Raw genomic sequence first — 72,089 nt, forward strand, 5'->3', positions numbered from 1 at the left:
TTAGAAAATAAATTAAAAAAGTGTAATAAATATGACACTCGAAAATCAAAAGAGGAGAGTAAAAACGAAAAGGAAAGAATCAACTCAATAATACGAACGAAATGTATATGCTCATTGAATTTCTTAATTTCCTTTCAGGGTATTTTTGTCTTTTGTATTTCATGTCATAACATCAATTATGTTAAATATGTAGATTTTTTTATTTAATTGATCCGAATTCTATTTTAATAATGTTGATTGATATTAATATATTATTTTTAATTCAATACAAAAAATTAAATATTTTGAAAGTTTTAATTCAAATAAGAGAAAGATAAATCATGGTGAAGTGTTGTGAAGGGTTTGTAGAGAAAAGACGAACAAAAAGCAGAGGCGTCATTTACTTACGGCCTACGGGAAGGGAATAGAGGAATAGGGGGGAGTTATAAGAAAAGAGTGATAATTAAAGGGATAAAAGAGGGCGGAAATAATTAAATAAATAATAAATAAAGAGGAGAAGTAAAAAATGAATCCAATTACGTAATTCCGAAGATATCCCTGGACTCTGGCCCTTTTCTACACTTTCTCCTTCGTGTTTACGTTGCAAAGGCTGCTTCTCCCTGGCGCTCTCTCCAATTCCTGTCTCAGATTCGCCGATCGGACGGCCATTCTTGTCCGCCAATGACTCTCTTGACTCCTCCGCCTTTGGATGTATCTACCACTTAACCCTCTTCCACTCTGCTCTTTCACTTTCTCTCAATTCGATCTTCATACTGTTGGCTTAGGGATTTCGATAATTCCCGAAATCGACCCCAATTTCATCCTTTCCTCTGGTCCATGGTTAGCTCCTAGGGTTACTTTCACCAGATCGGAGCTCTTATATTTCACCTTGTTTTGCAGCAGGAGGACGATGAGATGCTTGTTCCGCACACCGACTTCGCCGACGGTCCTCAGCCCATGGAAGGTACTGCTGCTGCTGCTGCTTCTTCTTCTTATTCTCTTTTTTCTTCCTTTTTGGTTCCCTAGGAAATGAAAGAAAGTGAAATCTTAAAAAAGAGAGGAAATCAAAATTTTGAGGTCGTCATGGTTTTGATTTAAGAAACAATTGCCTCCAAGGCAGTGGCTTTTCGTGTTTGGATGGCGGCAGAACTGAGCGACGCAAAAGAAAATCGAAATCAGGGTTTTGGGACTTGGGTTTGTGTTTTGGTACGTTGGTGTTTCATCACACTCAATACCACTCGGCCAAGTGCAAAGTGGTGGTATTGGGTTCAGTTGAGTGAAGATATTCTTTGTTGAATATAAAATACGAAATCTCTTTTGTTTTCCTTCGTTTTCTTGCAAGCAAACAGGGCACATTTATATCATTTTGGGGGTGGGCAATAGACTTTTTCTTCTTAATTGATTTGATTCTGAATTTGGTTTTTTCGTTTTCTTATTTAATTTTACTTTCAGTGGCGCAGCCAGATGCTGCTAGTACAGTGGATGCGCAGACAGTGGAGGATCCCCCGTCGGCCAGGTTCACGTGGACAATTGAGAACTTTTCTAGGTTGAATACCAAGAAGCTCTACTCGGATGTGTTCTATGTTGGAGGCTACAAATGGTAGTTGGATCTAGTCCATTCATTATGTTTCTTTTGTATTTATTCTGGTTCTTGATTATGTTTGGTTTGCTTATTCTTTAAATTCCTTTCGCATTGCATTTGTCTTGGGCAGGAGGGTTCTTATTTTTCCCAAGGGGAACAACGTGGACCATTTGTCAATGTACTTAGATGTAGCTGATTCAGCAACCTTGCCATATGGATGGAGTAGATATGCTCAGTTCAGCTTGGCTGTGATCAATCAAATTCATAACAAGTTCACAATTAGGAAAGGTACCTTCTTTATCGTATTTATATCACCTTAGAATTGCATGCAGTAGCTTGTGTCTGTTAATACACATGGATTCATCATTAGGATAAAGTGCTTTACCGGTAAAATTTGTGATTCTATATTATGTGATTTTTTATGACTTGTAGGCACTTATCTCTATCAGTACTTTGGGGTATTGCACACATGTTGATGCAATATCCTTGTCCATTTGCCTGATATGTGTTTTGGCATTTACAAAAAAATCCGCTTGTATTTCCTTAGATGAATTTTTCATGGTATAGCATGGGAGGGAGTTATGAAACTTTTGACATTTTGACCTATTTGGGGGAGTTCTTAATATGACTTTAGCTTTCTTTCACACCCATTCTGGACAAAGCAACAGTGAATCTGATTTTACTAATAGAGAAGTATGAAATGAATGTAGGGTTGAAGGTTGAAGAATCCCACACAAATCAGAACATAACAAAACAAGGAAACTAGAAAGAAAAAAAATGGAGAAAGGAATAAATTAAAGCAGATAACTATTCTCCCTATTGAAATGAACAATGTTTGCCCTTCTTTATGTAAAAAAATATGCCTTTATTTTTTATTATTTTCACATGAGGTTAAACTCCAGTGTCAGGAAGTGAGCACTTCCTCCTTTTACTCACAGAAGAAACTTCTGTACACCAAGAATGTAGAAGAATTTCCTTAAATTTGCAGCAGTATTATTCTTGCTCTCCAGGGGATAGGTATCCTAAGGGTCTAAGACCTTTGAAAAGAGCACAATGTATGCTTTAATGGAACTATACATGGCTACCTTCTTATAGAAGGCTAGAGAGTACTTTGGATTTTTAAGGATCCCTCCAACACAGCCAGATTTCCAAAAGATCATCCCCAAATTTAAACTTGGCAATTTCTCTCAGAGGTGTGTGCTACAACCTGTGCACCATTTCTCTCCTTGCCTTGGTTAGGATCATGCACCTACTAGATCACTCTGCATAATGGTGAGAGTGTTGCCTAGCATGTAGAAAGTTTTGGGATAGAAACCATAAAGGAGTCAGGTATGAAGTTGAATCTCAACCTCATTTTGGGAAGGCCTCTTTATCTTTCAAAATGATGGTATTTCCCTCAGCTCTCATTATTCAAATAAAGCCTAAAAGACAGCTGATGAAGTCTTGTGCCTCAGCTTCTGTCAGACCACAATTTATGTGTCTACTCTACCTGATGCGTAGGTAACTGTAATTTTCTGTGTGACTTGGTCCACCTAATGCCTTGGGATGGGTTTGGTGCTTTGATAACAAAATGTACTGCATCTTTCACTCTTTGGAGCAAATTGTTGCCATTCGTTTCCGGCAGAGGAGGTTTAGGGCTCTTGGACAGCTTTTGCGGTGGGAGCATAAGGTTTTGGAAGGATAAGTGGTGTAGAGATGAACCTTTATGTGCTACTTTCCCTTCTTTATTTGTCATTGCTAATTCGAAGGAGGCATGAGTGGCAGATGTATTGAATCAACTAGATGAAGGGGGTTGCTAGAATCCTCCTTTCTCTAGGCCTACGAATGATTGAGAGGTGGAAAAGTGGAGTGGCTCCTTATGATACTGCATGGAAGAGGGTGTATTGTGAAGAAGATAGAGTGATTTAGATAGAGTCAAACGGTAAGTTTTTTGTCAAAGCCCTCTATACTATCTTAGAGCCAAGGAGTTTAGCATCTATCCCAATGGATTTTGTATGGAATTCATGGATGTTGCCAAAGGTGGGTTTTTTTGCTTGGAGGTCATGTGGTTAACTTTTAAAAGGAGAGGGTGGCTTCTTTTTTTTTTTTTTTTAATCAAAAACAAAATAGATATTGATAATAGTAAAGTTGAAGAGAAGGATGAGAGGTCCTTCTCACAAAGTACAAAATTTGATCAAAGTAAGGCTATACTCCTCTACTGTACAACGAGAAGTACTGAAAAAGGGATGTACAAAATATCTCAAGAACCAAAATCATACTCTCTCAAATGTTATTCACCTCTTTCGAATTACAAACTGAAAGCCAATTAACTGAAGAGGGAGAGGAATATAAGATCGTTTGAAAATGAGCAATCTAATTGAAGGCTAAAATAAACTTGTCTTTGTGATCTTTGGTCATGAATTAAGATGTTTATAGATAATGGTCCTTTATCTTTAATTGACTTTGTTGATTGGTTGAGTTCTTATTGATGGTGGGTATAGTTTTTTGTAGCCCCTTTATTCTTTTGGTTGTGCTTTTGGGTGACTGTTGTATACTTCCTGTGTACTTTGAGGCACCCTCTATGGCGTGTTCTTTTATATAATGCTATTTTATTTTACCTATAAAAAATGTAACTTTCTGATGATTGATCATTTTCAATGCTTTGATGATTTAAAATCCTTATGCCTGCGGCAGATACACAACACCAGTTCAATGCACGTGAAAGTGATTGGGGATTCACTTCATTCATGCCTCTTGGTGAACTGTATGACCCTGCAAGAGGTTATCTTGTGAATGATACATGCATAGTTGAAGCTGATGTTGCTGTCCGTAGGGTTATTGATTACTGGACTCATGACTCAAAGAAGGAGACTGGTTATGTTGGACTGAAGAACCAAGGAGCTACCTGTTACATGAATTCCCTTCTTCAGACACTCTACCATATTCCTTACTTCAGAAAGGTTGGGAAATTCTCTTTTTTCCTCCTTTACGTGTTACATTGATATTATTTGCAAGAAAGCACTACATTTGGAACTGTGTATTTCAGGCTGTGTATCATATGCCGACAACTGAGAATGATATGCCATCAGGGAGTATCCCTCTGGCTTTGCAGAGTTTATTCTATAAGCTCCAATACAGTGACACTAGTGTAGCGACGAAAGAGTTGACAAAGTCTTTTGGGTGGGATACTTATGATTCTTTCATGCAGCATGACGTGCAAGAACTCAATAGGGTTCTTTGTGAAAAGCTTGAGGATAAAATGAAGGTATAGGCGCTTAACATTGCCACTTGTTGGACTTCAGTGCTTATAAACAAGTTTGGGAAATCATTAAATTTGATTGTTATTTTTAATGGCTCAGGGAACTGTTGTGGAGGGTACTATACAGCAGTTATTTGAAGGGCACCATATGAACTATATTGAATGCATTAATGTGGACTATAAATCAACAAGAAAGGAATCATTTTATGGTATGTATTTCAGTTTTCATGGACTAGATTGTATTATCTGTGATAGATTGGTGGGTTTCACTTGTCTGTATACATATTTGGTTACAGATCTTCAGCTTGATGTCAAAGGCTGTCGCGATGTTTATGCTTCATTTGACAAGTATGTTGAGGTTGAACGTCTCGAGGGTGATAATAAGTATCATGCTGAAATCCATGGGCTACAGGTTAGTTGACACCAAAAACATTGCATCTTTAAATTTTTTCAACTTTGTATTATTTCCTGAGGAACTTAAACCAATGAAGCATACAATGGTTTTATCAGATTTTTAAATGGCTCAATTTATATTAGGAGAAATCTTGTTTTTGTCTGGGATTTCATCTTGTTTTCTTTCTTTTCTTTTATGCATTCTCTTCTGGGTTTCCTGAAACTGTGGTTAGTATTTATTCATTTTGAAGTTAGTTGTCAAAGTCATAGAGTGAAGTCTCTCTCCAGCTTTTGCTCAATTATTAGATGGAAGATGGCTCTCAAAGCTATACTGTATTTGATCTTTCCAGGATGCCAGAAAAGGTGTTTTATTCATTGATTTTCCTCCTGTCCTTCAACTTCAGCTAAAACGGTTTGAGTATGATTTTATGCGGGATACTATGGTCAAGGTTAGTGATTTGAATATTTTTTTCATAGGCTGTAAAATCATTTAGCAATTGAATACTTAATTCTCTGCCTTTATTATTTACTTCTATCTGCCTTGTATGACTTGGCCTATTTCATGATCATGATTACTAGCCTTGTACAGTGCACGCAAATAAGTTATATACAAAGCACCAAAAAAATGGTTCCAGTGTCATACACTGTTCATTTATGTTTCTGTGCCTCTGCTCAGTTGTTCTTTCTTATATTCCCCATTATAGCTAAATTAAGATTTTACTTAAGCCTTGGAGCATTTACTAAGTTAAGATAAGAAAATTACATATGGTTGCCACACATGATGTTGCAAGCTAGAATGGTGTTTAGTGTTGAGATTCTGCCATGTGCAGCACAAATCTTTCATGAGTGCCTAGCATATTCATAATATCCAAAAGAATGTCAATTACTTCTTTTCTTTATTTATTTTTATAGTTTTTTATGGAATGGAAAGCTACTTGAGTAGCATGTTGCTTCTTCCATTCTTTGTTCCATATTTCATCCTTGGAGTTTTGTCTTTTGAGATGTTAAATTCTTTTAATGTTTGTATGTAGAATTTTTATTCCTTTGATATAGTTTGCAGGGGTTCTTAGTAGGAGAGGCTAGCCATGTAAATGGTGAAGTTTTCATGTTTTGGGAGAGAGTAGAGTGAATTGAGGGGTGTGAGAGTTTGTGAGTGTGGCAGTAACCTCTTGGTGGGTCTCTTAAGTGGTGAATTCTTCAAGAATCCTCAGAGGGAGAGATCCTTGTGGCATCCAAACCAAGGTACTCAAAGCATTCAATTTACTTAATAGTAGGGCAGCGTATGCACACCTTTGACGTGCAACAACCTGTTTTGGGCTCTTCAAGCCCTAATTCCTGACTCAGACATGCATGGAACATCTGGTGTTTTGTTATTAGGCAAAGTGTAGGACATGGGCGTTACCCTTGGGGCAATTGAAACATCCTTATGTGATCACCCTTGAGGCTGTGGGGGAGGTAGCCACTGAAGGCACCCTCTTGAAGGGGGAGAGTAGGTGGGTATCCTTCATCACTCTCTTGGAAGGTGTTGATGTGGGTTATTGGAGTTGGTGAGGATGCAGTCACTGAAATATCTAGAGACATTAGTTTTGGGAACCATGTAGAGATGGAGTCATGTGAGACATTCTGTTGGTAACTCTGCATGGAGTAGAACCACTAATGCATGATGTATGGGGATGCCTTAATGTGTCGTTGGGCCTGCATGTCAAAATGGACATGTGGCTTATATTTATGGTTCACTTGTTAGCCACAGTACTAAACATTTATTTGTATTTATGTGATAAAGGAATTGAACAAACGTCTGGTTCCATATTGATGATCTGTTTGAATCCTCAAGATCATGCCATTGGGGGCAGCCTCTTGTGTTGGTATATATATTTTTTTTGATAGGTAAAAGAATGTATATTGAAATTAGAAGAAGCAGTCAAGTACACCAACGTATATAGGATGTATACAATGAGCACCAAAAGCAAGCCCTCCAAAAAGAGCACAAAAAACACTCTAGCCCTCAACAAGACCCCACCCACTCCACAAAATCAAACAAGGTCATCGAATCTTCCCTTATATACATGCTAACCCAAAAAGAGAGATTACAAAGAAATGAAAGTTTTCACCATTGGTCATTGTGTCCCTAATCTTCAAAAGCTCTTTGATTTTGTTCCCTCTAGATTGTCCAAAAGATGCAAAGAGGAGCAGTTTTCCACACTTTTTTCCTTTTCTTCCTAATAGAGGTCAAGAACAGAATCCTCATTGAAGAGGGATCACTCATGTGATCCTAAATAAGGAAAACAATAGATGCCATGGAAGCCTTACTTTAGAGCAATGAAGAAGTAAATGATCAATAGACTCCCCCTCCTGCTTACATAGCTAACATCTATTCACCAAGGGTCGCCCTCTCTTCAGGAGATTATCTAAAGTTAGCACTATTCCCTAATTAGTTTTCCATGCAAAAAATTTGACTTTGGAGGGTACCCATGAATTCCAAATAATGTTCTTTGGAAAGATGATCGCCCCACATCCAAAACTTCATAGAAAGATTTGACAAAAAATGATCCCTTCTTATCGTCTTTCCAAACCACCTTGTCATTATCGCCCCTTCTGACCAAATTCCCTCTCAACTTGGAGAGAAAAGTCACAACGATGTCCAACTCCCAATCATTAAAGTGCCTAGTGAAGCACGGGGTCTAGTATCCCATTCCTCTGGTGTCATCCCAAAAATCTGCCACCTAAGCCTTCTTGGAGGCCACTAAAGCATACAAAGAAGGGAAAGACAAGTACAAGGGTTCGTCCTTACACCATTTGTCTGTCTAGAACTTTACCCTTTTGCCGTTACAAACTTCAGAGGAGGTTCTATTGAAGCAAAGATCCCACCCCTTCCTAATAGCCCTCTTGACACCAGCCCTATATCCACCTCTAACATCACAAGGATGCCAACCCATTCATTCCTTCCCATATTTCCCTTTAATAATTTGCTTCCAAAAGACATTCCCATTAGAGACATATCTCCAACACCACTTAACAAGAAGGGCCTTATTTAGGAGAGAGAGACTTGTAATTCCCAACCCCCCTTTTCTCTTCTCTATGCAAACAGTTGACCAACTAACCAAATCAGACATTTTCTCTAGAGCCTCACCTCCTTAGAGAAAGTCCCTTCAAATCTTCTCTAATCTCAATCTAACCTTTCTAGGGATACCAAACAAAGACATACAATATTGGCAAGCTCGATACATTACTTCTACCTTTAAGGCATGACTCAAGTGGTAAAGCGATGGGGAGGGTTTGTGGGAGGTTCCAAGTTCAAGTCTCAATGGGGACAACAATTTATCTATTAAAAAAGAAAAGCTTGATAAAGTACTTCTAATCAAAGTAAGTCTCCCTCCTTTAGAAATGTATTGTCTTCTCCACAACGATAGTTTTTGTAAAATTTTTCTTTCACAACATCTCATAATGCTTTAGATCTATAGGAGGCTCCCAAAGGTAATCCTAGATAAGTGGAAGGAAGTTTTCCTATCTTGCAACCCAATTTTGTAGCCAAATTATCTACATATATGTACCCTTCCAAGTGGAATCAATTTCGCTTTTATCTAGATTGATTTTGAGCCTTGATAATGCCTCAAACTACATGAGCAGCCAACTCAAATGAGTCATCTCCTCTTAGGAATCTTCATAGAGGACCATAGTGTCGTCTGCAAATAAGAGATGGGACACCACCATTCCCCCTCCCTCCTCCCTCTAACCCTGAAACTAGACAAGTACCCCCCCTCTTAGGCTCTCTCTATTAGGTGGCTTAAGACCTCCATGGCTAGAACAAACAAAAATGGGGACAAAGGATCCCCCTCTCTCAACCCCCTCGAATTTTGAAAGAAACCAAAAGGAGTTCCATTAACCAACACTAAAAACCTTGCTGTGGAAATGTACCATTGAATCCATCTAATCCATTTATGGCCAAAACCCATTTTTCCATAATTGCAAACAAAAAAACTCAATTGACATGGTCATATGCTTTTTCTATGTCCAACTTGCAAATGACACCATTGGAGTCGACCTTCAAGCTTGAGTCAATTGCTTCATTTGCTACAAGGGATGCATCTAAAATCTGTCTCCCCTCTACAAAAGCGTTCTAAAACTTAGAAACCACTTTTCTCACCACTTTAATCTATTTGCCAACACTTCGCCAAAAGTTTATAGAGACCCCCTATGAAACTTATTGGTCTAAAATCTTTCAAATCCTCTACACACCCCTTCTTTGGGATTAAATCCAAAAAGGTAGTATTTAAACTTTCAAACTTGCCATTGGCAAAGAAATTCGAAAAGAACCCATCACCTTATCCTTAATGAAATCCCAACTAAATTGCCAAAAAGCCATAGTGGAGCCATCGGGGCCAAGAACTTTATCCCCACTTAAATTAGATGAGCACTAAACACTTCCTCCTCTAAAAAAGCCCTCTCCAAGCCCAAAGCCTCCTGCCGATCCAAAGTCTTCAAATATATGCCACTAATGCTTAGCCCCCCCAATCACCAAATCAGACAAAAGATGGTGAAAAGCCTGTGCCACTCCTTGCTTAATTTCTGATTCCTCTGTAAGCCACTCCCTGTCCGCCTTGATCTTGGCAAAAAAATTCCTCCACCTATGAACATTAGCCATTTGGTGCAAAAACCTGGTGTTCTTATCCCCCTCCTTCCACTAAATCTCCCTAGACTTTTGCCTCCACGAAACTTCCTAAAAAATTTCCCATTTGCGAAACTGTTCTTTTGCTGCCTGTCTAGCTACCTCCTCCTCCAGCAGTAAAGGAGATTCCATCTCTTTAGAGTCCCAAAAACCCATTTGCTTCAAAGCAAACTCTTTTTAGATAGCTATATGACCAAAAACTTCTTTGTTCCACACCTTCAATCTCACTTTCAATGCTTTCAGCTTAGAACTCAAAACAAAGCTAAAAGATCTGTTGCATCCAGCCCCAACCACCAACTCTTAAGCAAGTCTTTGAATCCCTCTACCTTCAACCACATATTCTCAAATGTGAATGGGGTTTTGCCACTTCTCACCCCTCCCTCATCTAGAAGAATTGGTGTATGATCTGAGACAGGCCTTGTCAGAGAGCATGGGAGCAGCCCGCTAAATGATTTTTACACTCTTTTGAGACCAAAAAGTGTTCCAAGCATGATAAAATTTTAAAATTTTTAATAGATTACACGTTGACATAGAAATAGAGACATCTATACGCATATAGATGTGTGTAAATATATATATATACACCAAATTCACACAATGTACAATATGCGCCTAAAAGCTAATCAAGGAAAGAGAACAAAAAACCTCCCTCTCCTTATTGCAAGCTTAGCCAATCAACAATGCCTATCATGGATATTGATTGATGATTCATGTATTTTTTTTTTTTTTATAGGAAGCGACAAAGGGATATATTGATAGAAAAAAGAAGTACAAGAGAAGGATGAGGAATCCTCCCACCAAAGAAAACTAAACTACAAGAATACAAAAACAAGAAAATACTCAGTAAAAACAAACAAACTCTCTAGATTAGACCAAGCCTTTGGAATTGCACACCACTAACTAGTCAAGTTGTAGCACATTAGGGGAGTCCCCTTAAAAACCTTGGAACAAAAAGCTTAAAGAGAAGCAAGGAAATGAATATAATTCCAAAGATACTTTGAATTCCTTGCTTTATCCTAAAAAATCATGGCATTTCTTTCTCGCCACACAACCCAAATTAAAGCGATGCTCGCAGCTTGCCACAAAACTATCCCTCTCTTAGATAAACCAAAACCATTATAATTGATGGACAACATGTCGTAGATGCTCCTCGGGGGAACCCAATCCATCTTGGCTTACTGAAATAATCTGTGCCACAACCCCATCGTCAAAGAGCAATGTAGGAAAAGATGATCTGTTGATTCTCCATGTTTCATGCACAGATTACAAATATCAAGATTAAGAGCTTTGTAGGGTCTTATCTCAGGAGTTATGTTTACTCCTTGCTTTTCTAGGCAAAAGATCCAGCTAGTCTTCAAGAAATTTATTGACCATGGGTTAATAGTTTCTAAAGCTTTGTGTCTTGAAAATTAAAGTGCTGTTGACCAGTTTTCTTAAGTTTAGCAAATAAAGGTCCCGCTTTCCTGCTGAGATTAGGAATATAATCTCTAGCATAGTTGAGTATTCCTAATGTTATGGGCTTCCTGAAGATAGCTGTTATCTTCATTATGATCTAAAGGAACTATAATAATGTTTCCTTTGTTATCATAGGCTAAATCTTCTTCCGTTTTAAGAAGGTTTGACTTAAAAAGGCGGTCTGAGTATTCCTTTAACTCAGAGGGGCTATAATTGATGGGAAAAGAAGAATTATGAAGAATTCTCTTATTCATCTTCTTCTTCTTCGTTATTGCTAGTATTAGCATCTATGTCATCTAGCTGAGGAACGCTAGTGGCTTTGTAAGAAGTAATCCTCATAGTAGTGTTACCTGCTGAATTGGTATAATAACTTGCTTTTTCTGGAAGCAAATCATTAAACTGGGCTGGCTGGACAAATCTCTGGATATTCCATTCTTGTCCTGTAGCCTCTTCTGCTTTATTTTCTTTGGGCATAATCATGCTTACAGAATTATCAGTGGCTAATTCAACAAACTTGTTGATTTTAATGAGGTATCTAACATTCGAATTCTTAGATACTTTCCCAACTATACCATAGCATACTAATAAATTATTGCCACCAATCCATGAATCATCATATCCTTTGGTGTCAATGCTAATTTTGACGTATTTTGCTGATACCAAATTGAAAAAAGGGGGGATACCTTTCTTTAGCTAATGGTAAGGCTGTAGACATTAAAAGCAGAAACAGTCTATCAGTTGAATCCATCAGTCACTAAGATTTCCTTCTTCTATGAATCCTATTTCATCCCAATAGGTGCTAGTAGAGGCTGCTGTCTCTAACCATCCTAACCTTCTTAATCCTTCTAAGGTATAAGATCTATATTCTACTTCATCAGTGGAGGCTCCAATGGCTTTAAGATCAGAGATAGAAATACGAAAATATTTCATAATCTCTTCTCGCTTGAAAATCTCATGCTTATACTTATGGAAAATAGATCAGTGCTGTCTAACTTCTCTAAGATAATCTTCATAATGAAAATTATTATAAGAAGAGGCTATTTTGGCTGTATAAATAAATTTTTGGATAGAATATCCACATATCCAGAGGCTGAGAGGCTCATAAGGAATAGAAGTTGTGGCTTCAAGGGGCAAAGTTTTGACTAAACAGGTTTTGGCTTTATAATAGGAATGCAGAACTGTGCCAACTTGTGATTCTTGCAAATACATGCAAATAATTCCAATATATCTACACTCATATCTTTGAAGTGTTTGGCTGCTGATATAATCTGCACACATGATTGCATATAAGTTTAAATTAATGAACTTGGTTGTTTTCCTAATGAAATTCGACTAAACTTCTTCTAGGCTAAGCATGGCTCAAGAATCTGACAGAGGTTTTTATCACACCTTGAAATATCTGGACAGAACCTACTCTCACAGAGGTATAAAAAAGGATACTTCTTGCCCTAAACGCCTATCCGTCGGCTAAAAGTGGGCATTTTCTCCAAAAAAAACAGAGAAATAGGAGGTAAAAACCATTTCATGATGCCTGACATAACAGATCTTAAGACCATAAAATAAAGCTTAAAGAAGAGTCAAAATAGGGAAACAAACATATTTCATTAATTGAAATCATAAACGCATTGTACATATAACATAAACAATCTTAAACACTTACAAACATATTGAGGAAAGATTCTTGGACAAAGAAGCTCCTCATGGAAGATAGCACACTCTGCTTCCTTATTTCTAGGCCTACTCCCCTTAAAAGGGTTTTAGCTCTTCATTCTCACACACTTTCTCATATTTTTATTTTCTCCCCATTCTCTCACTATTCTCTATTCTATATTTGTAACAAAGAAGGAGGCTCCTTATATAGGAGAAGAAGGCTTATATGCTATGCAAAGCATAAAGTAAACAGGTTGTAAAGTAGGGAATATATTCCTACTTTAAGAAAAGGCTATCAGCCGGCAGCCAAGTGCTACCAAAAGCTAAAAAAAAAAAAAGAATCTTTCTTTCTTTTTGGCTGGTTGAGGGGACCACAAAGGACTACATCACTTTATCTTGGTCGGTCTTCTTTTCTGCAGAATCTGGTTGTTCTGGCGGGGTTGGTACAGTCACATGGGAGATTGCTTTTGAAAGGCTGTTGATGTCAGGATGCTTTAGTGTCTCGAACTGTTGCATCATCATCAAATAGAATCTTTCCATCTTTTGTTCCATTTTGCTTTCCAGTTGTTCAATAATGGTGGTTGATGGAGGTTTTTCATCTTTTGCTGAAGAGGTTGATGTAGACGACTCATCTTTTTTGATAAGCATGCTTTCAATTGGAAAAACGGGCTGTTGAGCTGGCAATTGATGTGCTAGCACTTCTTTTTCTTTCTTTTTCATGGCAGGAGTATTGGGCCTGAGATGAAGCTTATCTTGAGAAAGGGCTTGATTGCTCATGATAAAAGCTGCTGACTTGACATCTGGCAGATCAACTTGAATACCATCGTCACCTTCAAAATCTTCAGGGTGAAGGTCTTTATAGTAACTGATAATGTCTTCATAATTCTCGATTTTTCTTTCGAGACTTTCAATGCGGCTTTCAAGCTTTAGACGCATAGTCTCTCTTGGTTCAGTAATGATAGACATTTTTTTTTTTTGATAGGAAACGACAAAGGAATATATTGATAAAAAGAAGGTACAATTAGAAGGATGAGGAATCCTCCCAACAAAGAGAAACAAGACTACAAGTAATCAAATATAAGAAAGTACAAAAAGAGAAAAGCGGACACTCTAGTTACACGCTGCTAACCAATCAAGTTGTAATATGTTAAGAGGAATCCCCTTAAAAACCTTAGAACAAAAAGCCCAAAAAGAAGTAAGAAAACAAATAGAATCCCAAAGATACTCGGAATTCCTTGCTTTGTCCTCAAAAATCCTTGCATTTCTTTCCCGCCACACCACCCATATTAACGCGATGCACGCGTTTTGCCATCAGACAATCCCTCTCTTGGAAGATCCAAAACCATTAAAATTACTAGATAACATGTCAGAGATGCTCCTTGGGGAAACCCAATCCATCTTTGCTGATTGGAATAATCTGTGCCACAACCCCATCGTTAAAGAGCAATGAAGGAAAGGGTGATCTACTGTTTCTCCATGCTTCATATACAGCTTACATATGTCAGGGCTAAGTGCTTTGTAGGGTCTTCTCAATTGTAGCAAGTCATTAGTATTAACCTTCTTATGAGCCACCAACCAGACAAAGGACTTGACTTCGAAAGGGACTTGAGCATTCCAGACAAACTTGGTAGGGAAAACTGGAGGCGACTCAGAATATTGGGATAAGGCTAGAAAGAAAGATTTGACTGTGAAAAGACCTGAAGTAGATAAGGACCAGGATCTCTTATCTGGAACCGAAGGTGATATGTGTAGACGATCAAAATACCGCATAAGGCCCTCTAAATCTTCTATCTCAGAATCAGAAAGATTTCGACGAAAATTGAAATTCCAAGAGAAGGGGCGGGTATATCCAAGAATTGATGAAATAGGAGCATTTTTATCCGTGACTACGCTAAGTAATCTTGGATATTGGACTCTCAAAGGTTGTTCCCCCCACCACAAGTTATCCCAGAACCGAATTCTATCCCCATTACCTACCACAAACCGAGTAAACTTGGAAAACTCTTGGTAGACTAGTGCAATGGCCTTCCAAGGACAACGATGAGACCATCTAACTATGTTGTTGACATCCCAGCCATTGGAGTGTGATCCATAAATGCTTAAAATAACCTGATGCCACAGAGCTGAACCCTCCCTAGGATATCTCCACAACCACTTCCCTAAAAGAGCGACATTCCTTATAGATATCTTTCCAAAACCCAATCCTCCTCCCGATTTCGGCTTACACACTACGTCCCAATTAACCAAATGGTCTCTTTTGCCTTCCCCTACGCCTGACCATAAAAATTCTCTTTGCATTCTCTTAATTTTTGCTCCCATAGAGGCGGGAATCTTAAACAAGGAAAGAAAGTAACATGGCATATGGGTGAGACAAGATTGAATGAGGGTTATTCTGCCTCCAAAAGATAAATATGCCTTCTGCCACCCATCTAATCTCCTTGATATCCTCTCAATCACAGGATCCCAAAAGCCACACGCCTTAGGATTCCCTCCTAGAGGAAGACCCATGTAAAGTATAGGCCACCCAGAAGCCTTGCAGTCAAGCATCTCGGCCAACCTAGAAAGGTGATTCTGCTCAAGATTAATACCATAGATATTGCTTTTGTCAAGATTAACTTTCAAACCGGAAATATGCCCAAACACTAGCAGGACATTCTTAAGGGTCATCATATCCTCCTCCCGAGAGCTGGAAAAGAAAATGGTATCATCTGCAAATTGTAAGTGGGAGACCCTTGTTCTGTTCCTACCCACCCTGAAACCCTCCAAGACGTTTCTCTCCTCAGCTTTCAATAACATCCTACTCAAGACATCTGCCACTATGGTGAACAAGAATAGTGATAAAGGGTCTCCTTGTCTTAAACCTCTAGATGCCTTAACCCACCCTTTCGCATTACCGTTCACCAAGACTGCAAAAGAAACCGAGGACAAGCAACCTCTCATCCATTTCCTCCATCTAAGACCAAACCCTTTCATCTCTAACACATGATCCAAAAAATCCCAACTCACATGATCATAGGCCTTTTCAAAGTCAATTTTGAATACAACTCCTTCCTCCCCTGATAGACATTCTGGGGCGGACATAATTGTTTTGGCCAATTTCACTTTTCGCATATTCGAAAGCTTTAGAGACATCTCTAAAACCTTTCCAACTGTAAGACTGATCCATCGGGATGACTGGTTGAACTTCTGCCCTATCGGCAAAAATTCCAAGCTTGGCTTCTTTAGTTACCACATAACATGTGTAACTTTTGGTTAGAACATAGCTGTTGTAGTCTTCGAACATATATTCTAGACATCTGCAAACGTTAGAACAAGCTTTCCCGTTTCTTGAAGTAAATGAAAACCAGAAATTATCGAGGATAGCTTTCTGGATATCAGATGTCTTAGACATTCCTTTCCAAATATTTTGGGTGAAACAATAGAGTTCATTTGGAAAAGCACAAAGATAATTCTTACCAAAGTTGAAGCGCATCGGTTGAGGATTTTGATTGAAGGACTGATTCCTCTCGAAGGCTTCAACAGGCTTGCTCATTTTTGTAGATGACAAAAACGACTTGAAAGATGCTGTAAACAAAGAAAGAAGATGTTTTTCTTTGGTTGGCTGTGAAAACTAAAGAGCAGAAGGCTTTGAAGGCAGAGGGCCTGTATAAAGTTGGTTAAAGTTAGGCAGATGACCTTTGAACTTGTGGCTGAAATTTAAAGAAATCATGATAAGATTCCTTTGATTGAAAGCAAGATAGCCTTTGAAGGCGTCTTTCTTGCTAATACCTTCTTGAATAAGGTTACTTTGAGGGGAAGAGTGTTTGTGAAAACAATCCCTCTACTAATACCCATTTGAATAGGGCTACTAGAAAACGCTTAAACTTTCTTTGTTGGTTTAATCTTTTCTTCTTCCATCATTCTGGATAAGAAATCTGCTGCAGTGTTTTCTTTTCCTTTTATGTGCTCAAAAGTTGGAGTGTAACCATTCCCAATTATGGCTGATTCGAAATGTACCCAGCGACGGGTCCAAATTCGTCTTTCTTTTTGTTTCTCTTGAAAGGAAACAATGGCTTCACAGTCAGTTCTAATGGTAAAAGGTTTACTTACTACAAAAAGTCTAAATGCATGTAAGGCTTCAATTACTCCACAAACTTCTGCTTCTGTGGTGGCTGTTATTTCGATTTTGAAAAGTCCAGATGCGTACCTGCACAGTCTTTCAGAGTCTTTTGGGCTATACTTGTTAGGTTTACAGTAGAGAACTGCTCCCCATCCAAGTTTACAAGCGTCAGTCTGAATAATTAGATAATCACTATCTAATGGTAATTTAAAACTTGGTAAAGTTTTAACTATTTCTTTAATTTCTTTGACAAGCTTTGTGTCTTGAAAATTAAAGTGCTGTTGACCAGTTTTCCTAAGTTTAGCAAATAAAGGTCCAGCATTCCTGCTGAGATTAGGAATATAATCTCTAGCATAGTTGAGTATTCCTAAGAACTTTTGAAGTTCTTTAAGGTCTTTGAAACTATCTGGCATATCCAGAATTTTTTGGGCTATATGAGGTTGGAGTTTTATTTCTCCATTCCCAATGATTGTTCCTAAGAAATTAATCTCAGGTTTAGCTAATTCAATCTTCTTTTTAGAAACTATTAACCCATGGTCAATAAATTTCTTGAAGACTAGCTGGAGATGTCCAAGATGAGTATCATAATCTTTAGAAAAGACTAGAATATCATCAATATAGACAACAACAAACTTCTTCAAATCTTTGAAGATGTTATCCAGTTTTCTTTGAAAAACGGCTGGTGCATTCTTTCATCCAAATGGCATTGCATTCCATCGAATAATCCTTCACTACAAGTAAAGGCTGTCCAAGGAATTGACTCCTTACTCATTTTGATTTGATAAAAACCACTTTTTAAATCAAATTTGCTGAAAATTTTTGCTCCTTGTATAGCATTAATCAGCTGATTTTTCATCGGCAGATTATAGCTATCACTTTTCGTGTTGTCATTTAACCTTTTATGGTTTATAACCATATGGGCTTTTCCTCTCTTAACTTCGCTATGATTTCTTACCATGAAGGCTGCAGATCTGTGAGATGATACAGAAGGGCTGATGATCTTGAGTTTGAGCAACTCATCAATCTGTACTTTACATTCTTCTTGATCAAGATTGCTAAATTCAATCTGGGCTGTAGAAATGAGATGGTCAGGGTTAAGAATATCAAGTTTACATTCTATACCATTCTTTTCCCAATGCTCTAAAGGATTTTCTCCTATGACTTTTAAGATATCTAACTCGTGTAGAATCCTATTTAAATCTTTCTTGCTTTTGATATTGCCTAATGCAAAGAAAGAGTTAACAAGGCTTAAATGGCTAACTGCAAATTCAGGGACTTTGATTTTGCGCTTTGGAGGAATGAAGTCGATAAACTCGGTGGGAGATTGATCATTCTGCTGTGTGTATTCGAAAAAATCGAATTCTTCTTCATCTTGAAGAGGGACTAAAATATTTGTGGCTTCTATGTCGAGTTCAAGATCTGGTTTTTCCTGTATGGGTCCACCACGCTTTTCTCGCAACTCTGATGGCTGTGTGGAAACAGAAATTGTTCGTCGGCTAATATGGAAGGTATCCGGAGTGAGGATAAATGTTCCATTTTTGTCTAAAAGAAAATTTAACCCTAAAATAAGCTGGTAGGGTAAATTAAACTTTTTAATCCAAATTGTTGGAGCTGAAAGCTTAATACCTGGCTGGTCACAAAATTCAAGTGTTAAGGCACAAAGAATTTTGTCTTGGATAAACTTAGTACCATCCATCTGCCTAACTTTAACCAGCTTTATACAGGCCCTCTGCCTATAAATAAGAGCCTTCTGCTCTTTAGTTTTCACAGCCAACCAAAGAAAAACATCTTCTTTCTTTGTTTACAGCATCTTTCAAGTCGTTTTTGTCATCTACAAAAATGAGCAAGCCTGTTGAAGCCTTCGAGAGGAATTAGTCCTTCAATCAAAATCCTTAGCCGATGTCAACTTTGGTAAGAATTCTCTTTGTGTTTTTCCAAATGAACTCTATTGTTTCACCCAAAATATTTGGAAAGGAATGTCTAAGCCATCTGATACCAGAAAGCTATCCTCGATAATTTCTGGTTTTCATTTACTTCAAGAAACGGGAAAGCTTGTTCTAACGTTTGCAGATGTCTAGAATATATGTTCGAAGACTACAACAGCTATGTTCTAACCAAAAGTTACACATGTTATGTGGTAACTAAAGGAGCCAAGCTTGGAATTTTTGCCGATAGGGCAGAAGTTCAACCAGCCATCCCGATGGATCAGTCTTGCCGTTGGAAAGGTTTTAGAGATGTCTCTAAAGCTTTTGAATATGCGGGAAGTGAAATTGGCCAAAACTATTATGTCCGCCCCAGAATGTCTATCATTATTGAGCCAGGAGAGACTATGCGTCTAAAGCTTGAAAGCCGCATTGAAAGTCTCGAAAGAAAAATCGAGAATTATGAAGACATTATCAGTTGCTATAAAGACCTTCACCTTGAAGATTTTGAAGGTGACGATGGTATTCAAGTTGATCTGCCAGATGTCAAGTCAGCAACTTTTATCATGAGCAATCAAGCCCTTTCTCAAGATAAGCTTCATCTCAGGCCCAATACTCCTGCCATGAAAAAGAAAGAAAAAGAAGTGCTAGCACATCAATTGCCAGCTCAACAACCCGCTTTTCCAATTGAAAGCATGCTTATAAAAAAAGGTGAGTCCTCTACATTAGCCTCTTCAGCAAAAGATGAAAAGCCTCCATCAACCACCATTATTGAACAACTGGAAAGCAAAATGGAACAAAAGATGGAAAGATTCTATTTGATGATGATGCAACAGTTCGAGACATTAAAGCATCCTGACATCAACAACCTTTCAAAAGCAATCTCCCATGTGATTGTACCAACCCCGCCAGAACAGCCAGATTCTTCAGAAAAGAAGACCGACCAAGATAAAGTGATGTAGTCCTTTGTGGTCCCCTTAACCAGCCAAAAAGAAAGATTCTTTTTTTTTTTTTTTTTTAGCTTTTGGTAGCACTTGGCTGCCAGCTGATAGCCTTTTCTTGTAGGAATATATTCCCTACTTTACAACCTGTTTACTTTATGCTTTGCGTAGCATATAAGCCTTTTTCTCCTATATAAGGAGCCTCCCTCTTTGTTACAAATATAGAATAGAGAATAGTGAGAGAATGGGGAGAAAATAAAAATATGAGAAAGTGTGTGAGAATGAAGATCTAAAACCCTTTTAAGGGAAGTGGGCCTAGAAATAAGGAATCAGAGTGTGCTATCTTCCATGAGGAGCTTCTTTGTCCAAGAATCTTTCCTCAATATGTTTGTAAGTGTTTAAGATTGTTTTTGTTATATGTACAATGCGTTTATGATTTCAATTAATGAAATATGTTTGTTTCCCTATTTTGACTCTTCTTTAAGCTTATTTTATGGTCTTAAGATTTGTTATGTCAGGCATCATGAAATGGTTTTTACCTCTTATATTCCTTTGTCGTTTCCTATAAAAAATAAAAAAAAAAAAATGTGGAGTGAAACTTGTTGGATCAAGTATTAGAAAGGAAGGGGTCATTAGATGGAGATTGTGGATGAGAGGTTGTTTGTCTTTAACAAGCTTTACGGTCTTAGTGAAGGGTAGTGCCAAAGGATGAGTTAAAGCAACCAAAGGGATTAGACAAGGAGATTTGCTTTCTCATTTTCTCTTTACCATAGTAATTGATGTCTTAAGTAGGATGTTGTTGAATGCGGAGGAATGTGATATCTTGGAAGTTTTCTAGTTGGGAGGAGTAGAATAAGGGTGTCCCACTTGCAGTTTGTAAATGATACCATTTTTTTCTCGAGTGTTAATAGGGAAGATTTGCAAAACCTTAAACTAATATTGTTGATTTTTAGGCACATTTTAGGTCTTAAGATCAATTAAGGCAAGAACACTTTATTTAGTTGATACATGCATAGTTTTAAAAGGCTCAAGGCGCACCAAGGCGCAAAGTAGTCCTAGAGCCTGAGGTGCAAGGCGCGGACTTTAGTGAAGTGAGGCGCACCCTAATTTACATATATATTTTTATATAATATAATCAAATTTAACAATCATTTATTTGTCCTAAACACAAATCATCAAATATCATCCAAAACTTCAATTTAATCAACAAAAAACATAAAAATAAAGAACTCCAAGCATAAAAACAAATCCAAATCCATATTGCTAATAGCCTAATACATATCCAAATCCAAAGTTTCCAAACCAAAATATGAAATTTGTCCACAATTCAATAATATCATTAAAAAATGCAGAAAAGTGAAGAAAAGAGAAAAATACCGAGGTCCCGGAAGGTACGTGACCATTTTTCCTCTATTTTTCCTCTTCTTCTTCTTCTTCACTTCTCCATTGCATGACTGAGGCTAGGGCACGATTGGGAGTGGTGTCGGGTTCAAAAATACTAGAAAAGGGAGTTGGAAGGGAAAACAGAGCCAAAACGATGGTGTTTTGGCCTGTTTTTTTTTAAAAGAATAGGGACCAAAACGAAGTTGTTTTGGACCTAAAAAATTTAAAAAAAAATTAGGGCTCCTCAGCCCTTTGCAACCCGACGACAACTGAAGAAGAGAAGGAGAAGGAGAAGAAGGAGAAGGAGAAGGAGAAGGAGAAGGGAGAAGGAGGAGGGTGTGTCTGGTCGGAGGCGAGTCAGGCGACCGCGTCGCGCCTAAGCGGCACCTTCGTGAAGGGGCGTCGCGCCGCCCCGAGCCTGGTCGTGCCTTTCACAACTATGGATACATAAGTTAGGATCAAACCCTAGGTTGGCTTTAATGTTTGAATGTAAGGTTTCTAAATGATCATTAACCTATTTGGGTCTTCCTTTAAAAGGAACCAAAAGGCTAGTGCTTTTTGGGATTTGATGGTAAGACAAAATTTTGTGGAGGTTAGATGGTTGAAAAAAAACGTTTGTATCTTTAGGCAGTATGGGGTTTAGGAAGATTGCTTTAAGGAATAAAACACTCTTACAAAAATGGCTTTGAAGGTTTCCTTGCAAAAGTGATGCTCTTTGGCGTAAGGTAATTTTGAGTATGTAAGGAACTCATCCAATTGGTTAGGATGCCAACATCATAATTAGGTGGTCACATCGATGCCCTTAGAAGACCATGACACAAGTTTTCTAGGATTTCTTTAGTTATACCTATTATGTCTTGGGGAATGGGGCAATTTGCTTTTAGGAATACGTTTGGTTGGGGATTCAACCTCTGTGCTCTCAATTTCCAAATATTTTTAGAGTTGTGACAATTAGAAACTCATCCTTCTCATCTATTCTTGGAACCTCCTATCCTTTTTCTCGGAACTTTATATTTCGTTATAGTCTTACTAATGTGGAGATAGAGGATTTGGAAAGACTAATGTCCTCTCTCTCTCTCTCTCTCTCTCTCTCTCTCTCTCTCTCGTGTGCACTTGATTCCATCCTTGACAAGAGAGCTTGGTTTTTATCTTCTTCAGGTATGTTTTAAGTGAAATCCTTTCTCTTAGCCATATCCAATGTATCGGAAAAATTCATTTGACAATCTAAAGCCCAATGTAAGGTCAAGACCTTCTTGTGGTTGGTGATTAAAAAAAAACGTGAACACCAATGGCTTAATCTTCTTTCGGTATATTTTTAGTAAAATCCTTCCTTTTGGCCTTGTCTAATCTACTAGCTTCTATTTCTTGAAGCAAAATTCATTCGGCAATTTAAAGCCCCATCTAAGGTCAAGGCCTTTGCTTGGCCTAGTGGCCAACAAGAAAGTCAACACCAATGACTTGCTACAAGTGAGAAGACCAATCAAGCCCTTGGTCTTGATCATTGCACTATGTGTATGATGAGTGGCGAGATGATTGATCATCATTTTTTGCATTGTCCAATGACTATGGTGCTTTGGCATAGATTATTTAGCGTGGATAGGGTAGATTGGGTTTCTCTTAAGAACATACCCGACATGATGTCCATTTCCTTCAAATGCATGGGTAGTGGCAACACCCTTTGGAAAATCGCTCACCTTTCTTTGATTTGGATAGCCGGAGAGAAATGCAATGATTTTCAAGGATAAGTGGAGAATTACAAATCAATATGGGACATAATTTATTTATATTCCTCTTTGTGGGCCTCGATAACTTTAGATTTCAAGGGCACTCCAATTAATGTTAATTCATCTTAATTGAAACTTTGTGCGTACATAATGATCATAATGGCCTTTGTTTTATCTAGGTTTTCCCTTAGGAGGGAATCCAAAGACAATAGGATTTTGGGATCTGGTGGTTAATAGAATTTCGAGGAGGTTGGATGGGCGGAAAACATGCCTTTTTGTCACTAAGGGGAAAGATTACCTTAAATTCATTCATGTTTGTCTTACATCCTTAGCTATTTCCTCTTTTTTTCAAGATCCCAATATCAATAGCCTCAAAGATTGAGAAATTGCAAAGGGACTTCCTTTGGTCAAGGGCTGGGGAGAGTAAGAAAGATCATCTGATTAGTTGAGATGTAGTATGTAGGCCAAAGGAGATAGGAGGTCTAGGGATTGGGAAGACTTCCTTGAGAAATCGTGCTCTTTTAGGGAAATGGCTTTGGAGGTTCCCTGGGGAAAGTTATGATCTTTGGCATCGGGTTATTACGTGTATTTATGGGACACATCCTAATGGATGTGATGCCAACATGGTGGTTAAATGGTCACACAGATGTCCTTGGAAGGCTATTGCACAAGTTTTTCAGGATTTTTCCCTATATATCCATCTTGTAGTGGGGAATGGGAATAGAATTTGATTTTGGGAAGATCTATGATGGGGCGACCAACCTTTGTGTTCACAATTTCCAAGTCTCTCTATAGTGTTATCTTAGTGAAAAACTCACCATCTTAGTTGTCCGTGGTAATTCCTATCCGCTCTCTTGGAATTTTAACTTATGTCATAATCTCATTGATATATAAATTGAACTTCTTGATAGATTCATGTCTCCCTTAGTTCAGTGCATTTGTTTCATTTTGATGTAGATTAAACTTGGTCTTTATCCTCCCCAAACTTATTTATAGTAAAAAGAATTTTCTTGGTCTTGTACAATTTCTCAAATCGATTCCTGTTCCTTCAAGCTAATTTTCTATGGAAATCAAAACTCCTTCAAAGGTTAAGGCCTTTGCTTGGTTAGTGGCACATAGGAAGGTAAACATCAATGACATGCTACTGTTGAGAAGATCCTACAAATCTCTTAGTTCTCAATGGTGCATTTTATGCATAGGAAATTGAGAATTGATTGACCATCTTTTTCTAGATTGCCCATTAACTTTAGGGCTATGACACAAGCTCTTTAGTCTTGCAAGGATGGATTAAGTTCCAACAAGGAGTATTGGATGTATGATGATTATTTCTTTTAGAGGATTGAGGAATTCAATCAGAGGCAAGTCTCTTTGGAAAATTGCTTGCCTCACTTTATTGTGGATTATAGAGAGAAATGCTAGGATTTTTTAGGATAAGCGGAGATCGGAAGGGATGTTATGGGATTTGCTTCCCTTCTACTCCTCTCTTTGGGCCTCATGTACTGTTGCTTTTAGAAGAGTTCCACTTAATGTTATTCAACTCAACTGGCTTTCAGTTTGTGATTCAAAAGTTTGAGATGGTTGGAGGATGCCTTTGTGTAATAGTTTTTGTATAGTGGGGTGTCTAGTCTTACTTTGATCAGAATCTGCATTTTTGAGGGAAGGACCTCTCATCCTTCTCTTGTACCTTTATTATTATTAATATATATTTTGTTTCTAATAAAAAAAAAATAATGGTTTTGATACAACAAATTTTGGTGCAAAGTTTCGGCCTGCTTTTGTAGGTGAATGGATTTCTTAGGAGAACAAAATCTCTTTTGTTTTGTGTAGTTGTGTGTAGTATATAGTAGACATTTTATACATTGGATATTTTTATTAGAGTTTGTATTTGTATATTTAGGAAAAATTTCTTATCTTTCTCATGCATTTCTAACTTGGTATTGATGAATTTTGTTTTGGATAGAAAAAAAATAAAGTTCCAAGAAAGAGAGGATCCATAATGACTACAAATAGTTGAGCCATAGGAATCTCTTGAAGTGGAAAGCAAATAGAAACATCATAAGGGTTGATCTCCCCTCTGAAATACAAACGGATATAGAACTTCTTAAAAACAGATAATTGTACTATAATTAACATAAAAATGAATAAAATTATGATATTATATGTGCTTCGACAAGGGTGGGCATCTTTGTATGGAAAGTAGTTTGGAGGAGGATTTTTTGACATTAGATTAGCTCAAATGGAGGTGATTGATGTTGCCAAATGGGTGTTATATATTTAAAATAGAGGAAAAACAGTTGATCATGTACTCTTTCATTGCTCTAAAGCAAACATCTTGTGGTAGTTGATTTACTCTTTGTTTGCTATAGTTTAGGTGATGCAATGTTTACTGAGAGAAACTCTTTTAAGTTGACATGAATCATTTGTTGGAAAGAAGTGGAAGGAAGCTTGAAGAACTATTCCCTTCTGCTTATTTTGGACTATCTGGAAGGAGAGAAATAAGAGGTCATTTAAAAATGTTGAACGAATGGATCAAGCGATAAAATTGTATTTTATGTGTAATTTTTTGGAATGAGTTGGAATGTAAATAGAAGATTATCAATATCCATATGATTGGCTTTCTCTCTTCTTTTGTACCTTTTTTTGACACCTTTTGTATATGCTGTGTGTACTTTAGTGTGCTCATTGTCGGAGTGCTTTAAATATATTTTCTGATTGCCTATCAAAAGAAAAAAAAAAAGAAAAAAGGAAGGGCATAAACTTAAGAAATCAGGAAGCTCTGGGCAATAGCTTCAATGGAAAACAGTATAAACATCTAACCAGCATGTTGGCATCCCATCCGTTAAAGTTTGATCCATATATAATTATAACAATCTTGTGCTAGAGTGCATGACCCTGCATGGACATCTCCTCTGCTACATATAGCCAAGACAACTCTATTCCTCAAAGAAACCTTATCAGTGCCAAATCCCCTTTCACCTTTTGGCTTGTACACCTGATTCCAACCTATTCAATGATCCATCTACCCTCCTAAATCTCAGATAAAGAAATGTCCCACTGGCTTCTCTCAGTTCTAGTTGCTACCTTAACGATGATCTTGATTAAGTGATAGGATAACAAATAGGAATGAAAACCAAGAAGAATTTTTCTGAGTGTAATTATACCTTCTAAGGATCAAATAGACTGTCTCCTAACCATTGAAACTATTGGAGATTTTTCTAAAACAGAGTTCCAAAAAGGAGGAGCTCCTGGATTCCCACCCAAAGGGAGACTCATAAATGAAAGTGGGCACTAAATGTTGCAACCTCATGCAGTGGCTAATCTTTAGAAAGATCATGGTTGACCTTGATTCCAAAGTGGATGCTCTTACTGAGGTTGGCCTTTAGTCCTGGTGTCCACAACAAAACTGAGAGAATGCACTTGATATTAAGGATATCTTAACTTGAGAAGAAAATAATATCATCTGTTTAATGCAAAGTTTGACACCCTTCTATGATTTCTACCCACTACTCTGCTCAAAACATATCGACAATTGTCAAAAGAAAAGGTATCAATGAAATGCCTTGTTAAATTCTTTCTGATTTTGGTTTCTTTTTTTATTTTATTTTATTGGGTGCATTCCCCTTGTGACTAGGGTTTCTTTTATTTCTGAGAAATCAAACACGTGTGTGTGCCTTTGTCTGTTAATAACTTTGATAAACTGTTCCACTGGTGGCCAACAGATAAATGACCGCTATGAGTTCCCTTTGCAACTTGATCTTGATAGAGAGAATGGCAAATATCTATCACCAGATGCCGATAGGAGTGTTCGCAATCTTTACACCCTTCACAGGTATTAGCAGTCTCAGTTTTTCTGTTCTATTTGGTAACCTCTTCTTTTTATTTGGTGAAATCTCTTGCAAAACATTCATTCCTGTTCATATTGTTCCCGTTATCCAATGTCTTGATAATAAATAGTAATTATATTATTTGTTGCTCCGTGGGTTGGTCAACTTACAAAGTTTGTAGCTTCAATAAAGTTGATATTTTGTTACTTATCAATAAGAAGAGGGAAGTAATAAGGTGTGTAAGACAGACTGTAATTCTCCATTTACCCCACAGAACCACATACCATTCTTTCCCAAACTGCCATCCACCAAACTAAAATAAAAAACTACACAAAATTAACAAAATGTGGTATAACTTAATGTTATTTGTTGGGATGCCACCTATGGAACAGATCAATTTATTGCAGCATCCATAATATATTTTGGAAAAACGAACATTCCTGTATTGCGTTCATGGGAGATGCCTCTTTGGTGTGGCTTGTATTCCTTGCACCATCAATTTATTATGTATAGAAGAAATTGTAGGGAAGTGCCCTTATTGCAATACAGTCGGTACACTTCAATTTCATTTATTAGGAAATTTTACTGATGTAGTCTAGACTTCAATTTGAAAGCCTATTGGAAGGACAATTTATAGGCTCCATAAACTGTGAACATAAAAACCTAGAAAGTTATGTTAATATTATAAAATTACCCTGGCAGATGCCTGTAAAAAATTGAAATAACTAATCTAGTAACCTATGGGGCTTGATTTTGACAATTAAAATCTAGAAACTTCTAAAAATTAGGAAAAAAAGAAAAGAAAAAAGACTCCTACAAAGTGAACATTATGAACATAAAATAAAAATCTCCTATTATCTTGATTTTGTGGGTATCTTCTCGTGTTAGATCCTTCTACTTGGAAAAATTTGTACTTTTGAGTTTCCTCCAAGGAATTTTACTCTGAAGTGGCATCGACCCTATTCTTTTCTTTTAATGGTGCATGGTTGACTTCCATAATGCTGTTTACTAAGATTCACTAGTTTGATGGATGTCCCATTAATGCTATCAATAAACAGATTGTTAAAATGTATTATTATGGTAGAATTCCTATTATTCTCAATTGTTTGTCTGCAGTGTTTTGGTTCACAGTGGTGGGGTGCATGGTGGACATTATTATGCTTATATAAGGCCAACACTCTCTGATCAGTGGTAAGCATTGAATTTCCCAAAGTTTTGTCAGCTGTCAGCAAATTTACCAATTTTGTTAGTTCCAAATTTTTGTTCTCTCAGTGCATGTTCATTCTCTCATTTGTACAAAGTTATTTATGTTTTACTGTGTTTAGACAACTTTCCCAAAGCTGCCATGTCATTTTCTAGTTCTCTATTTATTTTGGTTTGCCACTTGCTTTTGTGGACTGTATTAAAAAAATTCCCTCTGCCTTCAGGTTCTTATCATTGGGCTGTTCTCTTTCTTACTTTCATGAGTGTGCATTCATGCAGTTGTCAGGCTGCAATGACATTTTCTTATAGCATCTCCAATGGGGATACTAAAGGGAATGCTATCCTTGAAATATAGCATTTGCATTTAGCATTTAGCATTCTTGCTCCAATAGGCAATGCTATTTATGTGCCAAAACAATCATAGCATTATGTTTGGCATTGTGCATTGGAGTAATGTACTAAAATTTAGGACTTCTATTTTAGCATTTGCATTGGAGAGCGATTGCTAATGTCAAAAAATAACTTTCGTGTTGCTGTTTTAGTATTTTGCATTGAGGATGCTCTTATGTGTTAATACACCTATTCCTGAGTAGCCTTTGGTTTTCTTCATTTTGATTTTCTATTATTTTAATTTGGTGTCTCATTATTTTCACTAGTGTCGTTTCTGTATTTTTTATTCTAACTTTCAATTGGAGTTCTTTGCTTTAGGTTCAAATTTGATGATGAACGGGTGACAAAAGAAGATATTAAGAGGGCACTAGAGGAGCAGTATGGTGGTGAGGAAGAGGTAATTTATTCACAAGCATAGATTGTAAGTTTTCTTTCTACTTTTATTTTAATCTTATTCTTATCAATATTATATCTGTCTGTATCCAACAGCTACCCCAGACAAATCCCGGATTCAACAACTCTCCATTCAAATTTACAAAATACTCAAATGCATACATGCTTGTGTATATACGTGAAAGTGACAAGGAGAAAATAATTTGTAATGTGGACGAGAAGGATATTGCTGAACACCTTAGAGTAAGATGTTTATTTGTAAATACTGAGTTGAGTTCTTCAAACTTCTGTTCTTTTAATAGAATTGTATTGAGCACTTTAGTTATTATATTCCAGATAAGGTTGAAGAAAGAACAAGAAGAAAAAGAGCAAAAGAGAAAGGAAAAAGCAGAGGCTCACCTTTACACTATCATAAAGGTTAGGACTTCACCTCCTCCCTCTCCTCCCTCTCTCTCTAGCTCTCTCCGTGGGTTGTTATTTCCTTGAAATTTAGTCTCTGCCTCATGGATTATTATTCACTAAATCAGTCATATCTGCCTCTAGGTTGCTCGGAATGAGGACCTTATTGAACAGATTGGAAGGGACATATATTTTGACCTTGTGGATCATGACAAAGTTCGTAGTTTTCGGATTCAGAAACAGACTCCTTTTAACCTTTTCAAGGTAGTACTCCTTTTTATGTTAAAGTTATTTTGAAGTTTCAGTAAGCTTTGATTGGCTGGAGAAGTATAAGATTTAGTTTTGCTTCTAACTATTCATTAACGTTCATGCCAATTAATATTATGTAGCTCTGGAAGGCTTATATATGGGGCCTTGGGAAATCTGCCCACATTGAGTTTTTATGTTCTAATTGAAGTTTCAATTTCTTCCAATCTAGAGCAATGATTTCTGTTTGGTTTATCACTTATCTTTTGCTAAATACACTTGGGAATTAGTTAGAAGGGGAAAACCTGTATCTATAATACCCGGATCCTTCAAGTTCACCCATTGTAGCCATGTTGACATGACATGACATGTGTGTAGGTATGGGGTCCTTGTTAGACACTCATATTTTACTTTGCGTGTGACTTCTTGATTTTCCATAGATATTCTTTTCTTCTTTCAACTTTCTTGGTAATAATCACATTATAAAAAAAAGAGTTAGTTAAAAAATAATTTTTTGTAAGAATATCTAGGGATATAAGGGGAAGAAAAGGGATTAGAGGGAAAAGATGGAAGCTTTTTAAAAAGGATTTCTTCATTTCCAATTTATTTTTAATGGGCTTTTCTTTTATTATGTCATATTCTAGTACCCCTGCCCCTTTTTGGATCCCTTTTAGTCGAGTTCTTGTATCCTAAAATTTGAGTTATGACATGTACCTATATCTGATGCTTATACCCAAACCCATGCAACATAGATATTAGAAAATATGTTCATTAAATTTATTTTAATGAACAAGTAAGCCTCACCAAGTCCTTTTTAGAATAAAATCCTTTTACTTTAGAACTTGACTTGACAATTGTGCATGGTGTATCCAACTTTACTTTTGGTCATATCCTTTTTACCTATGTTTGGTAGATTCACCTCCTTCCCCTTAATTTATCCATGTTGACATGGCATATGGGACATATGTTGGACATGATTACTATTTCAAATGTACCCAAGTTTTCTAAAGTAGGAGAAAAAGAAAATGAAAGACAAAGATGATCTTTGTGTTCTTTCCTTAGTTTCAAATTTAGTGCCCCCTTTGAGTTATGTTAAGAATCAAATTTGTGTATCTTAGGACTTTATCTTAGACTTCATTGGTGGTTTACCATCTTCTAGCTTGTTAGTCATCCCCTTTTTGTTGGCTTTTTCTGTTTGTCTTTTTTTTTTTTCTTTTTCTTTTTATTTTTCACTTCTTTGGTGTATGTTTCTTGTACACCTGGGTGCTCCTCATTCTTTTATTGATATGCTCTTTTTAATATATTTATCTGATTTGCCTATAAAAAAATAATAATAAAAATAAAACATCTAATTTTTATTGTATACTGCTAACTGTTCCAGGACTTGCCATTTGTGTTTGAGTTTTCTCTGTCCTATATAACCCGGGCATGGTTAGTAGACATGGATTTTTCATTTGTGAGAAAGCCCCTTGGATTTTCCATTTGTGAGATTCCCAGTGTAAAACTGAAAACAATTGCCATGATAAATGGATGGATTTTGAAGTGTGGTCTCTCTTGCACTCTCCTCTTCCACCCAAACCTCCATTGTAACATGGTTTCATTCTATTAAAGCTTACATAATTCATTACAGAAATTTCAAAATATATGGATAACTTTTCAAGTTTTGAATGACCCAGCAGGAGTTATTCTACCTCTCAATTTGCTATAGTTGAAAATGATCCGTAGTCATAATTTTTGTCTCCATGCACCTAAACAGTCTCTTTTAGTCTTTTTCCCTGATGATGGGAAAACTTCAAGCCCTGCTTCATGGGACCAGGGAAAGTTCTCGTTACACAATCCCTCTCAACAGAGCATGTATTGGGTAGGATTCATACCTGGATGTCCCACTTGTTTTGGGGTGTGGGGGAAGGCTTGCCATGTGCATGGTGGGATTGCCTGTCAGTTCAGTTACCTGTGGAGGGGTTATGTGCTAACTCTTTCTTATCTTCTAAGATGTAGTTTCACACAAGCAACACAAAGACTTGCTTCTACAATCTAATCCCATGGCAATGAAGCCTTCCACTCGACTTTGCATCTTTGCTCCATGTGGACAACATTCATTTCATGCAGCACAACTGGAATTGCTAGTGCTTGGAATAGTTCCATGAACAAAGACAGAAATGATCAAGTGGATTGGAAAAGATCACATTTTATTTGTAGGAAAGGCATGGTCAATGCATGGCCTCTTGCTTCAAGACTTGAAAAGCCATTTGCAATCAAGTCTTCCACTTGCTATTGCATCTCTGCCAAATGTTTGGGTGCATTCTAAACTTGACACATTCTTCGATGGCAGTTAGTTGTGCTGTAAGTAATTTTATGGGTGAAGGCAGAAACAGTTACACAGAAGAGGAGGATCATCCTTTCCTGTGTGAAAAATGTATGGCCAACAAATGCTCTTGCTTTCACACATGAAACCCTTGCTAATAACTTCTTCACTTGCTCTTATCTCTTCCCTGTGTGTGGGTAACCTTCTAAATTTTAAGCAGTGCAAGACTGCAATTGGTTGTGCTGCAAATGCTTCTATGAACAAGGTAGAAACAATCATACTAAAATGAAAGATTGTCCAAAGGAAATTTTGACTTCAAAACAAATAAAATTTTTATACTTGAGATAATTATATACGAAGTCTTAACTTGATGTTTGATTTTAGTGATATTTATAGGAACATATATGAATCAATTGACTCATTAATTGAGCACAGAAAAGTCAGCTAAATGTTTTCACTTAGGGTCTGATAACAAGGCACAGACTCATTACTATGATTGAGACTGATAATAACACTGTACAATTAAGGTCGCTTAAGATATTTTTCAGTTTGTGGGGGCCATTGCTTGGGAGTCTCAACTGGTAGAACAAGGACAGGGTTTTTCATCAATGTCAAATTTAATTGTATGATTTACACTATGTATTTTAAAGATGTTCTCCAAAATTTATCCATAATCCTAAGGATTGCATTGAAATATGATGTTTGAAGTCATCTTGACTCAAGATTAATTTTTTTAGCTTTGACACTTGATGGAAGCCATAATATTTTTTCTTTTTTCTTTTCTTGGTTTATGAGAAATTCTTTTGCTTTGATAAAATCATGAATAATCAATTTATAAAAAACAAATGTTATTTAGTTGGATAGCTTGCTAAATGGATTTGTATTAATGAACATGACTTTAACTTGATAAATTATCTAGGCCCCCTTGTGAGGCTGGTGGAAATAGTCAAACCCAAGCATTATTTCTTAATTTTATTTTTCTGCCTTCAATTTCGAGATTTATTTTATTTGTTCACCATTTTTAAATCAATTTGGTAGAAAATAATGCCTCTTATATTCTATTTCTTGTTATAGATTAGCAATTCTAGATATATTTCAATTGGAGTTTGTTTTCACAAAACGAGGTACAATCACAATCAACATTTTTTATTTATGTTATTGTTCCTCAGGAGGAAGTTGCGAAAGAGTTCGGTATACCAGTGCAATTTCAACGTTTCTGGCTGTGGGCAAAGCGCCAAAACCATACATATCGTCCAAATCGTCCTTTGACACCCCAGGAGGAAGCACAATCTGTGAGTACTTCTGCATCTTTTTGTGTGCAACAGTATCAACTATATATATATAATATATGTCTGTATGTATGTATGTTCATCAGAAACAGCTGATATACCTCATGGTTGTCTAAAATAACTGGTTTTTTCTTAAATTTATTTTAATATTTATGTATTTGTGAACATGCTTACTTTGTAGCATTAGCCATTCTATTAAAAGGAACTCTGTTTTTGTACTTGGTCTGACAACTTTTGGAGGTAGGTGCTAAAAGAACACTGTAGAATAAGTTCCTGAGGAATATGATTTCCATTTGTATATCTCAAATGCACAGCAGATGAAGGCCAGGAGTGGAGGGTTGAGAGTGTTTTTAGTGCTTGTTCTTATGGATTGTTATATTTGGATGATGCAGACCCTTAAAATAGTGTACCTTTTCATGAAGTTTAGAATTAATATCATTGATGTCCAACATCTTAATATTCAATTGAGAGTGTATTTGGTGGATGCGTCCTTTCCCACTGTTATTTCTATGCGAGTTGACTTGTTTCATTTCTTCTGCTCCAATTGAGTTGCTCTTAATGACCTTAGGTTGGGTGAAGATATTGGTAGATGAAGTTAAAATGAACTCTTGGTAGGTATGTTGGATTACTTGATGAAGGACTGTATGCATATTTTATTGTTAGAGAGCAAAACTATTTGAAACCACTTGTTGATCAAGGTGAAATATGGGCAGGAGGATTTTGGGTGGAGGCCAAAGAAGGTTAATGGGGCAGTGGGAGTAGGGGTTTGGAAAGAGATTTGGAAAGAACCTGATTGGTGTTGGAATAACATGACGTTCAGAGCAGGGAAAGGCAACATGATCAGATTTTGGACAGATGTGTGGTGTACAGAGTCAGCGCTATCCCAATGCTTTCCTCATCTCTTTGGGATGACGGCTCAAAGGAATGCAACGGTTGAGGAAATGTGGGATCAGAATTCGGGACAAGGAAATTGGAATCTGAATTTTTTGCGGGATTTCAATGATTGGGAGATGGAGGTGGTTGGGGATTTTCTACATATATTGAGGGGTCACAAGCCCTCTTTGGAGGAAGATTCAGTCCTGTGGAGGAAAGGAAAAAGAGGTCAGTTTAGGGTCAAGGAAGCTTATAGCTTGTTGGCGAGGTCTGTTGATACAGATTTTCCCTCTAGGAGCATTTGGGTGGCAAGGGTGCCAACTAAAGTTGCTTTTTTTGCATGGGAGGCGACATGGGGGAAGGTGCTCACTTTGGACAGACTTCAAAGAAGAGGGTTTCAACTTCCAAATCGGTGCTTCATGTGTGGATGCGAGGAAGAAGGTGTAAATCATATCCTTATACATTGTACAGTGGTTAGAGCTCTATGGGATATTGTTTTTGGTTTAGTTGATGTGAAATGGGTTTTTCCAGAAAGTGTAAAGGAGGTCTTAGCTAGCTGGAGGGGCTCGTTTGTGGGAAAGAAAAGGAAAAAGATCTGGGACGCCATTCCGTTGTGTATTTTTTGGACGGTGTGGAAGGAGAGAAATAGATTAGCTTTTAGGGGAGGTATGTTGAATGTGCAGAAATTAAAGAATTTTTTTGTTTGTAATCTGTGGAGTTGGGCCAAATTGTATGTAGGTGAGGAGGCGTTCTCCCTTATAGGTTTCCTAGAGTGGCTAGCTTCCATTTAAAGGGAGGTGATTTCTTTTGTTGTTGTCTTTTGAGGCCTTAGCTGCCTTGTATACTTCCTGTATACCTTGTGGCGTTGTGCCTTTTGAATGAATATCTTTTACTTATAAAAAAAAAAACTATTTGAAACCACTTGTTATAATTTTGTTAACATTGAGAGAGGAATATTAAAGAGAGATTGTTGGTCAATATTGAAGACAGATTCTTGGTCTTAGTGCTTAATGACCTAAATAGAGGAATAAGGACTTGTTTAATTGTTAGAAAACAAAACTAAATTGATATATATAGTGTGTAAATGCTTGTGCGAATGTGTGATGCCCTTATAACAATATCTGATTCCTATGCACTTAACTTTCTGATACTCCCTTTAGTTTGGGGCATGGATATCCATCATGATCTACATTTTACATGGATTTGGAAAATTATGACCCTATATAGTTTTAGTAAACACTGTTCTCAGTTGGCTTCTAGATGGAGAATTCAAAGAAGTCTTGGTTGTCTAAGTGAACACGTTTGATGGAATCAGTGAAGATTTCAGCTTTGAGGGGATGCAAAGGAAAGATTTGGAGAATAAATTACTGAATTCCATTGTGTAACATTTCTCATCCAAGACTGAGGAGAAAAAAACACATTATGTGAGGATATTAAAGGGGAGGAAAGTTCATGGATTGGTCCCTTAGAAATCCTCTGGATTCAAAATTCTGGTCTAGGGAGGAGGTGAAAGCTAGTGTGCTAGAGGGTTGATCCCTCCACCACATATGCTCCCAGAAACTGGTCAATAATCCAATGCACCCATATTTGATGAATGCAGTCCTGGTGTCACTGAATTATAGTTTTCCAAGAAATAGCTGCAGCATTCTGCCTCGGGAGGTGTCATCCTTCTCATTCTTGTGCAAACCATAATCCTTCTAGTCACCAGTGCCATAAGGAATGCTCCCTGGGAATTGTGAGAACCACTCGCCAATGACAGTTCCATCTAGATTTTCTTAGTTCTGAAGGCTACTTTTTTTTTATAGATAAAGTTCTGAAGGCTACTTGGTCCAGGATTTTGGAGATGGAAAAGTTGGTTGGAACCAGATGGCCTTGAATAGCAGTAATAATACCTTGAAGGAGATATTTTCTTTCTGAATTGCCAAGAGGAAATTTATCAAAGGGTGCCCAAAAAGGGAGGGAGATGCAGCCCAAGTACATGGTTAGTATGCAAAGGATGTTGAAAGGCACAAACATAAGAATAAAGAGCCGAATATCACTGGTAATGCCCTCTACAATCGATAAAGACTAACAAGGACCAAATACCAACTTACAAAACCTTTTGGATCAAATGAAAAGAAGATATAGAAAAGATTCTCTTAAAAATTGATTAGTGTGTTTCGAGTCTTTGAAAGTTCTTTAATACGTTCTTGTCAAATGTTCCAGAACAAACACAATGGTGCTGTCCTTCAAACCTTTCTTCCTTTCTTGCTTACAAAAGTCTCATGCCAACCTAATAAGACCTATTTCATCAATCTAGGAAGAACCTCCAAGAGTCCATATATGGGGAATGGGAAACTTCTTGATTTACAAGTTTTACTAGTGTAATAGGACATGGTTAGCTACTTTGGTGCGCTCTTCTTGGCGCTTTTAATGCATTTTTGCTTTCCTATCAGAAAAAAAAAAAGAAAAAAAGAAAAAAAGAAAAAGGACATGGTTGGCTCATTCTTTTTGTACTACTCCTTTCATAAGCTGATCCAAATACAGAATCCTGGACCCATTAAGTAGTTTAGAAACTTTATCCATGATTGGACCTTAAAAATGAGCAGCTCTGGGGTTACCTCGTAAGGAGAGGCATTGATAAATGAACCAATAACTTGAATGGATGTTAATCTTCTAATATGATCGAGATCAAATTTGTGCCTTGTCCAATTTGCTTCTGTCTGTGTTAAGGTTTGGATACTGCTGCATAGAGCCAAAGACTGAGCTTGGGACTATGGGCAGTATAAAGAAAGATGATGTTATGAGCAAATTGCAAATAAGAAACTATTCCTTCCAACCACAAACCCCTAATGACAACAGCTCTATAGATTATCCTCTTGTGGGTATTAACCATACTAGTAAATAAAAAGAGAACTGAAGGTCATTTTAAAAATTTTTCTGGATGTTTCAATCCATCCTTCGCTACACTTATACCGAGCTTTGCAAAACTATTTGACAATCAATGCCCTTGTATCCACCTTTGCAATATATCGTTGTTGTTGTTGGTTTTTCTCCCCCTCCCTTTTTTTAGTGTACAGTTCACTTACCAATGTACCTTTAATTTGAAAACTAATCCAGGGTAGCTTAATTTATATAGTTGTTTTCTAGGGAATCTGAGACAAATAGGTATTAGTGATTGTTCTTTAGGAAGGCAGGTATTAGTGGTTAGAGCTGTGGACACAACTTATCTCCGGAATGTGCAATGGGTAAGAGTTTTGGTCAGTTCAAATGAGAAAAGGACGCTTCGGTCGTTGCAAGTGGTAGTGGGCCTATCTTGCTTCGCTAGATAATTGTGGTGGGAAGCACCACCATGGATTTCTCTCGTGATTCCGAGCAATGGGAGTAATGGTGTGAGGGTTAGGGGTGAGCTTGCAGGAATGTCATGCGCTAATGAGAGCATGAAGAGGCAATCTTCATTATTACTGAAGGGGGCAGTTGATGCGTTGCTCCAGTGTGGGCAGAGAGCAGGGTTAGTTTTGGTGGTGGCTGAAATTTCTGAAAAGTCTATGGTAATTAGTGGGTTAGTGGATGTTGTGGAGGGCGACAGTGATTGGAGACAAGCTACTAGGGGGACTGTTTAGGTGTGATGTGTAGTAAGGGAGCATAAAGTGGGTAGTTGGTGGGTTAGAAGAAGTGGGCCTTGAGGACTTGAAAGAGGCCTAATTCTTTTAAGGTTTTTCAAGTGAAGGGGCCCAACTTTCAAGCGGCCTAATAGAAGTTTTTAAGCCTCAGGAGGCCTGCAGGTTAGATCAGGGCTGTTACAAGACGACGCAGTCCCAATAGGAAGGTGTGGGTTGTGTTGAGGTGGTCCTTGATGTTTGCATAATCAGCCCAGTGGTGGAGCTGGCTCTTTTTGGGGCCTTTCTCGTCTCTAGAGGGTTCGATTCTCAGATGCCTGAGCTCCCTCCGCTGGTGGTTCACCCTCATGGACCGATGTGGCCCTCATGGTGGAAGTGGTAAGACCCCCTGGTACTCTCTCTCTCTTTCGGCCTCTTCTTTAGGGACTCAGGTAACTATTTCTCCTTCACCTTCCAGGAACAATCTTGGTTTGGAGAGAAGTGAGGTAAAGTTGCTTCCCTTGGGGAGGGTAATGACCATTTGAAGATGGTTTTGGTGGATGGCACTCAGTAGAGTTTGAAGATGTTGATGTGAGGCTGATTGAAGAAGTGGTGGGTGAGACAACTTGGGAAAAGGGCACATGTCTTGGTTTGGTTTCAATGAAGGAAGTGCATATGGAGGATTGGTCCTCAAGCAACCTAGCAGCTTTTAGTAACTGGTTGGGCTTACCAACAATAGGTTTTATCCATATTCTTACAGTTGCACATGAAAGTTGGTATTTGAATTTGATACACTGATTTAACTTGAAACAACTAGTTCAATACACAATTTTTTGAGTATTGGTTCTATCTAGAATCTTGATATGTGGGCAAAGATTGACTAAATTTGACCGTTGGCTCAATTTTGTTCAGGACTTCAAAATTCTGAAGTTTAAATGCTTCTAAAAAACTTGAAAAAGTTGAAGTTACCTAAACAGAAATAGCTTGTTTCTTTACTCAGCTAGAAGTAATATATATTTTATTGGCATACCCTTTTTCTCTGTCACAACCTGGTTGTGTTTAGTTAACTGAGGAAGTTGATTCATGATGTTTTGTATGGCATTCTTTTTTTAAGTCAAAACTTGGCTGATTTTTTTAACTTTGCCAGTTATTGTACTTAATCGTAGGAGCATGCATTTTGTTTCGACTTACAAAAAATTACAATTTCTGGTTTTACTTAATCGTTTCTCAAAGTATGCGGGATGCTTAATGGAAAGGCTTGAAAATCTGGTGGAGAAGATTATGTCTATTTCTCAACCATTGGTTGATAGTGTTTCACTCTTGCTCTTCATTATGACATTTGGGCTAATAGGGAGTGACTGAAATGATTATGGAAAATAGGCTTAATAGGGAGCAATTAAAATGATTGATTGGTGTTGTTTCATGTTGCTCTTCATTTGGGTATTTGCGTTCACTGCAGGCTATTAAATCTTCTGAAGTTATTTTGCAGTTGTACACATTAATGAATGTCCATGATTTGTGCAACATATAGACTCTTTCTGGTGGATATTTAACCAGTTCTGCAGATTTGAGTAGTGGCAATGTGCTTCCTTCTCTTTATTTATTTATTTTTTTGGGTGGAAATTCTTGCATTATTATTGAATTACGATGCTTCATGTGTGGTTGAAAATTGTTTTTCTGATATCATATCATATTTTGATTGGAAGTATTTTCATTTTTTATTTGAATATATATATATATATATATATATATATATATATGTTTTGAAGTTTGTTGGAGCTGTGAGGTGTTCAACTGAAGTGGTTAACCAGTATGGTAAGCAAATTTTAAGTTGCTTGTGTCATTTTCCTTGTAGGTTGGACAATTGAGGGAAGTATCCAATAAGGCAAATCATGCTGAGCTAAAGTTGTTTTTGGAAGTTGAACTTGGGCAGGTGATGTTAGCTTATTAATTTGATTGTGGTTCCTTAATACTTGATTGCTTGTATTTCTGTTTAACTTTTGTTCAACTCAAGTAATTGGTTTGTTGTTTCTGTGGAGCTCTGTTTGTTGTACTGTTACTGATTTATATAATCATACAGGATTTACGGCCGGTTCCCCCACCTGAGAAGACAAAAGAGGAGATTCTCCTTTTCTTTAAACTTTATGACCCTTTGAAAGAGGAGCTCCGGTATTTACTGATTGCTGCTTTTTTCTCTGGCTGGAATTTCATGTGGAAATACTCAGGGTTTTTTCTATGATGGCAGGTATGTTGGGAGGCTATTTGTGAAGGGGAGTGGAAAGCCAATTGAAATATTGTCAAAACTGAATGAATTGGCTGGCTTTAGTCCCAATGAAGAGATTGAACTTTTTGAGGTCAGTCTTCCAGTTCCAGTTTCAGTTGTATTATTATTTTGTTGGTTTGTCCCCTGATGCATAATATTATGGTTCCAGGAAATAAAATTTGAACCTAATGTCATGTGTGAACACATTGATAAGAGGCTCACTTTTCGTGCTAGTCAGGTATATATTGTCGTTGACTAATTTCAAGCTGTTTATTTTTCAGATGATTGTCTTCTTTACCAATAAAGTTTACTACTTGCTTATATTCTAGTCAGGCATATATTTTCCATGACTATGATCAATATGAAGTTGTTTCTTTGGTAAATTGTGCTGTAGCAATTTTTTTTTTTAATTTTTAATTTTGCTATTTAGCATTCTTTTTTCTTTTTGCAGCTTGAGGATGGTGATATAATTTGCTATCAGAGACTCCTTCAAATTGACAGTAGTCAACAATGTCGCTATCCTGATGTTCCTTCATTTCTGGAATATGTTCATAATCGTCAGGTATATATTTTGAACCATTTTGGATGACATTAATATCTTCCAAATTTTCATGTCACACATGTTGCAATCTCAAAATTTGAATTCTGTTATTGTGGATTCTTTGTACAGGACATTCAGTACTATCTTGGCTTATGGCATGGGCTATTAAGTCTTAAAGTTTGTACCAGTCTTAAAAATGTTGATCCCTGGAAAAAGGAAAAAAATTGTGTGGGACTGGATTTTTTTTTAATAAATGTCTTTTCTTTTCTTTTTTCTTTTTTTGAATTGGGAAAAGGGGGCACAAGGGGTGGATAGGTGTTGCATTGTTTGGTTTGTCGTGGAGTTCCCTCCTTACTTTGGTCAAATTAGGGTTTTTTTTTAATTCTATTTTTTTTCCCTTTTATGAAGGGTTGCTCATTCTTCTTTGCATTTACCTCTCTTTGTGTATCATAAATTGTTCTACTTCCTATGAAAAATGAAGAAATGGAAAACAGGGGAGGGGATTTTTTTTATGAATGATAGTTATACCCAAACAAATCCGAAGGGCCAATTCTAGGAAAAACTACGAAGGGTTGTTGTCTATCTGACCCTTCAAGAACCTGCTTATATGATAGTAACTAATGGAACTTCAACTTGATAAATGGTAACTCAATGTTAGATAAAATTGCCACATTTCTTTCCATTAAAATACACCAAAAAGTGTGTGTTCAGTTCCTTGCCTATGTCCTTTAACTCTTGGTGTACTCTGGCTTCTGTTAGATTCCTAAGAATTTGCATAGTGAACACTAAATTGACTTTTTAAACTGTACATTTTTTGTCATACTGGATTTTTTTTGGTTCATAATATGTAGCTTTATGTGTTAGATATGTTTGCTAATTGTTCTTTATATATATTTTCAGTGATATTTGTCGATTTTGGAGTGCTGTAATACACATTGATATGACTCTGAAATTATCAATGTTTTAAAAACCGGACCGGACCGGCCGGTCCGACCGGTCGAACCGTCGACCGGTGACCTTTCCGGTTCGGTCCAGTCCAACGAACCGTTTTATGGTCAGACCGGTATTGAACCGGTCAAACCGCCGGTTGAACCGCCAAACCGGTCAAACCGTCCGGGTTTTTACGAACCGGCCAAGCTTTTTTTCCTATTCTACAAATATTTGTTACTATTAAGAGGCCCATTAACGAGCCCAATTCCTTGCCCAATACTTTCAAAACTTAACTAATTATAACCCATATTTGATTCAAGCCACCAGGCCCAATCCAATAAAATTATAACTTAAAATCTCTCTTGGGCCATGCCCCCAAGCCCAATTCGCTGGCTTGCTTGGCTTGAATAGCATGCTGCAAGGTCTCTATTTATAGAGCACTTGAAGCACAAGGAATTGATTTGCTTCCGATGTGGGACTAGGAATAGTACTAACATGGCCTTTTTGAGGGCTGGAAGCATGAGGGCTAGACTTTTGCAATGTTGTAATATATATATTCCTATTTCAAATTTTTATAATATAAAATCTTTAAAGAAATGTAAATATTTAAATTCCTATTTATTTTTATAATAATAATTATAAAAAAATAATATAAACTAATTAATAGAATAATTTTAAAACAATAAAATACAAAAAAGAAAGATAAAATTAAATATTATAAAATTTTTCATCTTAAATATATCTTCATTCTTAAATATTACATATTTCTATTTAATAAAATTTAAAATATTAAACCTTATCATTTAATTTAATATACCAAACATTATTAAAACTTATAATTTTATATATTTTTAATTTTTATAATTATTTTTAATTTTATATAATATATAAATTATATATTTATTACATCACCGGTTCAACCGGTTCCACCGCCGGTCCGACCTGTGAACCGTGAACCGGTAATTTTTCCGGTTCGATGACCGGTCCGGTTCTGAAAACATTGGAAATTATATATCTGTTTATTTAGCCTTCTCTTTCAAACCTTTTATAGTTCAAACCAAATGGATCTTCCAGGAAGGCCAGATCAGCCATTTTCTAATTTTTTTTTAAGGAAAGGGAGCAATTTGTTGGTTCAAAACCTGCCTTCTACATGGGGCTGCAAATTAACTGTGTTGTTTTCCCTTTTCTTGGCATTGGACTTGCTTATTTAGTTCACATAGCAAGCTCAAGCCCCATTTTGAACCTAGTTTGATAGACAACCCTGAGCTTCATTTAGCCTGAACTTACGCGATCTTGGCTTTGCTTGATTGGGCTTGTGAACAAGGTTTTATGATGGCTTATTTGTAATTTCTTTGAATTTTCAATCCTTCTTCCCAGTAATGTTAGGTACTCATACTTGAAGCTTCATAGATTGAAAATCTTACTAAACAAGTAGCTGCTCTTGAGATTTCAGTACCATCATCATACTTGTAACATCAAAAAACTTTTTTCCTCTTACATTGAATAAATTTTTTTTACCTTTTTATGTTTATTTTTATTTTTCACTTTGAACACGATAGATGTCTGGCAAAAAGTTAACAATTTATGTATGCTCTGGCTTGAGTTCGCTTGTGTGACTCTGGAACTGAGTTCAAACTTCGCTCAAAGGACTACTTGGTTTTTTTTTTTTTTTTTTGATAGATGGCTCAAAGAACTACTTTCAGAATTTTGCATATCTGAAAATGTTTTATCCTCAGCTTTAAATGTTTTTTTATTTTACTTTTGTAGGTTGTTCGCTTTCGCTCTCTAGAGAAGCCTAAGGAGGATGAATTTTGTCTTGAGTTGTAAGTTATTCCAATACAAACTCACTAGATGGTTGAATAGTACTTTGATCGAACTTTGGATCTCATACTTGCTCATACTCTGATCTGTATAAATTTAGGTCAAAGCTTTTCAATTATGATGATGTTGTGGAAAGAGTAGCTGCTCATCTGGGATTGGATGACTCTTCCAAAATCAGGCTTACATCACATAACTGTTACTCCCAACAACCTAAACCCCAACCTATCAAGTACAGAGGAGTGGAACATTTATCAGACATGTTGCTCCACTACAATCAGGTTGTGCTTTAGATTGCTGTGATTCTGCATGAGACTTTATCATGCCTTCATGTTTCCTTTGTGTGTTTAGTTGGCTGACATAAAACAATTTTTTTTTGTTTTGGATAGACTTCTGATATACTATATTATGAAGTATTGGACATCCCTCTGCCAGAACTACAAGGTCTTAAAACTTTGAAAGTTGCCTTTCACCATGCTACAAAGGAAGAAGTGCGTACAGACCATGACAATCATCTTATATTTTCTTATTTGTTCTTTATATGTCATGTCAAGTTTTTATTTTTAGTAATTCTTGATTTAATTGTTCTCAGGTAGTGATTCATACTATTAGATTGCCAAAACAGAGCACTGTAGGGGATGTGATAAATGACCTTAAGTCCAAGGTAACCCTTGCAGCTTTTCACACTTTTTAACTGCACATTTCTCTCTCTCTCATCCTTGTGCCTTATTTTGGAACAGGTGGAGTTGTCTCATCCTAATGCAGAACTTAGATTGCTTGAAGTTTTCTATCACAAGATCTACAAGGTAATGGATTGTATTCCAATAAATGATTTCTTTAGGGTGGTGGGGAAAAGGGAATCTTTGATTACCTTACAGGAAATATTTGTTTGAACCTCCTAACTTGATCATGCCTTCACCAATGAGATCAAGTAAAAGCGTTCCTTTTCACCTTGATCTTGCTTTCCCCTCACGATTGAGGTGGAGGGGAACCACTTTACCCCCCTTAGTCCATCACCACAATCACAAGACTCACATTATCTTCTTAGATCTATGTTGAAGGTGCCTGTACACGATCCTGAATAATGGTTCTGCTTGAGTTCAGAGAAGGTCTCCTGGGGTTTTTACATTGGCTGACCTAGTGCTTGGGTTTTTTGTAAGGGTCTTGCTTTAGTGGCCAGAGTTGGAATCTTTCCAATATCGGAATGAACTATAACATTTGTCAAAATTCTCTCGGTTGGTTCTAGCAGAGAACAATTATTCTAGGCAAGTTTAGGAAAGTTGAGGGAGATCTAAGTACTAGGGAGGAGAAGGTTGTGGGTGCTAGTCGCTAAAAGGCTATTAGGAGAGATTGAGAAGTTCTCCATTCAAGGATGACTACCTCTATGGGTAATGGTCATCAAGCAAGGTCTTGATGTGATATTTGGTATGGGGAATTTCCATCTTCCCAATGTTGTTCAGTATCACTTCTCATAGAAATGGGTGGTTGATCCATGGTGGAAGAGTGTCCTCATGGTTATTGGGACCTTGCTTTTTAAGTACATTCTAATAATTGGGAGTTGTCATTGTTAGAAATACTCTTGAATTAGATGTAATAGGTTATTGCTAGGTCTGGCAAGTACAGATAATTTGGTGAGGAGGGTTTCCAAGTGTGGTTGCTTCTGGTTAAGTTCTACAATTCTTTTAGTTTGTGTGCGCCTTGCTTATTTCCAGGTAAAGAGGATGCGTACACTTGAAGAGCCTGTCCAAAGTCAGTTTCTCTATATGGAAGGCAATTTGGGAGAAAGTTCTTATAATCGATTAGCTTATAAGGTCTGGGTCTTTTGTGAATTGGTGTTGCCTATACAACATAGTCCTGTGTCTGCCTTTTTTTCTTGTCTTGTTGTTCCCTTGGCCTTCGGTCTGCTCCCTTGGATTGTGACCCCCTAATAATATTCTCTAATCTTCCTATTAAAAGAAAAAAAAAATGTTATCTGTTGCTCTTTAAGTTCTAAAATTTTGGCATTGGAGGAAAAAAATGAAGTCATCAGAAAATTCCTCTTTTGAGATATAGCTCATTAAGCCTGCTGTTCAGGATTCTCTAAGAATCACAATGTCTTGCAATTTTTACTCCAGATCACTTAATTCTTCTACCCTTTCTCTCCTTTGAAGCTGCTTCTCCGTCTGATCAAGGTTGGACGTGTGACCATGTGGTGACCTCCTTGCTTGCTAAGAACCCCAGATCAATAATAACTACTCTTTCTTAGATGGTTTTGGATTGATTCACAAACATTGGGAGCAGTTTGAATGTTGATAATAATTTAACATTTAGGGTAGTTTAAATTTTGAAATAATGAGAAAGTTATCCTGTTCTATAAATGAAACAATTCTTGGTGCCTCCTTTTATGATTGCCATCTTTAATGGAAAATTGGGTCCTTCAGGAGTTTCTTGAAGGGGATATGCTACTGCTGCTAAATTATTTTATTGCATTTTGTTAGTTATTCTTTTTCTCTGTTTTTTAAGTACTTTATACTAGTACATGTATGAAATTTAGTAGACAAAATAGAAACTTATGCAGAGCTCCCTTTACTGAATTTGATCATTCGAAAAACATGGAGCCTGTAAGAGTTCTAAGCTTCAAATAGAGATTGTAAAGTTGATTTCCCGGTTTATCAAATATCTTTTGGAATTTGGATCACAAGCTTAGAGTAATAGTTGTTTCATTCTAAATATAATTATGAGTAGGATTGTACAGTGAATTCATTGTAATTATCAAATTAATTCCGACAATGATTCTTGAATTCCTCAATATCTCTTCGGATCTGTGAAAGTGCTAAAAAAATGGAAGGAATCTTAGGGTCTATCTGGTAACTGTTTTTGAAAACAATTTTTTGTTATCTAGAACATAAAAAAAAAACAAGAAAATACATTTGAAAACTAGAAAACAAAAAACAGTTGTCTATTATTAGAAACAGAAAATAGAATATTTTCAAATAACATCTTTTAATTGTTTTTACTTGTCTTCTAAGGGTTGTTTTAAAAAATTATTACACAAATATAAAGAATGATTAAAAACAAAGTTCTACATATATGAGCTATTTCTAAAATACATTTAAAAACATAGAAAATGGGTTAAAAACATTTCAAGTTGTGAAACTTGCATTTATTCTACACAATTTTTAGAAATTATTCTCAAAAAATGTTTTTCATAATTATTTTAAAAAACAATTATGAAATAGGCCTTAGTTCTCATTTTTTGTTGTGTGAGGGAGAATTACCCTAATTCAAAGCACTCTGTCTAGTTTTTCTATATACTTTATGTCTTTGTTTTGCATGCTAAGGTTAGTTAGATTGATGTTAGAGCAAATTCAGAGGGATTTTCTTTTTGGGGGGGTGGCGGGACTCTTGTTCAGAAGCCACACTTAGTAAAGTGAGAGATTGTTTGTTTAAATAAGAGGAAGGGGAGCTTGGGTGTGAAGTTTCTCTCAACACTCAATAAGGCTCTCCTTTGCAAATGGAATTGGCTTTCATGGACAACATTAGGAATTATGGGAAAGAAGGGGGGTGGTGTTCTTGTGAAGTGAGGAATAGGTTTGGTGTTGGGTTTTGGAAAGCTCTAAGGAAGGATTTGGATCTTTTATTTGTATATTGGGGTCTTGGACTAAGATGTTTATAGAAGATGGTCCTTCAACTTCAGTTAGCTTCTTGGATTGGTTGGGCACTCGTTGAGGGTGGGTGGCGGTGTTGTAGCACTTCCTGTTTTGTAGCTCTTTTTCTTGGTTGTGCCTTTTGACGGTTGGGGTATATGTCCTCTATACTTTGGGTTGCTCTTTTAGCACCTCTTTTTAATATATATACTTCTTTATCTGAAAAAAATGAAGGAATGTGACATGATAAGAATTATTTGAAGACTCATATTTTCAAATTCATTATTTTCTATTTAAATTGAGAATAAAGTTGGAGAAGGATAGAATAAAAAGAATATTGAATTCAAATTTAGTTTTTGTTTTCCTTTTGTTTCCTTCTTCCTTTTCCTCACTTTTTGTGATCCAGCCAGTCCTAATCATCTTTATTTTATCCTGCTGAGTGATCTAAAAAATTCCTCAATTGTGAAATGTGAATCATTTGTCATCTAATATTCCCCAGATAATGCACGTGTCAGAATTTGTGGGTTGATTTTAACTGGTACTTGTTGAGGTTTCCTGTAAACTGGAGAAGGGGCAGGCCAAAGAAGAAAAATGAAAACGGAATGTTATTGCGAAAGCTATTTGGTTGCTTCAACAAAAAATCTAAGTAGTTAACAGTTAACTGTACTTAGAGAGTTCTAAAGCAAACCAAAACAGCTCTGGCAATGATGTTACCTAAAAAAAATCGTGTTGTTTATTGGAAAAGCCAAGAAGTGTATCAAATGCTGTTTCTTGCATACTTACCTTCTGGGCTTTGGACAGCCACAGGATTCTGAGTTCTATTAAAGATAGTAGAGATCATTAGAGATCCTTTGTTTGTGTTTCTTATTATCCTGCTTGTAATTCTGTGACTATCCCTGCAGATTTTCCCACTCAATGAGAAGATTGAGAACATTAATGATCAATACTGGACATTACGTGCAGAGGAGGTAAGTGTTATTTTCTGGTTGGGCATGTTTGTGAATAAGATTTTCAGTTCCCATATTGTCTATCTGTTTGGTTGTGTTTTATGTTTCAAATTAATGCTCTGGTCAGTGTTACTTTAACTTGATTGACTGTTTTATTTTTTGACTTTGGACTTGAAATTCTTGTTGATACTTGTGGAAATTACATAAATTGATCCTCCTTACCCAGCTTGCTTGTTATTCTGTTTGTCTGATAATATCTTAAGAATTGCTTGCCTTAGACTTTAGGGGCAGTGAGGTAGACCAAGAGGTTTTCTGCCTTATATCAGATCTAGCTAGGAAAACCCATCAGATGATAACTAATAATGCCATTTAAATATGCAGTGTTTAGTTTTCTTTTCTACAATTTCCATTGATGTGAATTTTTTCTGTTTCCATTGTTTGAACATACCTTCTTTTCTTTCTTTTGTAGTTTGTGTATTTTAATATTTTGTGTTACTGGTTGGTATTTTACCAGATCAACCATCCACTTTGACTCTTTAGACCTGATAGTTATAGCAAATCAGTAGGAGGGTTTCAAGAAGTTTTTTAACTTGTTTCTTTACTACAGATTCCTGAAGAGGAGAAAAACCTAGGTCCTCATGATCGGTTGATTCATGTTTATCATTTTATGAAAGACACAACTCAGAATCAGGTGGTAAGCAAATGTGGATGAAAGTTTTATTTGGCACTGCCCTTTTTTTTTTTTTCATGATTCATACCTACTTGTGCTGTGATGATTGTAATTTTATTCACACTTGTAAACAGAGATTCGGTTATAATTGTATATAAAATCAATTGGTTCCAACAGCAGGTTCAGAATTTTGGAGAACCCTTTTTCTTGGTCATCCATGAGGGTGAGACTTTAGCTGAAGTTAAAGTGCGCATACAGAAGAAATTACAGGTTCCTGATGAGGAGTTCTCAAAGGTATTTTTTTTTCCTTCCTGCCCTTGCAGCTATGTTCTACTGCCACCTAAAACTATGGGTTATCATATGTTACAACATCATAATCCTGCTTTTTACCATGGAATCTTTTTTCGAAAGATAGATTATACTTTTTCCAATAATTTGGCCATAGCTGACCCATTGGTCTCAACACTTCAACCATCTCTCCTCACCAAAGGGAAACAGAGAAATGTTTTATTAAAATAATAAAATTAAATAAAATAGAGGACAAATCTGAAGCACCTTCTCTGAGCACTGTATTTCTAGAATCATACCTTTTACTGACTATGTTTCTTTTCTTCTTCAATATACCTTGATTTGTTGTGTGTTCAGTGGAAGTTTGCATTTTTGTCCCTCGGTCGCCCTGAGTATCTTCAGGACTCTGACATTGTCTCTAGTCGATTCCAGGTCTCTCTCTCTCTCTCTCTCACTCGCTCTCTCAATGTGCCACTTGTTTGGATTCCACTTTTACCCAATTTTTATTTTTTGCTTTTCAGAGACGAGAAGTCTATGGTGCTTGGGAGCAGTATCTTGGTTTGGAGCACTCCGACAATGCTCCCAAAAGGTCATATGCAGCTAATCAGGTAAAAGGCTATTTAATTAATTAAAATATCTATAAACAGGGTGGTTAGCCGCCCCCCCCCCCCCCCCCCCCAAAAAAAAAAAAAAAAAAAAAAAATCTGGTTTTAACCAACACTGATTTTGGACCAGCAGGCTATGCTAAGCTTGTTATTATGATTCTGTTACCTTTCTCATGCCTCACATTGATGGCATTGAAGCTGCTATAAATGATGATTACATTAGCAGCTAAATAATTGTTAGTGGTAGTAGTAAAAGTATAATACTATGATTTGGTGGTAGGGAGCTCTTATACTAATAATCTTCAGCAGCACGGTAATGAACTTCACTCACTCGGTTTTGCAGAATCGCCACACATTTGAGAAGCCAGTAAAAATTTACAATTAGGAAAATCAGACAATTTCCACCTTTGCATCAGCTGCATCAGATATGGGTTCAATGGGGATGTTCAGCATTTTGGCAAGAGCAGAAGATGCGAAAGAAAGGAAGCTAGCAGTGAGAGTTACTGCTGGATTCGGTTATTGATTTTGTTAGGATGTGTAATTCTTTGTTAGAGGGTGGTGGAAGGATTTTAACCTGCAATTTATGTTTCCTTTATAGTTTGAACCTGCCTCCCAAGTTTTTCTCTGTGGAATGCACCCGTCTCAGGGGTGAGGTAGGTGGTATTTCATATTTTATTCCATTGTAATCTAGAAGTACATAAGATTTTGGATTTTGGGTTGGGAGGGATGTATAGAGAATATAGGCTTGGGTTTCAACGTCCTTTTTTCCTTTGTCCTACACTCCCCTTGGTGGTTTGTCTTTTAGATGAATGAGAGAATGGGAGAGGGGTCTGTATAATGTTTGACTTGGTTACTGCGCTTCTGTGCAAAAGAAACAACTACTATTCTCCACATTTTAGTTAGTCTTGGTCTTGTTTCTTAGCTGAGCAAAGTTCCCTGTGTTGAAAATCCTTGGTCATCTCTACTTGGATCCCAATTAAAGATTTACCAAGGACACCGTCATTATCAAACTCCGCCCCATCCAATCATCCGAGTCAACACACCCTAAACTCTACAAAAAAATAAAATTAAGAGTGCGTTTGGAAGTGATTCTAAAAAGTGTTTCTAGTATATTTTTAACATTTGAATGATAAAAATTTTCAAGTATTAAAAATATCAAAAGTGCTTCTTAGAATCATTACCAAACGAACTTTAAGTCTGCTTGCTTGTCTAAACTAATGACAAATCTTATCAATATTTATTGGACCGTTGTTGCTGATAACTGTGAACCAAATTCATCTGAGTGGTCTGGTACTTGAATGCTACTAGTCCTCATTCCCGAAAAGGAATACAATTAAAATTTATCACTCACACATGGTTGCACACCCATTTTTCAAGCCAAGTCTCCCTTACTTTTCCTTTTTCCTTCATGGTCTTTAAAGGGCAGTTGTGTTGGATGATTTGAGCTTTGAATTCAACATCAAATCCTTTTCACAAGTCTTTTTTCTACTTCTGGGCAGAATGTTAGGTGTCTTCGTGAAGCCTGGCGCCTAGTCGCAGTACAACTATCGGGATTTCGAAGAAATATTGCAGTTTTAAAAAATATTTATTAAAATATTGCACCTTTAAAACTATTTCCAAATGTACGGGATTTTTTTTTTTTTAAAAAAAATCAATTTAAACTTGTTTTTTGAAAAGGCAATTTAGTTGAATTTTAAAATTGTTTTTTCAATATTCCCTTTAATATTTTTTAAAGAGTTATAAATTCCCACCTTCAGAGAGAATTTTTCTATATAATTATCATGTTTTTAATTTATCATATATCCTTACATGTTTGTAGACCCCTTTTGCGGGGGACCCGGGGGGAGAGTTTTGCTCTCTTCTTGGCATTTCTTTTTGAAACAAGGGAGGACCCTTTTTCTCCCGAAAAACCAGCTGCAGAGACAGGAAAAGGAGCAGGGATGTCCATGTTGGTGGCAGATGAGCCATGCCTGCTGATGAAGACACAAGATAATTTATATTTCACCTTCCCATCTTTAAATTATGTCTAAATTACCATATATGAAAAACTTTTGTATCAATTAATTTATATTGGACTCAAAGAATTTTCTACATTCTAAACTTTAAATCCCATTTTCAAAACTTAGGTCTTTTTAAGTAATTTTTCAAAAGTTCCATGTCTTAATTTAATTCTTCAAATATTCATTTAAATCTTATTTTCATCAATTAGAATTTTAATCTCGTATTTATCTAGTTATTTAAAGTCTAATCCTTCAAAAATTCCATGTTTTAATTTAATTTTCCAATCCTAAAAAAATTCTACAATTCGTTTAAATTTTATTTTCATCCATTAGAATCATCATCTCATATTTATTTAAAGTCCAATCTTTCAAAAATCTCAATTTAACTTTCAACCTTAGAAATTCTATTATTCGCAATGTTATTTTCGTTAACTAGTATTCTTATCCCCTATTTTTTTTATTCATTGAAGGTCCCACTCTTCAAAAATTCAACGTCCTAACTTAATTTTCAATCTTAAAATTCCACTGCTCCTTTCCTATTCGTTTAAAATATCGTTTCCGTTAAGTAGCATTATTATTCCATATTATCTGTTTATTCTAATCGTTAAAGTTTAATTCATCAAAATCCGGCTTCCAAATCTAATTTCAAAAAAAAAAAAAAAACTCCACTGTCTATATATCGCTGTTTAATGATTATTCTCGTTATTAATGTTATCCCATCCACTTACTTATTCAGTTATTCATATACCAAAGATCTCATCTCTAAATAAATTCTTAAGTTTTCAATCTCCAAATTCACATCTTCAACTCTCTAAAATTCCATCTTTCGCAACTATTCGCCTAAACTCTATTATTTCACCATCGCTATTTCACTCCTTTACTTATTCACTCATCCACTTATCCCTCCATTTAAAATCCCAAACTTTCAAATCATCTTCAAGTTTCCAACCTCGTTCAAATTTAATTTTTAAAAATTCTCATTCTCACATTTAATTCCTGAAAGTCGGATCTTCAAATAAGCTCTAAAATCCCAATTTTCTTTAAATAACCTTCGGGACTCCAATTTTTCAAATGAATTTCAAAAATCCGATTTTTTCTCAAATAGCTTTAATTCCATTATGGTCTTCAAACAATCTTCTGCCCCTCTTGATTTTAATAAGCATGAACGAATTTTCCGTAATCCCGAATAATGGAATTTATGGGATTAATTCATGCAATATAAATCGGGCTTTGGTGGGGGCCCAACATATGTGATTTCCTTATGATTGGTTGATTGTTTGTTTGATTTAATTACCATGCATGATTGATTTTATTTTGCTCTATGACATGCTCGAAATTATTCCTTAATTGTGCACTAACCCCCCTTTTTGATAGCGCGTATTGGTCCGCCACCCAAGTACGTATTTTCTCGCATCATGATCACTCCTTATATTTGTTTTAATTCTCATACGTGCATGATTGATTTGAGTGTTCATTGACTTTCTCATTGGTTGTCATGTCAGTTTCATTTTATTAGTAGAGACCCGACTTTAGGGACTTAAAGGGGTGCTACGGTCTTTACCGTACCTTCTCGATAAGTAACCTGACCCCCGAACCCAATCCGGTTTTTCACAAACCACCTTTTCCAAAAATAAGGAGTCACACTTAGGGTTTTTCTTTCTTATTTTGTTTACCCTTTAAAAATAAAACAAAAATAAGTGGCGACTCCAAGTCATTTTTTTAATAAATAAAAATCATAGTTTTTCAAAACAAAAATCGAGCTCGCCATCGAGTGGGAAACGCATGAGCCGAAATGCGGGGTCCACAATGTTATATAGCTAAATTTTTATAAATTAGAAATGATTTTCCCAAATTCTCAATCTATTGGTTATGTTTGATTTTCGGAAAGTATTAAGGAAAGAAATAAAAAAATGTGAAGAAATTTGGGTTTCTCATATTTGGTTTTAAGGTGGAAAATACAAAAGAAAATAAAATATAATTAAAATTAGTTAGAAATTTATATGTTTTAAAATTATTTAAAAGATAAAGAAAAATAAATGAAATAAATTTAAAGAAGCATATAAAAATAATTATGGACTTTAAATTTATTTTTTATTCTCCTTTACTTTTTGTTTCCTTCTACTTTACCAATCTATTATCTTTATTTATTTATTTATTTACATTTTCTTTCAAATTTTTTGAGAACCAAACAAAGCTATTATGTTTTTAATTATTTTTTATTCTTTTTCACTTTTTTTTTTCCTTCTACTTTACCAATATATTATCTTTTTTTCTTTTTATTTACATTTTCTCTCAAATTTTTTGAGAACCAAACAAAGCTATTATGTTTTTAATTTCTTATGAATATCCTATGTAATTAATTTAATAAATAAATTTCTATATACTAGGATTAGGACTATATCATCCTTTAATGTATTTAATTAATTTTATAACAGGTGAGTATTTTTTGAACAAAATTCCTAAGTGTCTCTTAACTTGGTTTTTTGAATCCTTCATACTTACGTAATGAAGAAGAGGTCGAGATTAAGCTTGGTAAGGACTCCAAGTATGTTCTAGAAAATAAAGGCATGCGGCTAAAGTGAGAAGGTGCTAGTCAAGTAATCCGTGAAGGATTAGTGGACTTGAGCTGAGTAAATCCTTGTACACATTGGTTGTTCTTCATATTGGAATTTTTTATTGTTGGTATACCCATGGTTTTTTTTTAATCTCTTATGAGATTTTCCACATAAAATCTAGTGTCTTTGTCTCTCTTACTCAAATTCTAGTCTATAATTTATTTCCAATTTTTGTTATCCTCTGTTACTTGAGAATGTTTGTTGAAAGGATGAAATATGAGTTGAAATTGGTGTGATTACCTTTTGAATAATTTTGAATAATTTTTCTATTCATATCGTTAATAATATCAAGTAGTAATTGGAAATGTATGAGGGAGATAATTAGTCTTATGAATTAATGTTGGAGACTGTTGAAATATTTGCATGTGGCTTGCATTGATAGATTATTAGGAGAGTATTGTTACATTTATGCTTGCTTGTGTTTTTTATCCTTTGTTGAACAATGGTTGAAAGAGAGGAATATAATTTGTCAGGATTCAAAGGAAAAGATAATATACGTTAGGGGACCTTTTTGAATTTGTTCAACAACACATATTCACTCCTTCTCCTCCTCCTTCTCTAGGTGTAGTTCATCATTGGGATTCACTTTCAATTGGCATTAGAGTAGGTTTTTAAAGCAAAATCATTTTTAGTCGTTGAATCTCAATCATAGAATCTTATCAAAAGAGAGCTTGCATTGGGAGACCACCATTCTAAACTGGCAAAAATTATTCTCATTGGAAAGTGAGAATGCAATATATTCTCAAAATGCAAAGTGAAAGACTTTGGAACATTGTTGAATTTTGTTAGTCTCCACCTAAGGTGTTTGGATAGAGAAGGTAGACCAATAAATGTTATCAAGCCTAAATTAGAATGAGATAGACGTGAAAATGAAACTAGTGAGAATAATGCTAGAGTCATGTATTCCATCTTCAATGTCATTAGCACAAATGAATTCCATAGGATTGCTACCTATACCTCAACTAAGGAAAAAGTGATTCATGAAGGAACTAATGCTGTTGAAGCATCCAAACTTTAAATGTTGACTTCTAGGTTTGAGACAATTAGGATGGAAGATTATGGGAATTTTGGAAAGTTTCATACAAAATTGATGGACATTGTAAATTCTAACTTTAATCTAAGTGAACACATCCCTAATTCTAAAGTGGTTAGAAATATTTTAAGATCTCTTATGGAGAAATTTAGTGCAAAGGTCACTACCATTAAAGAGTCCATGAATGTGGATCCCTTAAATATAGATGAAGTTGTAGGTTCTCTCCAAACATTTGAAATGACTTTGGGATCGCCTAAGAAATCAAAGGATATTGCCTTGAATGCCATTAGATATGAGTCCTTAGGTTCCGAAGGCAAGGGTGATGAGAAAATATGGGAAGGAGAAGGTACTAGATTTGCTTGAAAATTCAAGAATTATATAAAGTTCAAGAAATATAAGAGTAAATCCAAGGAAGATGCTAAAAAAATGGAAAAATCTAACAAGAAGATTAAGCAGAAAAGACAAAAAAAAAAAAAAAAAAAAAAAAAAAAAAAAAAAAAAAAACGAGTGTCAAAAAGGAGTTTGAGATTGAGTGCTTCAAATATGGGGGAAATGGGGACTTTTCCATCGAATGGGACTCAAATAAAAAAAAAGGAAAGAAAGTCATGAAAATCACTTAGAGTGACACAAAATCATGTAAATCAAGTGAAAAAGAATCCAATGGAAGTAAGGAATGCACTAACTTTACAACCTTTGTGGCAAGTGTCAGTGAGAAACCACTCATGAAAAAGGCTTTAAGCAAGTCTTTTGAGTCAAGTGATTTTAATGGTGATGAAAGGAGTTTTGACTTTGCATATGAAACTTTGTACGAGGAATGCTTAAGCCTTCAACAAGAACAAACTAAGTGGAAAGCTTCCAAGAAGAATTCAACCAATGTGGTTAATGCTTTAAAGGGAGAAAAGAAGTCTTTACTTGATAAAATTGTTTTTCTTGAAAATGTGCACTTTGACATGAAGAAGAAGTGTGATGAGTGGAAAAGTGAAATCAAGTGTTTAAGAATGAGTTAAGTTTTAGGAAAGAAAAGTCACATCCTAATTCCAAAAGACTTAGTGAATTAATCAATTCAAGACATAAATCTTTTGATAAAAGAGGCTTAGGTTTTGTTGATGAATCTACCATTCCAAATAATGATAAAACAACTTTTCTCAAGCCTAGTGAAGGAGTGCTCCATAAGAAAACCCATTCTAAACTGAAATTTCATTGCACTCATTGTACTAAAATAATACATATTGCTGATCGATTTATGCAAAGATATTTGAAAATTTTCAGAGAAAGTTGACCAGCCTAATGAACAATCATTTACCTTGAGAAATAAGTTGATACAAGGTGGCAAGAAAGTGACCAAGAGGGATTTAAATGTCCCTCATCATAGTGGATCCCAAGGAAGTACTTCCAATGGAAAATCAAAGTCACAAATGTCAAATATAGGTGAAAAAGAATGAACTTAATTGCCTTGTTGTCCATACCGCACTTAGAGCTAGTGAGTCACACTTATGGTACTTTGATAGTGGTTGCTCATACCATATGACATGTAATAAATTCTTCTTCACTAATTTCATTGAACTTGATGAAGGAAATGTGATATTTGGTGATGATAATGTAGCATGTGTAAAAAAAAAAAAAAAAGATTGTATGTGCCCCCAACATTCCTAATTTTGAAGAAATCTTGTATGTGGATGGATTTAAAGCTACCTTGATTAACATGAGTCAAATATGTGACAAAAAAAGTTCAATGTTCAATTTTCACAAAATTTGTGCAAGGTATTTGATTTAGATGGAAATTGTGTGATGATAGGATTGAGAACTTCAAATAATTCTTATGTTGTTAGTCAAAAATCATCTCTATCATATTCTCTTATGTGTGGTAGCTCAAAATTTTGAATCGGTTGATTTGTGACATCGTAGATTAGGCCATTTAAACTATCGTGACTTAATGAAGGTTGTTAACAATGAAGTCATCAAAGGGATTCCTAAACTTGGAAAACCCTCCAATCCTAGTTATGGTACTTATCAGAAGGGAAAACAAACTAGGAGTACTCATAGAAGAGTTGATGAAATTTTGACCTCTAAATCTTAGAACTCTTACACAAGGATCTCATAGAACCAATGAGAACTTAGAGTTTAGGTGACAAGAAATACAACTTGGTAATGGTTGATGACTACTCTAAGCATGAATGGGTTGCATTCCTAAGAGAAAAGAGTGAGGTTTTCATAATTTTCAAAGATGCTAGTTTGAAAATTCAAAATGAAAAAGGGTATCCAACTAAAGAATTAAGAGTGATATGAGAAAAGAATTTGATAATTATGATTTTCTAAAACTTTGTAATTTTTTTAGGAATCAAACATGAGATTTCCATTCCTAAAATTACTTAACAAAATGGAGTAGTTGAGAAAAGGAATAGTGTCCTCCAAGAAATGGCCCGAACAATGCTAAATCAGCATGAACTCCATACATACTTTTGGACTGAAGCTATTAACAGTGCTTGCTATACTTCCAATAGGATTCACTTATGTCCTCACACTAGGAAGACTTGTTATGAGCTATGGAAATGAAAGAAACCTAGTGTGTAGTACTTTAGGGTGTTTGGAAGTAGATGCTATGTCTTAAAAAATCATGAAAATCTTAATAAATTTGAGTACCAAGAGTGATGAAAAGATATTTCTAGGATATTCTTCTAAAAGTAGGGCATATAATGTATACATTTTGAATTCAAAATGTATAGTAGAATTATTCAATATGATTATGGATGATCAAGGATCAAGGATAAGAAAGTTTGATGATGATAGAATTGAAGTATCAAAAGATTTCTAATCTAATTGAAAAAAAAAATCTGAAAATAAATGGTTAAGTGAAGAGGAAGATGTGGAAAGGTCGCAAACCCAATTTGCAACACATTCACTTTTGGGGGTGTCCAGTACACATGTTGAAACCAAAGGTTTGAGGCATGTCAGTTTGAAGGCTATCTAAAAGGAACAAGAGGACATTACTTTTATAGTCAAGTCGACCACAAAGGTATTTTTTAGTATAAATGTCTGATTTTTGGAAGAGAACTATATAATGAGTAATAGGACAAGATGTGATATAGATTGGAAAGCACTTGAAGACACTCCCACATTAGCATAGGGGACTATGGGTCCAGAGATTCCTACACCTACCATTTTAGTTAGTTCTAGTACATCAATGCCTCGTCGTAATGGGAGAATTGTTATGCAACTAGATAGGTTCATGTATTCAAGAGAGTCTTTCAAGGCAATTCTAGAGAAACATAAGACCGATCCCATAAATTACAATGAAGCAATGAGCAATGATGATGTTATTCTTTGGCAATGAGCTATGGAGGCAGAGTTAGAATTTATGTATTTTAATGGAGTCTGGGATCTTGAAGAAGCGCTTGAAGGGATAAAACCCATAGGGTGTAAATGGGTTTATAAGAGGAAAAGAATGGTAGATGGAAAGGTTGAGAAGTATAAGGCTAGGCTGGTAGCAAAGGGTTATAGTAAAAAACCTGGTTTTGACTATGAGAAAATGTACCAGTAGCCATGCTCAAGCCCATCAGAATACTCTTGTCCATTGCAACACGTCTCGATTATGAGATATGGAAAATGAATATCAAGACAATGTTCTTGAACGGTGATCTTGAAGAGAACATCTATATGATGCAACCAAACATATTCATAGAAAATGGCCAAGAGCACCTTGTATGCTAGTTACATAAATCCATTTATAGATTAAAGCAAACATCTCACTAATGGAATAGGCTTTTGGATCAGGCTATCAAACTCTTGATTTTGATCAAAATGAGGATGAGTCTTGTGTATACAAGAAGACGTAGGGAAACATGATGGTGTTTTTGGTCTTGTATGTTGATGGCATTTTACTCATTGGGAATGATGTAGGGTTATTATCGCTAGTCAAGATCTGGTTATCTACTCAGTTTCAAATGAAAGGTCTGGGTGAGACACAATATATTCTTGGGATAAAGATATTTTGGGATCACAAGAATAGAAAGATTGTGTTGTCTTGGGTCACCTACATTGATAAGCTTTTGGTCAAGTATGTGATACAAGACTCTAAGAAAGGTCTGCTACTCTTTAAGCATGGAATGCTTCTTTCTCAGGTTCAGTGTCCTAAGACAACTGAGGAGAAAGATCACATGAAGGTAATAACCTATGCTTCTACGGTGGGTAACCTTCTATATGAGATGTAATATACTAAACCATATATTCGCTTTGCTATAGGGATAGTGAGTAGATATCAGTCCAATCCAGACATGGAGCATTGGACGACAATCAAGCATATACTCAAGTATGTTCAAAGAATAAGGGATTATATGTTGGTGTATCATTGTGATGAGTTGTTACCTCTTAGGTATACGAACTCGGACTTTCAGTCTGATAAAGTCTATCTCAAGTCTACTTCATATTTTGTGTTTACTCTAAGTAGTGGGGTTGTTAGTTGGATAAGTGTAAAACAATCTTGCATTGCTAACTCCAGTATGAAAGCCGAGCATGTTGTTGTTTTTGAAACAACAAAAGAAGTTGTTTGGCTTTAGAAGTTCTTATTGGGACTTGGGGTAGTGCCCTTGGCTATTCTGCCCCTGGTACTATTTTGTGACAATAGTGGGGCGGTGGCACAATCTAAAGAACCAATAAACCATCGAAAGGGTAAGCACATTGAGAGGAAGTATCACTTGATACGTGAGATAGTAATGAGATGAGATATGGCATAGAGAAGATCGCTTCTACAGAGAACCTGACGGATCCCTTTACAAAGACTTTATTTATTAGAGTCTTTGATCGTCATAGGGATAACTTAGGTGTCAAATGTGTTCCTAGCATGCTTTAGGGCTAGTGGGAGTTTGTTAGGATTGAGTCCTAGAAAGCATGACATGATGTAATAGATTGAGATTCATTTATAAATTTATTTATTTATATTTCTTGGTTTCCCTTAAATATCTCATTTGTATTAATTGGTTATTTGAGCATATATACCCCATATCACTTACATTGTACATGACTTGGGTATATTAGGAGTTGCACAAGAGATCCAAGTTATGGGTTCCTTGTAGAGTGATGAGTTGTCCACAGTCAGTTCATGGATTTAGGTTATCCATCTAAGACTGTAATGCACTACATCCTAATTGGAAGGATGACTTGTTTTTGGTTGTCAAGATGGTTTTCCCATGGTGAGTGTACTAGTCCATGTGATGTGCATTAGACAGAACTTATGATGAATCATGACACAAGGTTATGAATCATAACTCAAGGCATTAATTGTCATGATTCACCAAGCATACTACATGGGCTCTCAACCTTGAGAGAATATTGAGCTTGTACCAAAGTTAACAAGAGGCTTTAACCTATGGGTAAGACCCTAAAGTAGTCATATATCCCTATAGATTGGGTCATTGTTGATGGAGGTTGGTGGCAATAGTTATTCTCAATAGAGGTACCATGATATCTCATGGATTGAGACAGTGTGTCTCTTTGGGTGATCCAAAGGACATATGATCATGAAATCTGTGGCCACAATAATTCCTTTAGTGGAATTTGCCATGTGCTCTTTGAATCTAGAGTATGTCAGTTGATCACATAATAAGTGAGATTTGTAATTCAAGGATTGAAGAGGTAATATTGATAAGTGATAGTACTACCTTGTTAGATTATGGACACCTATTCATGGGGAGTCTACATGCCATGGATAGTAGGTCACATATCTCAAGCTTTGTATCACTAGAGTGTAATTGATTCTCTTTAGTGGAATGTTGAATCAATTTCAGAATTGGATTATAAGGGAGCTAGTACTTATTGGGTCTTAGTGGCCCCTATTCTGAGCTCATTTACCATGATGACACGATTTATGATAGTTGAACTAGCCTTTGGTTCATTATTGTGTATAAGGGTGTTTTGGTAATTACGTAAAGTTGCATAAGAGATGGTGAACAAGTTCTATAGATTTGGTTAATTGATTAATTAGATGGCCCTGTATGGTTAATTAATCAATTAAAACCCATTTTGGGCTAGATTAAGTGACCCAAGCCTTGGTGGGCTTAAGTCACTTAAGCCTAGTAGGGGAACCATATAAATACCCCTATCGGGGCTAGGGTTTCCATAACCTTGAGAGAGACTTTGTCTTCCACCTCCAGAGAAAGAAAGAGATAGTGAAAGTCAAGTGATCCTCTCTTCCAAAGCCCATACTTTGGTGTGCCAAGATCATGGTTCAAGTCATTGGGCAGAAGATCTTGGGTGTACGAGACTTCTAGATTCATTGTTCTTCATTTTCATCGAGCGGAATTGATTTGCGAACATCCAAATCAAAGGTAAAGTCATCTAACGACTTTTCTCTTGATCTTAGAATAGTAAAAATATGTTTTTTGTTTCCGTTGCATAGGATCTAGAGGCCTAGGGTAGTTTTGCATGCACCTATACGATCTAAGATAAGGGAATGGAGAAATCCAAAATTCTAAGCAAGAAGATGTTGGTCAAGTAGTCCATGAAAGATTAGTGGACTTAAATCTAGGTAAATCCTTATACACATTGGTTGTTCTTCATAGTGGAATTTTTTATTGTTGGGAGGCCCATGGTTTTTTTTATCTCTTAGGAGATTTTCACGTAAAATATATTACCATTGTCTTTGTTGCTTTAATTCTACTCTTTGATTTATGTCCAATTTTTGTTATCCTCTATTACTTGAGAATGTTTGTTGAAAAAATGAAATATGAGCTGAAATTAGTATGATTACCTTTTGTATATTCTTGAACAATTTTTATGTTCATATTATTAATGATATCAAGTAGTAATTGGAAATGTATTTGGGAGATAATTAGTCTTATGAATTAATGTTGGGAAGTGTTGAAGCATTTGTATGTGATTTGCATTGATAGATTGTTGAGAGATTGTTGTTGTATTTATTTTTGCTTATGTTTTTTATCCTTTGTTGAATAGTGATTGGAAGAGAGATATATAAATTGTGAGGATTCAAATGAAAAGATAATATATGTCCCTATAGGTGTCGTTCATCATTGGGATTCATTTTCAAGGAATACATGTCAAAATTTGCTAAATCCATTCCTAATTGCTCACTTTTACAAATCCAAAATTTCAAACAAAAAGAAAAAAAAAATACAAAGGTAGAGGCATTGTCGCAGCATTGGTCACCCACCCATGTGAATTATAGAGATGTATTAGACTCGTTGTCTGCTGTCAAAGAAAATAACTAGGACAATCAAGGCATCTAAGGAATTTGATCGAGTCAAACGAGTTTTTCTGATTCAACATCAAACCCTTGTATCCATGTGCTCATTGAGTGGTTTCCATCAAATCCCTCTACTATCTCACCTTGGTAGGCAATTTAAATCTAGCTCAATTTATTTATCTCCATCATGTGTTCAATTTGTCTCCTCCAACGTGGAAGTGAACATTGCTGGTTCCTAGTCATAGAAAAACTTACTTCCAAGAAAGTTTGATTGTTGAATAAGACAATTCTCTTGAAAGGAAATTGAAGACCCATTTACCTTTCTACCTCTCTATAGAAAATGATGTTAAAACTATTTAGTATCATCAACAATCTCCCTTGTACAACCCCTTTTAGCTTTTCAAAAGGCCTTAGATGTTTGTTATATTTTGCTATCTTCAACTTGTAGCTTTCAAAATTCAAATTGCCATCCCATAAAGCTAAGTTGAGTGAGCTATACCCTTAAATCAAATTCATCTTAGACAAAGTAAACTAATCCTTTACCCATCATTTTTGCTCTTCTTGTAATTTAGGAGAGGCTCACATAGGCTTATTATTATTATTATTATTAGGGATTGATTGCTCGAAGAGAGGCAAGAGTTGACTAACCTCTTGGGGAAATCAAATATTTTGATTTCATCTACAAGAGAAATCAAAATAAATGATTTGAATAGTTGATTTATGTTTTTGAGTTGTAACCCTCCAAAAATAATTTTTGCTTATATTTTTACTATGATTCTACTTGATTATGTGGCATGTTTGGTTAGATGAGGATTGCTACTTTTCAATTGAATTTACTATAAATAATTCGATCTTTCTATTCATTCATTTTTTTCCCTGTTTCTGTTTTTTTTTTCTTTTTCTTTTAGGTGGTTATCATTTGAATTTCTTTTCCAACTTTAGAGATTTTGGAGAAACATTGTTGTAGATATTTCTACCATTTGCATTTCATATTTTCTTAGTTTTACTCCACTTTTATTTTCTTGTCAACTAAACATGATTTTTGACAAGAGATCTTCTACTATGAGAGGTTGATTACTTTTCATTTAAAGAAAGGATCAAGAAAGTTAAACATATATCATTATGGACAGGCATAAATTGGTGATAATACTACACTCTCACTCTTGTTTCAAGTTTTATTTTGATTTGATTAAGATTTTTTTTAGTTGTTTTTTTTTAATCAATAGACAATCAATGTTTACTTGGTCCAATAACGATTAATCATCACTTAATCATTAAATAACTTATTTGATTGATTGTGCACGAGATTAACATGAATCTCAAAAGATGGATTGATACATAGGTAATTGAATAAAAAAAATAAAGATTGGGAATAATCTAAATAAGGCCTTATGATTTGAATTTGAATGTTAAATCTGAATTTCAAATTTTGATTAATTTAAATATGAATTTGATTAATCTTTCATTTTTTGTTTCAATTCTTTGATGATAAAAGTTGATTTTGTTTTGAATTAGCAACAATCAATGAGTTTAATATAAGCAATAAAACAATTTAAACGCATTTATGCCATATCCAAAGTGCTACAACTCAACTTACCACTAATAGTATGACAAATCCCAAATAAACCAAAATGTAACCAAGTATATAGTATGACAAATCCAAATAAACAAAAATAACAATCAAAATAAAAATCTAAAATCATATTCTCCCAACTAATGAAGGATAAATAGCAACAATAATGGTCACATAGGTGGAACCTTGGTATAAACTAGAATTGGTCCAAAAGTGGGCTCCAAGCTAGGGGGAATCAATGAAGTCTCAATATGTAGCTAAATATCTCTAGTGGAAGTCTCCATCTCCTTGAATGTTTCTAGAGTCTCCTAAGGGTCCCTTTAAATGTCGATTAAAGTCTTAGAAAATATCTTGTTTTGGTCAACCTCCGAAATCAAGTTGCAATTGTAGAATCCCCTCTCCTCAAATAACTCATCTATATACATACCCTTTACTTAAAACATTTTCTTCATACGATTGTCCATTTCCTCAGTCAATGACTGGAGCTATTGCATAGCCACAGTCAACTAGTTTACCCTCTTGAATCATCAACTCTATACCCTTCAAAATTGTGTCCATCCTTGGTCAACTGAAGCACGACTATGTCTTATACTTTATCCAACCCAATAAACAAAAGCAATGAATTTGGTACCTGAAACTCAACTCCTTTAGTAAGGTTAAGAGATGTTTCAATTGACATAGACATAAGCATCTCCTCAGTATAACAATCGAAACCTTCTCAAATATAATAGTAGTGATAGAGACCTAAGTAGATAAATCTTTTTCAAAAGAAAGGGGAGTGACAAAATCATTAGTGTCTATCATAGGAAAATTTGTCAAAAATAAACTTTATTGTATAGGTGTTGCATGAAGCATAGGGAAAAGCTTGATCCCAAAACCCGTTTCAGCATTGGAAATGTAGTGCTTTGAATACAAGAGTATTGAATTTATTCAATAGGTTTAAGGAAAATGAATACTAATGGTAAAAATGATTGAGAAAGAAAATGATTTAAAGAAGCCCAGACATAGTAATTAATTGTCCTTTAGACCAATTTCATCCTTGAAAGTTAGTTTGTGGGTAGGTGTCTACTATGGAAATGAACTCAAGACAACATACTCTTAGATACCTAATCTTAGGGTTTGAATTCACAAAATAGAACAACTTACGAAGAGAACAATATGCAAGTAGGTGAGAGAAGAAAATATTAGGATCAACAAGGAGAATGTTTTTTTTATTTATTTTTTCCTTGATATGGACAAGGGAGAAGAGTGTTGGGAGGTTACAACAAATCTTTAGTTATGCTTGTGATCACCATGGGTGATGACTAGCTCATGCTATAGAGTTAGGTTGTTAGAATTAATTGCAATAATCTTTCTAGAATATGCTTGTGTTCCCAAACTATTTAAGTGAACACCAAGAATACCTATGTGAAGGCTTGCTAACAAATTCAGAATGTAACTATCAAGAGAATATTATCATAACAAAAAATTGTTAACAATTGTTAAAAATAAAATAAAATTAGGCCATGTTATAATGCATCATAGTTTTAGTGTACTTGCATTATAAGTTTAACACATATTTGTCATACCTACTTCTTATGACAAGTGTAAATAGTGTTAGAAGCTAATATCTTATTTACCATATAGGTTTTTATGTTAACATATCACTAATGTATTTACATGATATACTAGATGCATTCTTATTTCCAATGAATAGTAAAATTCATAAATCATGTAAACTAAAAAAAAAAAAAAAAAAATCTAGGATTGGTTTGTAGAAAATGGTGTAGGGAAACCTAGATTACAACATTCTCATCTCTATTCTAGTTAGGGTACATGCTAATGATCTTAGGACTTCTCTAGATCCTAGCAGCGGAAACATATATGCAATGAAAACTTTGGATCTAGAAGAGAAGTGTTTTACCTCAAATTTGAACATTCCTAGATTAAATCTTGTTGTTGAAGAAGTGTTGGAAATGCGGTGGCCTAAGCTTTAGTTGCCTATTGGCCAACTTGGACAACACGTGGTCCTCTAGTAGTTTGCCAAGTGCCCCTCCACAATTAGCACTATGATTCTGAACTAAGTATATGCCCGATAAGATCTATGAGAGCTGAGTTGGTCATTGGAGTTGTTACAGGATGTTGAGCACACCCATGTCTAGGTCCCACGGTGTGGTCAACAGTTCCAAGTCTATGAAGATTATCTTTAAATCATTGCTTGTTTAGAAAGTTTGTTGTAAAACAATTATGAAAAACAAGTATTAGGTCATGTAGATATTTTGTTTATTATAACTTTTTTTTTGGTTATTTTGTTACAATTGTTACTAAGTTGTTACTGAGTTGTTACTAAGCTCTTTATATAATTTTTGTCTTTGTATATTTCATTCAGTTTTTTTGTTCAATGAGAAAGGGTTTTCTTTTCTTCCATTTTCTTACTTTCAACTTAATATGGTATCAGAGCTTTGATACGATTTGCTGCAATTTCTCATCTCTGATTCTTCTGATCTTCGTTTTTCTTCAAAATTGTTGAGTATTGTTGTTTTTTTTTTTTTTCCAATTGTTATGGAGACTCCATCATCTAAAAACATGAATCATTCTAGGTCATCTTCAAACAAATCTACCATTGATGAACCTTCTAGTCCTTAGTTTCTTCATCATTCAAATAGTCCAGGACTTGTTCTTGTTTTGTAACCTCTCATTAGAGATAACTATGCCTCCTAGAATAGATCACTACTAATTGTTTTGTCTATGAAGAATAAACTAGGATTTGTTGATGGATCGATCGTCAAACCTAAAAGTACTAATCTAGATTTTTTTTCATTCTTAGACTATGAATAACAATATTGTTATCTCTTGGATCTTAAACTCTATTTCTAAGGGGATTTCTACTAGTGTGATATTTGTTGATTTGACTAGAGAGATTTGGCTTGATCTCAAAGATTGCTTTCAACAGAGGAATAGACTTAGAAATTTTCAATTAAGACATGAATTGATGAATTTGGTTCAAGATCATAACTTTGTTAGTGTATATTTTACTAAACTGAAGACTATATGGGAGAAATTGAGCAATTACAGGCCAATTTATACTTGTAGTAAATGCACTTGTGGTGGTGTGAAGAATCTCAATTCTCACTATCAAATGAAATATATCATGTCTTTTCTTATCGGATTAAATGACTCATTTCCTCAAGTCAAAGGACAATTGCTTCTTATGGATATTTTACCCCCTATAAATAAAATGTTTTCCTTAATTTCTCAAAATGAACATCAGACGAAAATTGGTAACCATATTAATACTGGTTTAGATTCTACTAGAACCATGGCTTTTGTTGTTAAGACTGATAATTCTAAGGCTTCTAGAGATTATAAAGGACAGAAGAAAATATACCTTTCTATACTCATTGCAACTTTCATGGTCATACCATTGATAAATGTTACAAAATACATGGATGTACACTTTATTACAAACCTAGGCAGAGGAATAATCCTACTTATTCCAACAATAACATTGTTGTTAATCAAGTATCAAACCAGTCATTCTCTAATTCTACTGTTAAGACTAATCAACTAGGTGGTGTTAGAGATTTCATTTAAAATCTTAATCCTAATCAATATTAGCAACTTTTGTCTATGTTTTCTACTCATTTAGCTTTATCTATTAAGCCAAATAATGACCATTAGGATACTCCAACTATTTCTTACAATGCAGGTATTTGTCTTTCAATTTCTCTGAATCCTATCTTTTCCTCCACTCAATTTTGGATAGTTGATTCAAGTACCATAAGACATATATGTTCTAGTGCTACTACCTTTGTTTCTCTAAGACCTATACAAAATTATATTGTTACTTTACCCAATCATATTTAGATTCATGTTAGTTTATGTGGTGATGTTACATTAAGTTCCAAGCTCACCCTCAAGGATGTCCTATTTGTTCCCTAGTTCAAGTTTAACTTGATTTCTATGAGTGCTCTTACTTGTAGTTTGCAGCTTATAGTTAACTTTCTTCTTAATTGCTTCATTATTCAGGAACTTAGCACCAAGAAGATGATTGGCGGGGGTGACAAGTTTGAAGATCTTTATATTCTTGATACAGATACATTGAAGTCTGTTTCTACAATTTTTGTGAACAATTTTTCAGCTCATGTATGGCACAATAGACTTAGCCATCTTTCTTTCAAATGTTTAGATGCTTTGAAAAATCATTTACATTGTGATGTTTCACCATTGAATAAAGCCTAGTTAATTGCTAAGGGCTATACTCAATAAGAAGGCTTGGATTTCTTTGAGACTTTCTCTCCTGTAGCAAAGTTGGTTACTGTTAGTTTTGTTGGCTTTTGCCACAAGTCAAAAATGGCATTTGGTTCAACTTGATGTGAACAATGCCATTTGAAGGAGTTTACGTGGATCTTCTTCTTCCTTATGGTAAATAGAATGAGACTATTAAACAGGAGAAGGGATTGGTTTGTAAGCTTCATAAGTCAATCTATGGTCTCAAGCGAGCCTCCAAAAATTTTCTCATGTTCTTCTCCAATATGGCTTTGTCCAATCAAAGTTTGATCATTCTTTGTTTACCAAAGGATTTGGATCTTCATTTGTTGCTTTATTAGTCTATGTGGATGATATCATCATCACTAGTCCAAACACTCAAGTGATCCAGGCTTTGAAAACTTTTCTTCATACTCAGTTTAAGCTCAAGGATTTAGGATGTCTTAAGTATTTTCTTGGACTTGAAATCGCTCAATCTACCATAGGTATTGTGTTATCTCAAAGGCATCACACGCTGCAACTCCTTGAAGACACTCGGTATCTTGCTTGTAAGCTTACATATGTTCCTATGGATCTTAAGGTTCAACTCAAAGCTCATGATGGTGTTGTTCTTTTTGATGTTTCACAATATTGAAGGCTTATTGGTCGTCTTCTGTATCTGACCTTGTCTTGGCCTAATATTACTTTTGTTGTCCATAAACTTAGTTTTTAGCTCTACCTAGATTACTCCACTTGCAAGTTGTTTATCATCTTTTACGCTACCTTAAGTCCACTCCTGGTCAAGGCCTTTTCTTTTCTTCTTTATTTTTTCTCCAATTGAACGCTTTTTCAAATGCTGATTGAGGCTCTTGTTTAGATACTAGAAAATGTGTCACTGGTTTTTGCATCTTTATTGGTAATTCTTTGGTCTCTTGGAAAGCTAAGAACCAAACCACAGTTTCTCGATCCTCTGTAAAGGCTAAATATAGAGCTTTAGCTTCTACTACTAGTGAATTGGTTTGGCTACGCCAATTGCTGGAAGACTTTCAAGTTCCTATTTCCTTTCCTACACTTTTGTTTTGTGATAATCAAGTTTTCATTCATCTTGCTTTTAATCATTTTTTTTCATAAGAGGACCAAACATATCGAGATTGATTGTCATTTTGTTCGTGATAAAGTTGCTGATGGTTTCATCAAGGTAATGCCTCTTCACTCTCAACATCAACTAGCTAATGTTTTTACCAAAGTTTTGCTTTCTTCTTTGTTGTTTCCTCTTTTATCCAAGATGGTTGTAAAGGACATTCTCAGTCCATTTTGAGGGAGGGTATTAGGTCATGTACATATTTTGTTTGTTGTTGTTTTGTTTGTTGCAACTTTTTTTTGTTATTTTGTTACAACTGTTATTGAGTTGTTACTAAGCTCTTTATATAGCTTGTCTCTGAGTTTTTAATTTAATTTTTTTGTTTAATGAGAAAGGGTTTTCTTTTCTTCCATTTCCTTGCTTTCAGCTTAGTAACAAGCTTTTAAAATTATTTTTGAAAATTATTTTCTAATTTTTTTTAGAAAAAAAATGTTTTGAAATTTTAAATATTAACATTTTTCTTATATTTTTAAATATGTTTTAAAATTAACTTATATTTATAATGTTTTATTTTTAATCATTCTCTATATTTATATATTATTTTTTAAAACGTCCTTTAGAAAATAAGTGAAAACAACTTAAAACAATTAAAAGATATTCTTTGAAAATTTTCTATTTTTAAGAATAGAGAACCATTTTATATATATTTTTTTATTGTCAAACGTGTTTTCCAACTTTTATATTTTGGATAACAGAAAATTGTTTTCAAACACGGTTGCCAAAGAGGGCCTAATTCTCCCTATTTCTTTAATAGTTGAACGAAAAGTTCTAACTTTTAGGTAATAGACTACTAATATTATATTAATTCCTCAAAACACTTTAACACCTTACTTCATATGCCTAGGGCATGTTAGACAGGGAAAAAGCACTTCTCAAAATTAAGGCTCTATGCCCTATCAAATTGTTACTTAATCTAGAAAGTCAAATTATTAAATAGGAAACCCATATTGTATATTAAACTAGGCCCCACTACTTCAATGCTTGCAATACATTTTAAGTTTACCTACCAAAAACTATGAGACGCTGAGATTTTTGGCTACATTTTTTAGTAGTTATTGAGGGTAGAGGCGGTTGCTTACTATTCAGAAAGACTTACCAATAGTTTGAAGCAACCTGGAAAAGTGAGTGTCTTAAAGTTTGTCCGGAAGACTGACCAAAATCAACAGATGGGATGAAGCGGGAGGCTTTTTCAAGGGATATGATAATCCTGTAGATAGAAAAAGAAAAGAAAAACCTGAGGCAGATAAGGGACTGGGCCATGAAAAGATTAACCATTTTCCATGAATCAATCCTCTTGAACCTCCTTTTATTCAAGGCTATTTCAAATGATCAGGTCAACAGAAGTTGGTTTGGATGAAACTGATCCGATCTTTTGAACAAGCTCCAAAAAAGGCAAAAGCAATATGTTCCTACAGGCTCCTAGGATTACACTCATTGTGAAGACAAGTCAGGTGACTGAAGATTGCTCTGGGGTTCTCCCCTCCATGAATCCTGAACCTGAGCTGCAAACTGTAAGTTCCAAAGGACATCCTCAACTGAAGGCCTCTCACTTGGTTCATTGTGCAGACATCTGATGCAGATCTCCATCAGTGTCTTGATTGATTCACTTGACCACTCCTTACCAACCGCAGGATCAATTATAGTCTTTCGGGCTATATCATCAGCTTTCATGCCTACTATTAACTGCACCGAGACCAAAAAGAATTCAATGTCATGATTCAGCAACCATGTAACATCACTTGCTATAGCTCTAACATATATTTACACGATTGGTCTATGCCATGTCAAGGCAATTGACCATTGCCCAGACAGTAAAAGGGTTCTGAGAGAATAAGATATTGAATAATGTGGCCAAAAGAACACTTACAAGATCCCTTGCAACAACTACATCATTCTTGGACGTGATTGGCCTTCCAACAATGATTTCGAGTAATATTACTCCTAAGTCATAGACATCAGTCTTATCCCCATCTTTGCCCCTGTAAATGGCCATAGAAAATTTGAGAATATAATCAAAGAAATATCTGATATAATTGTTGAGGCAATTTTCAAAGAATAGCATGCCACCCCACGCTCATTGATTTTTTAAAAAGGAAATATACCACTGCAGCTCTGCATTGGAAAAGAATGATACAAAATATTTAGCAATTCTGTCCATGTTTCACTTTTGACTGCATTGTACTCCAAATTGTGGGTGCTTAGAAAAACAACACATGTGGAAAGTGGAGAATGGAACCTGATTGTAGAGTGTAAATATCCCTGAAATCCTTGAAGGGGTGAAGTGTGAATCTATGAGAGAGAGAAAGAGCTACGAAAGGATGCTAACATTCACGATACTCCGAATCTTTCATTAGTGAAACAAGATTAAATGACTACTCATAGAATAAAACAAGACAGATGAAGCTAAAAATGCTTTTGGAGTATCTTGTGAGCATCAATATCTAACAAGTTATGTAGGAATTTCATGCGATAGATAAGTCAAGCTTTACCTTACGAGTTTTTTTTCTTTTTTTCTACTGATCACCCAAGAAACAGCAGGTCATAAACATATTTGTAACAGAAATTAGAACCTTGAGATTGATGAATGACAGTAACAAAGACTAAAATAGATGCCTCAGAAGGCAGGGGTTGGACCAATTTGTTCAAAAGGTAAGAAAGGAAGGCTACCAAGAATTAGAAGTTGAGGATGCAATAAAAAAACATGATGTTATAAGATTGTTGTTGTATATGGCTCTAAAGAGAACAAAATTACCCCCAATGATCCTACATATTCAATTGAATTCAAGATGTATCTTTTGACACAAACGAGTAGCTCAATTGTTTGGGGTCATGCCTCTGGAATCTCAACAACAAAGAAAGTTTTCTAAAGTGTTGGTGGCCAAATAACATTCTCCTTATAATTATTAGTTTTACTACACTGACTTAAGTACCACGAGAAAAAGAAAAGGAAAATCAGTCATACCTTGCCTGTGCATTTCCTTTTAGTCCAGAAGAAGAAACACCAACATCAACCTGAAAGGCTTACAAAGCAAGCTATCAACTCAGAGTATATGCTTTAATGGAAAAAATATCCAGCTATATGAAG

General features: G+C 35.6%; 2 protein-coding genes across 6 annotated transcripts in view; one reads left to right on the forward strand and one right to left on the reverse strand.

The window, feature by feature from the left end:
* The first annotated feature begins 527 nt into the window (after window positions 1-527).
* Window positions 528-50,122, forward strand: LOC117928922 (ubiquitin carboxyl-terminal hydrolase 12-like). Of its 5 annotated transcripts, none has more exons than XM_034849036.1 (32): window positions 528-690; window positions 883-943; window positions 1,432-1,579; window positions 1,692-1,849; window positions 4,235-4,500; window positions 4,587-4,805; window positions 4,900-5,008; window positions 5,096-5,211; window positions 5,543-5,641; window positions 26,752-26,861; window positions 27,973-28,047; window positions 28,768-28,846; window positions 28,939-29,085; window positions 29,179-29,259; window positions 29,386-29,505; window positions 32,962-33,084; window positions 39,388-39,465; window positions 39,613-39,701; window positions 39,778-39,886; window positions 39,965-40,033; window positions 40,247-40,357; window positions 43,034-43,089; window positions 43,188-43,365; window positions 43,474-43,575; window positions 43,677-43,748; window positions 43,825-43,890; window positions 47,613-47,678; window positions 48,265-48,351; window positions 48,505-48,621; window positions 48,973-49,047; window positions 49,137-49,223; window positions 49,564-50,122. In XM_034849036.1, the coding sequence occupies exons 1-32, from the start codon at window positions 661-663 to the stop codon at window positions 49,603-49,605; spliced, it is 3,345 nt and encodes a 1,114-aa protein (XP_034704927.1). In that variant the 5' UTR covers window positions 528-660; the 3' UTR covers window positions 49,606-50,122. The 5 variants fall into 5 exon arrangements, with proteins under 5 accessions (XP_034704927.1, XP_034704929.1, XP_034704928.1 ...); XM_034849038.1 differs by having other exon boundaries at window positions 571-690; window positions 880-943; window positions 48,508-48,621; XM_034849037.1 differs by having other exon boundaries at window positions 571-690; window positions 880-943; window positions 48,265-48,348.
* A 20,098-nt stretch (window positions 50,123-70,220) lies between these two features.
* LOC117928646 (probable inactive leucine-rich repeat receptor-like protein kinase At3g03770) overlaps window positions 70,221-72,089 on the reverse strand; it is a 5,995-nt gene continuing 4,126 nt past the window's right edge. The window contains exons 5-7 of the mRNA XM_034848593.1: window positions 71,967-72,016; window positions 70,872-70,983; window positions 70,221-70,687 (exon numbers count right to left, since the gene is read on the reverse strand). Of these exons, the coding sequence (XP_034704484.1) occupies window positions 70,436-70,687; window positions 70,872-70,983; window positions 71,967-72,016 (414 nt within the window). The 3' untranslated portion in view covers window positions 70,221-70,435. The remainder of the gene's footprint in view (window positions 70,688-70,871; window positions 70,984-71,966; window positions 72,017-72,089) is intronic.

This window comes from Vitis riparia, chromosome 13 (genome assembly GCF_004353265.1).
Source record: "Vitis riparia cultivar Riparia Gloire de Montpellier isolate 1030 chromosome 13, EGFV_Vit.rip_1.0, whole genome shotgun sequence".
NCBI classification, from domain to species: domain Eukaryota; kingdom Viridiplantae; phylum Streptophyta; class Magnoliopsida; order Vitales; family Vitaceae; genus Vitis; species Vitis riparia.

Excerpts from the sequence above, each read along its gene's own strand:
- LOC117928922 (XM_034849035.1), top strand. The coding sequence starts at position 661 with ATGACTCTCTTGACTCCTCCGCCTTTGGAT. Across the intron at positions 5,642-26,751 it reads TGCGGGATACTATGGTCAAG|ATAAATGACCGCTATGAGTT; the intron begins GTTAGTGATTTG and ends GGTGGCCAACAG. Across the intron at positions 43,576-43,676 it reads ACCATGCTACAAAGGAAGAA|GTAGTGATTCATACTATTAG; the intron begins GTGCGTACAGAC and ends AATTGTTCTCAG.